The following is a 72089-nucleotide window of genomic DNA, read 5'->3' as shown; positions in this document are numbered from 1 at the left end:
CTATACCTTTTTAAAACTTGACACCCAGGGGAATCCGGGATGTGGTGACTTGTGTGGCTCTCACTCGGTTCTGTTACCCAGAATCCCTTGCAAACCTTAAACTTTGTAAAAAGAAAACACCTTTTCCCCACATTTCTGTGATGGAAAGTTCTGGAATCTGCGTGGATCTATGAAATTCCAACCACCCCGCATTCCCCAAAGTCTTCCGAGAAAAATGGTACCTCACTTGTGTGGGTAGGCCTATTGCCTGCAACAGTAATCAGCCCAAAACACAACATGGGCTCACCACATTTTACAGTGAAAACTGACACTATTTTGCAAAGTGCCTAGCTGGAGATTTTGAGCCCAAGCTCTGCCCGCACCTAAGAACACCTAGCAAACCTATACATTTTTGAAAACTAGACACCCAGGGGAATCTAGAATGGGGTGACTTGTCTGGCTCTCACTAGGTTCTGTTACCCAGAATCCCTTGCAAGACTCAGTTTGTCAAAAAATCCACATTTTCCTCCCATTTCTGTGGTGGCAAGTTCTGGAATCTGCCTGGATCCACAAAATTCCACCCATCCAGCATTCCCCAAAGTCTTCAGAGAAAAATGTTACCTCATTTGTGTGGGTGGGCCAAGTACCCGTGACAGGCAAGAGCACTAAACCCACTGAGGCGACATCAAAATTACCCATCACAAAACAACCTGGTTTTTCAAGGGGGGTTCCATGAGTTTTTGGCCCCGGGCTCGGCGGACAACTAGGGAAACCTACAAAACCCACACATTTCTAAAATCTAGACTCTTGGGGGATTCCAGCAAAGTATAACTTGCATAGGTCCCCCAAAATTTCCTGACCCTACCCTGCAAACCTAAAATTTAGCAGAAAAAAAGTACTTTTTTCTCAAATTTCTGAGTGGGAAAGTTCTGGAATCTGTGTGGATCCACAACTTTCCTACCACCCAGGGTTTCCCCAGGTCTCCTGATCAAAATGGTACCTCACTCGCGTGGGTGGGTCAAATACCCGTGACAGGCAAGGACCCAAAACCTATTGAAGCGACATCAAAATTACCTATCACAAAACAATCTGGTTTTGCAAGGGGGATCCCATGAGTTGTTGGCCCCGGGCTCTGCGTCCATCTAGGGAAACCTAACAAACCCACACATTTCTGAAAACTAGACACCCAGGGGAGTCCAGCAAGGTATGACTTGCGTGGGACCCCAACATTTCCCTACCCAGAATCAGAACAAACAAAAGTCTGCTTGTCCCTGAAAACTGGGAAGAGATGGTGATTTCAGCACCATAACACCTTTTTTGAAACCATTTTCAGGGGAAGAAAACAGACGTTTTCATCTGTAGCCCTTTTCCCCATTTTTCCCCCCAAAAAACAACATTTACCTGTATTTTGGCTAATTTCTGGATCCCCTACAGGGGAATCCACAAACCCTGGGTAACTTTAGATGTTGGAAAGAAAGGACCCAAATTTGGCGTGGATACCTTATGTGGTCAAAAAGTTATAGGGGCCTAAGTGCGAACTACCCCAAATAGTCAAAAAAAGGCTTAGCATAGGGGGAAAGGCCTAGCAGTAAAGGGGTTGAATGTGATGAGGAAATTCATAGAGATCTCGGGGTTATATGTGAATCGTCTAAAATCTATGTTGTTCCTGGTGGGGCTGTTGAGGGGAGTCGACTTTGCGCTGCTTCCTGCAGCAGGCCTCCTAGAGAGGAGGATAACGTGCGTTATCTGGGTATGTACATAGCCCGTGGGGCACAATTGTGCCAATCGTGCACTATGGGTCGTGTGTTCATAAACTTCCGCCCTTCCATTCAATTCTGCAACAGCCAGAAATTCTCCCTGATGGGAAAAATAGCTTTAATTAAAATGGTGGTACTCTCTCATTGTCTGTGTGTACTATGGGCTCTATGTATGAAATACCCCAGAAAATGTTATGAGAACTAGATTGCCTCCTGCTATAACTACTGCAGGCGGGGAAAAGACACGGGATGGACATGACCACACTCAGATTAGAATGGGACAGGGGTGGTATGTAGGTACCAGATCCCAAGATGTACAATTAGGTGTCACACCTACAAAACACTGTTCATTGGTACAATGAGGAAGGAAAACTGGGAGACGTCCCTAATGTCAGGCACATACGGTTGTGCCAATTTGGGTTCCTTATTGCTCCATGACAACAGAACTCCTGGGAATTTGCCCCATGTGATTAAAGTGGTGTGTAGACTTTGGCTAAGAGCGGTGCGAGGGTGCTCCATAAAGCGGCGTAGGCGTAGGTCCTGGTGTAATGGAAAATCCACCCATTTGTTCAGATATTGTGGTTGATGGCCATATACCCCTGGCGAAAGGGGGGCTGTGTCACTTAAGATGATTTATACCTGGCGGGCCACTCCATTACATTAAACGACGCAATTGAAAAAGAGAAGTTGTGCACCCGCTCCTTCTCCAGGAATGCTCCAATTATCTGGACCCCTGCCACTGGACCGGAGGGAAAATCAACTCTTCCATCACTTTCTCGAGATCCTCCTCACATGTGGTACGAGCAGACACTTAATCACACTTTTATACAAAGCTTGCTCTCAAACACAAAAGATGCTCCTTTATGAGCCCCAAGAGACTGGAATTGAAACCTAGAAGCCCCGATAGAAGACAAAGACTGGAAATGAGCTTGTGAGTTAACACACACTGTCTCTCGGAATGCTCGTGTCAGACTCATTCACTACAACTTTTTACAGAGACCTCATTTAACTCCAGTACTCCTTCACAAGATAGATCCAGCTCGACCGGATACATGTCCTCGGTGCAATTCAGATGGAGCAAACTTTCTGCACAGTTTACTCCTTCTAGCACTCCATAGTCGAGGTACTGGCAACTCACTTACATATCAAATTGACCCCACAATGTTGTCTATTGGGGCTGTTCAAGCTACCATGGAAACGTAAGACAACTTACAAATTTGGTCTGTTGGCGATGGTCTTGGCCCAACGCAAAATAGCCATCACATTGCAATCCACACGTTCCCCAACACTTGATATATGGTATAGTGATGTAGCAGAGTAGGCTCTAGCAGAGGAAGCACATATGCAGCTGAGAAGGAGGGATGGCAAGCTAGAGGACGCCATAAGTACATGGAGATCATTGACAGACAGCCCTTCTGTATCGCCCTCAGACGAAGATTCGGATATAGATTGTGACCTAGGAGCGGGAAAGACCACCCAAGATGGAGCAAGCGGGGGTGAATTGGGCGATCCATTCCAACAGCCTGGACTAATTGGGCGACACTAATTGACAAGCAGATATTCCGTGGGAGGGGACGGGGTGGGGGGGACACACAAATCAGATGCTAATGTTTTTTATGATGTCAAGCACTTCCTATCTCCATATTTGTATTCATCAGCATAATAATGGACATGTGTAGCTTGATTCAAAACTGCCAATTGTTTCTTCATTTGTTTATGAATGAAAGTGAAAAATAAAGTCTATAAAAGAAAAACTCTTCCCTCACTTCAAGAAGAAACTGAAGCTTATCCTCTTTCACAAATAGCTAAACCTACCTTAAAGCCCCTAATTAGCCTGCGGGCACCCCCCCGCTCCCGCAAAATACATCTGTGCACCACTACCCCTAGGAAATATGTGCCTCTATTTCCCACCATCCGCAATAGACCTTACCCCAGCTACCTCAGACCTACAACGCCTGTCTTTACTTCTGTTCATCCTGTTCTGTTGTATTTATTGCTATTATGGGTTTTGTTGGGATTATTTTACTCCACTGGCAATTTTAGAAAACTGCAGCTGTGCTCTGCAAAGCGATATGTATTTAGTATACTGTAAATACCACAAGATTGTATAAGAAATCTTCCCAAAATGTTCTCTTACACCGCGTCACAAAATGTCACCCAGTATCTATTTGTACACCAAATGTATCTTACGCATTTCGGCTTATGCAATTTCATACCTTGTATACCTCGTCACTATATAACTGCATTTTCTCCAAATACATCTCAAGTATATGCTGCTAAGTCTGTGAAGTGTTCTGATGTCCTTGGGTAAAGTCTGCGCTATATAAAACTAAATAAATAAAATTAATAAAAATAACATTTAATCCGGGAAGTGGACAGTTCCTTCAATATGCCAACATTGCAGCCCTGGGGCACTTCAATCAGTGTGCCCATTTTCAAGAAAGGTGACTGATCTGCTCCAAGCTGCTCTCGCCCTATCTCTTAAATCAATCCAACGTTTATCGTCCTCTGAATCTGGACGTGGAGATAGTAATGCACTGTTGCACTGTTGCACTATCCCACTGGGAAGCATCCTTCAGGTGTACTTTAATCAAAAATCAACCATAGTGTTTCAATTAAACTTTTTATTCATCATTGGTCAATAATGATTGTCTCTCGATTCTATGAATTAATCACTCATTCATTAAGAAATGTTGCGTTCATCAATGGTGAAGCGTCAAAACAAGGATACAAATCATCCCCAATGCATTTCGGGCATGTCACTGCCCTTCATTAGGGGTTGTGTTCCTAAAAAAATTAAAGAAGGCAAAAATGAAATGAACTTTCCACAGCCCCCAGTGCTCATTCTGAAGAATCATGGTGATAATCCACATGTGTTTTAGCAAACTTCTGGGTGACTGTAGTGCTGGGTGAGTATAGCACGTGCAAACGTGTCGATTTTGACGTAAGTAATAAATCATAAGAACATGTGCTGAGAAATAACATGCCATCATGTAGGTAAAAGAAATGAAACTATGATGCTCTTTAAGTGACACAAAAGGTAACTTTAACACATGACCGGGTAACCCGATGTTAACCATGCCTCTGGAAAACACATTGGGGTTGATTAGGGTGGCAGGCAGATCACCACCGCCGACCTGGCAGTGGCAATCTGCCTGCCATCGCAACCCGATTTACCCCCGCCATATTATAATCGAGGTGGACGCAAAGTGCGTCAGCCGCTTTTCCGCCAGTCGGCAATCGTTCCGATTGCGGGCCGTGCGGATCTGGGCATCAATATTGTGGCGGTGCCTACTAGGCACCGCCATCCATATTAGGATGTGGGGAAATCAAAGCCTTTCATGGAAAGGCTGTCAGGGATTCACTTTGGGGGCCAGTTGCGGGGGGGTGCCTATGGCTGCCTGCTACGTTGTGCAGGGCAATGCACAACATAGCATTCTCACCATTGCGGCGGGTGCTGCAGCCAGCACCACCTGCCGCAATGTTGAGATTGCCTGATGTGACTGCCACGATGGTGGTCACATCATGATTTGGGTGACGGGATCACCGCATGGCTGGCGGGCAGTCCTGTTTCCGCTAGGGTGTTGGGCGGACTTAAGTCCGTCCTCCATCCTAATCACCCCCATTGTCATCAAAAGTGAACTAAAGAATGTAAGCTGTGAGCAGTTAGTGAAACTTCCAGGGATGTAAGACGACTCGTGATCAAAAAACGTCTGCACGAGTAACGTGAAGTTAACAGATATCCTTAGAAGTAAACAGAACATGCAAGTTCTACGCGTTAATAGGCAGGGATTTTCCAGGGTACAAAATGTTGTTTCAATACCTCGTACGAATCTAGTAGTCAAAAACATTGTTAACCAGTGTCACCAAAAGTGAATTAAACATGCAAGCTCAACGCGAAAATGTGCAGAAAGTTTTCAAGGTGCAAGATGTGAATTAAATGTCTCATACGAATCTCAGGGCATAAATGTATCTCGAGTCGGAAAACGCCAGCAGAGTGTTCCAATAGAGTGGTTAAAATAGAAAAGGTTACGTGCATCGGCCGCCGGTTGTGTCCGCCATCTTTGAATGGTAATCATGTGGGTTAACAAAATGCTAAGTGCATCAGCCGTGGATGGGTGCCATCTTAAATCATGGTTGACAAAGTAAAAACCCACTGGGGCATCAATATATGATTAATGCAAATGTAAAAATGAAAATAAAAAGGAAGAATAAAGAAGACAACTAGGAAAGAAGAGTTTGGAAAAATATAAGTACAAAAGAATATAAGTAAAATATAAAAAAAGATAAGTAAAATATAAAAATTAACAAATGAAACAACGTTTATGAGGCAGTACAAGAAAATCATGAAGGCACATATTGCCCGTTCACAGTAGTTGTTTTGTGCTGAGAAAGAACGAGATTTAAATACAGGGAAGTTAGATAAGAGGGAGATTGGGATAGGGTGAAAGGAAGGGTTACTGGTAAAACTGAGGTAGAAAGTAAAGTTTGGAAAATGACCCACAGTCTAAAAGAAGCAGCTGTATTCAGTATTGTCATTGAGACCATGAGGCATTAGGGTTTTCATCTTCCTAATCCAAAAGGTTTCACGTTGTAGAAGGAATTTGCGATTGTCTCTTCCTTCCTTTACTTCCACCATCTCCACCATGAAACACAGTTGGCTAATGTTATGGTTGTGAGTCATGAAATGCTCTGCCACGACTGATTTGATGTTTCTATTTCTAATGTTGCTTTTATGTTTGTTCATTCTTGCTTTAATATTCCTTTCGGTTTTGCCTATGTAGGCCAGCCCGCATGGGCATTTGAACAGATACACTAGATTCTTGAAGTCGCATGTGGCCATAGTGAAAAGGTTGATTTTGTATCCTTTTGTTGGATGGTTGACAGTGTTGTCTTTGATGGTGTTGTTACAGTTACCGCAGTTGAGGTATGGAATGGTGCCTTTGTATGTTTCAACACTGGTACGTGGTCTTTTAGTTTGTAGGAGCTCATTGAGCTGCTTTCATAGGCAAATAGTGGGGTATCTATAAATGAGCCTTGAACTCTGGCTCCAATGGTAACATTGGCCAGTATTTGAGGATGATCTTCTTAAGTCCAAAGCTTCTGTGAAGAATTTAGAAACATTAACCATTCAATATGGTTTAATTTTCTTTTTGGAGATAGTCAATGGTCGCACGAGGGAAACACTTAGGGCACAATTGGTGGCTGATGCAAGTAAGTCAGTAGGATACCCTCTGTCACTGAATCAATCAATTTCAGCAGTTTTCATCAGAACACCCTCAAGGTTCATTTACCTTACTCTCAACTACTAAGGGTCAAAAGAATCGTGTAGGAGCCAGAACAATTGTCCCCTAACTGTTTGCCGCCAAGCCTGGGCGTTAAATTCCGCTCTGCTCACGGAAGTTGCGGGATTTAGGCAATTTTGCATTCCGTGGAGAAAACGGAATTGCTGAATATTTCACCATCCGCGGCGTAGCGGAATTATTTTCTTGTTCGCGCTTTAAAAATGCGTTCTTGAGCGCGATAGCGACTTACCGGGATTCCTGCATTCACTGATGAGTTTTCCTATCCGTTCGCGTGCACCACGAGATTTTGGTAGCCGGCCGCGAGATCCCGCAAGAGTGTGCGATCGCAAACACGTCATTCGCCGCACCATCTGATACAGCGAGAGTTTACGATTGCGAACACGTCATTCGCCGTGCCATCGTGCACCGCGGGAGAGATTGCGATCGCGAACCCACCATTTGGACACGCCATCGGACATCCGGCAGAATGTTGGTGAAGCTCACGATCCCGAACACGCAAAATTTTCTATCTAGAGAAGAATAATATCTCAAGCAGCATAAAACCTTCTATAAAATGATTTGGATGAAAAAAACTCCTCAGATTGACATCTGCCTATCCTTTTTTGTGCAAGGAGTCCTTAAAAAAATGGGGGGCAGAGGGAGAAAGTGCCACAGAGTTTCCAACTTCCTGTTCCTGTCCAGCAAGCTCCTCCCAGTGCTTTGTCCATCTCTTGTTCATTTTTCATTTGGATTTTGTGCCGGAAGCATCACTCTTTGTGTCTGCTGCATCATTATCATTGGATTTGAGGAGTTTTGGATTTGAGATTTTACAAGTAAGTTGGTGCTGTTTGTTTGATTGGGGCATTGCAGTTGCTGCAACTACAATTTCGGTACTTTCCATCATTATTAGAAAAAAAGTTGTGGGTAGCCAGTAGGCCCAGAGCAAGTCATTGGTGGGTGCATGATGAAACACTGTTTATGTGTGTTCTGTTCAATTTAAACATCATTTAGGGCATGGATGGCATTGGATTGAATTGCAAAATGAGTATTTTTGGGTGTATTTCAATCTTTGGGTGTGTGTTCAATAAATGCCTTTGTTGTGTGTGATGTGTTGTGTACCTTGCAGGCCTTGTTTAGCCCTGTGGATATTCGCTTTTGCATTTTATTGCATTACAGGCAAAGCCGTGTGGTTTAGCATGCAGCCTTTGCCTGGCTATTATAGGCCTGTTTTCAGTACCTTGTTTTCCAGGCCTCCTGCTTGTTGCTTGTGATTTGTGAGTGTCCATGTGGCTGGTGGCCGTTGTTCTTCTACTTGTCTATCCTTCCTGATCTCTCAGCATTTCCTCCACAAAGCGTTCCATGTTCTGAATGTTCGTAGACTTAGAATTGCCACCCCACGGGAGTAGTCAGAGTAGCTTGCTGTGTGTACCTTGCTCCATCTAGTGGTAGTTAGCCGAGAGCGAGCTGCTTCTCGGAGGTGGGTCTCCTGTAGGAGACAGATGTCTACCCCATGTCCGACCAAATATGATTGCACCAGTCGAGCCTTGCAGTGGTCGTTCAGACCCCGCACGTTACAAGCTAGGCAGGAGAGTTCAGACATTTAGAGGTTTTGCTTAGCTGTGTAGTGTGCATGGGTGAGATCCCCTTCCTGGAGCTTCCCTGTCTTTCTACTAGATGCCACTGTTTCCGACATGGATTCATCGTTGTGTGTGGGTCTTGGTAGCGAAAAGTGTGTGATGCCATTCTTAGATGACAGATGAGTCTTAGGTCTGATTCGTACAGTAACCAACAACAACAAATAACATCTTTCCCTCCCGCCCCCACCCACACCAATCCACCAATCAGGTTGTGCATCCCTTGTGCAACAACTCACTGTGCTTGAAGGCCCTCTGAGCATGGGGCAACAGGGAATCATCCCAGAGGGGCGTGGGGTCACCTGCGTACTGCCCTGACACATAGGAACAGGGTGGCAGAGCATGTTTAATTAACACTGGCTCAAGGATTTATAATATGATCCGACCATGCGTTCCAAGGGGCACATGACAAAGTGGGGCATAAATTAACATATTTGTGATTACAGGTGCCTCAACAGGCCCACACAGTGGGTACATACTTCCCCTAATATCAGTCATTGTCACTTAGCTGGTTTCTTGAAGAGGGCGATGTCCCACCGTCTCGGCTGTGTTCTTTCTTAGTGTTCTGCTGGGCATATTTCCGGGCTGCGCTGGCTTCGGTAAATATCAGGGGTTTACCCCCCGTTTGCACTCTGAGCTTTGCAGGATACAGCATTGCGTACTTTGTGCCTGCCTGCGGGAGCAATTTCTTAGCTGGGATGAATTTTCTGCGGGCAGTTTGAACAGCCTTGGTGATATCAGAGTACAGCGCAATCCTATTCCCCTGGTAGTGGATGTCTCCTTTCTCTCTGGACACCCGCAAGACTGTATCTCTGTCTCTATAATTTAGTAAACGGGCCAGGATTTGCTGTGGCGGGACCCCCGGCGGGGGCCGAGGTCCCACAGTGCGATGGGCATGCTCCACTAGAAACATTGGAGAGAGTTCGTCAGCGCACAGATCTCTCAGCATTTCCTCCACAAAGCGTTCCATGTTCTGAATGTTCGTGGACTCTGGAATGCCCGTTATGTGCATATTATTTTGTCTAGACTCGCTTCTAGGTCTTCCTTGATGACCTCTTGCACCTTGTCCATTCGTAGCAGGCGTCCCTGCGTCTCCCCCTGTCGGCCCTCCGAGTCAGATACCCGGGTTTCTAGCGTGTCCAGTCGAGTTTCATGTTTGTCCACTTTCTGGGACACCTGATCCATTCTTTGCGCCATAGAGTCCAGTTTGGTATCTATTGCTCGCAGGTTGCCCCTCACCTCCCGCATCATGGCTCTGATGTCATCATATTGTTCTGAATCTAATTATGTTTGGAGTACCATCGTTATTGGTGTGGGTTCGGGATCCTGTAGAAGCGTGGTTCATTTCTCAAAGGAGATCTTGGCCTGTCCGTTGTCTGCTTTCCCCATGGTGGTTCTCTATAGGCGGTGTTTCACCCCAGTGTGCCGAGACAACGGGTCCAATCCCTCAAGGCCTCCGCCAGGAGATACCAGGGAGGATGTCAAGGCGGTGTTTGACACAGGAGCCAATTCTGCTATCGTCGTGCTCTCCGCTGGTTTTATGTAGGCTGCACCAGGCATGATCCAGGGTGGATCCGCCTCGCTAGAGCTCCAGGGCAGGCCGATCCCACGAGGTTACAGTGCTCGGGCCGAGTGTTGTAGTTGCCAGGTTCACCGCCCACAATTCTGTTTGGGGGTATACATATGAAACTGTGAGCAATGCAGCATCTCCAGTCTCACTCGCTCCTCACTGTCCAATGCAGTGTCAGTGTCCGTTTCTATCTGGCCGGCTAGGTTGTCAGCAGCGGTGTGCTGCGCCAGCAAGGTTTGGGCCACTGCCGGGATCGCACAATGTTGTATGCGCAATGCCGACAGAGCTCAGCCTCCTAAAATCCGCCCGCTCCTGCTTGCATGGAAAATGTTGTTGAATATTGGCCTCAACGGTAGTGTTCCCGTAATGGCCGGGGTTCCCAATTCAGGAGAACTGGGCAGTGCAGGGGGAACTCCCCTGATCCTTAAAGGGTGCACATCGGGCCACTCCCACAGGGCCGCGTAATCGGGCCTCCTTCTCCCGTAATGTCTACGTGCCTTGTGTTTCCTGTCAGGAGCCCCTGTATATCCGCCTGAGTACCGAGGCCCCACTGGAGGGAGCGGATGGAAACCATCCCACGACTCCTGATCAGGATCGGCAGGCAACTTGGTCCCAGAGGTCGGCAGCCTGCGCCCGGTGCTATCAGGCAGATTTCACTTATCCCCAGTCACAGGGCAGCAGCTCTCTCAGTAGGCCCAGCCCAGGGGTCAGCAGGATGCGGTCGCGCCGCAGCTCTGTCTGCACACGTTGCTGCCACTGCGCCGCTACAGCCAGGGATCAGTCTAGTGTAGGGCCCAGCAGGGGGTTTGCCAGCAATGTCCTGCAAGCGTTTAACCCTTGTCCCAACTCACAGAGGCAGCTATCGCCGGGAGGCCGCCACTCAGCTTTCAGCCACCAGGTAGGTCGCAGTTTGCATACGCTGTGTATCGGCCCCCCCGCCACCCGAGGCGGCACCTGCCACCCCTCCGCTTGCTCTCCGAGTTCTGCTGCCCGGGAGGGGGGAGACTTTCCGTGGTCTCTCTGTTGTCGTGGAGCCCCGCCGCAGCTCACAGCAGGGTCGCTCAGCCCGCCGCACACAGCACAGCTTCGCCTCAGCCATGGAGAGGTCAAGGGCCTGGCCCATCGGGGGATGCACCAGCGATGTCCTGTACATGCTTGCGTCTCTTCCCCGCCCCACTACTCACGGAGGCTGCCGTTGCAGGGAGGTCACCAATCAGCCACCAGTCTCCAGGTAGGCCACGTTTTTCGGCGCCGGGTGTCAGGCCCCTCCTGTCTGCCAAGGTGGCCCCCTGCCACCCCTCCGCACACTCCCAGAGCTCCGCCGCCCAGGCAGGGGATTATTCTTCGGCGTTAGGAACCCCGTCGCTGGACCCAGCAGGGCCACTCAGTCTGCTTCGCTCTTTGCAGGTAGCCAGCCCGGCACAGGCCACATCGCTTATCGTTGTGCCAGCGCCGCCCAAAGCCCGCCAATTTGCACCCCGGGTGTTTCGTTGAGCTGTGTCAGGGTGTGTGCCCGTGGTTGAGCTGTCAGGTAGTGGATAATTGTCAGATGATAAGCTCGGCCGGCAGAGCCACAGCACTAAGCGGCCATCTTGCTGCTTGGCTCGGACACACCCCCAAGCAGCACAACTTTGATGGGAAGTGTACAAGGGTAGGAATAAGGCAATGCACTTTTGCGGTAAATTTTACCGAGTGGAATACCCTTCGCCTGCCAGCTCATGGGGCATGCTACATTTTTCGAACTAAGACCGCAATAGGTCAATATTTTTGAAAATATTTTGGTAAATAACCACGCTTCAACTAGGGCCAGCTCATGCCCTGAAGCCCAAACTAGCAGCCGATTTTTGCTGCAAGTTTGTAGGACTGTAGGCTTACCACTTTATAAACCGAGCATTCTGTAGTAGGGGCCATTAGAAGGTCTGATGAGTAAGCAGTAGGGGACTGCTTACGAAACATGTAGACCAGGTAGTAAGCTAATCGCTCTACCCCAAAACCCCCTTCTTAATGTTCCCAGCCAGAGAAGTGAATAAAATTTATTTTTTCTACTAGCCAGGGAATTTTTTATTAATTTTATTACACTCACAGATTCAGGTCCCTACACTTCACTGACATCACTTACACTGTACTATCACATAGCCTCTGTCACGATAACTAGTGCTCCCGCGTAGCTCGTAGGTCGTAGCACGGCCCGCCCCGTAGAGGGACGGGAAGACCCCCATGATGAAGCATGACACTAAAGGACTTTTTAGTGTGTGAGGGGTATTTTAAAAAGCACACGGTGCTCTCATCTTTGCAAATCTAAGAGAGGGCCAATAATTACACTACACGTATATTAAAAATAAAAAATATCACCATTACACATTGATAGAATCCTTTTGTTTGTATAAATCAGTTAGGAGGGTGATTCTGTCATTACCTCTACGCTTCCTCTATTGTTTTGGAGTGTACAGTATTGCCTTGCACCTCTCCATTCTCCACACTTTTTCTGTCCTGCAGCTCCCACTGTGCTGAATAACACACTCCGCAGTGGTCCACGTCTTTCCAATGTTACCACAACACTCTGCCAAACTTGCAGATGTTTAGCATGCTGTCTATCTGAAAATGTGCCTTCTGGCCCCACATGTGGGTTTGAAGTGCTATTTAAATACCACAAAACAATACAATACAAGACCCCGAAGTGCCCAAGCCTAGCCATATTTCATGGTAATAAGTAGATATTTTAACAAGCCACACGTAAGCATGCACAAGCGGAGGGTTAATAAAGCGGGAAAATAAAGTCTGGATCAAAAATTAGACATAAAGTGCAGCCCTGGAGATTTAATATGCCCCTGCACTGATACACTGCTCGACTCGTTAAATCAAAGGCGCCTACCAGAATGCAGGGAACCTCAAATGTACTTGTTTGTCCTTTCAGCCAGTGCGGTCATTGCTGGTATGTACAGTGTACGGGGTAAGGGTAGTTTCAAGTATATGGAGTCACTAATGAAAGGGTTGCCATTAAAACAGCAGGGACTCCCCTCAACTTAGATTTGGGGTGATCAACCAAATTAGGAAGGAACTATAGAGAGCGAACCACATCAGAGGCTGAGAGTTACCATGGCAGCTCTGTCACTACACATGTAAGAGAATTCTTTTTTACGGAGTTTTATATAGCGCAAACTTGACCCGGTATCGGGTATCAGAGCGCTTTACATAGCACCAGTTGCGTTACCTGAGGACACATTAATTTTTGGTAGGCATGGGGAGATTAAGTGATTTGCCCAGAATCACGGGACGTTTGCGTCATTGCCGAGTCTCGAACCCAGTTCCCCAGATTCGAGGTCAACCGCCCTAGCTCTTAGGCCAACTCCTCTCCCCATTTCCTGAGCGGCTGAGACTAACGTCTTTTGATGGGTACCTTGCACAGCTGGAAACATCCCATTACAGTCTGAGGTCATAAACCATCATTTTATTGCACATTTTCACTATCCAGAGGGTGTGTTATGCATTTATTGTATTCACTCAATCAAGACTGATGGCACACGCTCAGATACAGAATTCGGACCAATTTGATAAGTATAAAAAAGGTATACTTATATTTTATTTCAAGAACCAAGCAGTACTTGGTACAGGTAGGTAACATTTTAATTTAAATTGTAAACCTTTCCACAGAAATGCAATTGGGAAAGAGGTTGTGATTGTTACAGGTTGGTATGGTTTCAAACAGCAGTTTAAATTACACAGTAATTACTTTTTGATTACTTTCAGGTTACATCGACAACTTGGGCTAGTATGCCAAGATACCACCCAAGGGAATTCACAATACAAAGTAAGTTAGACTTTTAAAGATTTATAATTTAGTTGTTCTTTCTCCATACAAACATCAGTTCAACACTTCAAAAATGTAAGGGTAAAAAAAGACATAACATTGACCGCTATTGGAGAAAAATGGTTATCGGCTTCACAGGTAAGTATTAGACTTATGAGAAGGAGTTTTGGGGTTTAGGCCAAAGGTTTCCCAAAGTCTAGGCAGACATTCAAGTTGCACCATCAGTGACACTGGGGCGGCCGGGTGCAGGGGCCATATGTTAACCAATGGGGCTAAAGGAGTCTTTGGTTAGGGGCTGCTTGCAAACAGGCACTCTGGTGTGGGAGCAAAGCTCCAATGGTCAAGCTCAGTACTTCTGGGGAAAACGATCAGCACAGGAGTTGCACCATCAGTGGCACAGGGGTGTCGAGGTGCAGGGTGCCAAGAGGACATTGGGGACCAAGTTGTTTCCAATGGGGATCTTCGTTTCAGCAAAGTTGCTGCAGGCTCCGGCAGGGAGACTTCCTGAACGTGACCACCAGCTGAGGAGTGCCCTGGCAAACACAACAAACAATACAAGACCCAGAGGGTCAGTATCTTAATCTCATTCTAAAGGGGACACTAATTCACCAGCCACTGATTGTGGTCAGCACATACGGCCCGAACGTAGACGACCCCACATTCTTCCTCCAAATATGGCACAGGGTCCAGTCGCTGGGTGACGCTGCCATACTTTGGGGCGGGGATTTTAATATAGTGCTGACACTGAACATGGACAGGGAGGAAGTGGCTAGTGCTCATCACTCTCAGGCGGCAGCAGCTCTGAACAGTATAATACTGGACCACTGTCTGGTTGAATCATGGCGTGCTTTGCACCCCATGGCCCGTGAGGGGACGTGCATCCAGCACCGCCACCAGGCATGATCCGGGATTCACTTCTGGCTGCTGACTAGGGATTTACATGTTTGGGTCCAAGACGTCACCCACCACGCACAGATTGTAACAGACCATGCCCCGGTGGCTGTGTCTCTATCGGTCCCGAAGCCGTATCAGCAGCCGTTCATGTGGTGCCTGCCCCCAAGTGCACTTCTATACTCAGCCTTCTGTGAAAGCATTAGAACGCATATTAGGGAGTACTTTGGGCATGATACTGGGTTGGTGTCCACGGAGGGTGCGCTGGGGGAGGCATTCAAGGTGGTGATTCGGGGACACTGCCTAGCTGGCCAATCCGGGGTGCTCCGCGACATACGGGGTAGCCTGAGCAGACTAGAAAGGGAACTCCACAATCTAGAGACACAGTACTGTACTGCTCCATCCCCCTCATTCTGGCTAATATGCACACTAAGCTAATGGCATTTCAGGAGGAGGCAGAGCGGGAGACCAAATTCTTACACAAACACGCTACAGCGCGACGTTACGGGGAGGGTGACAGACCGGATGGAGAACTAGCACACTCTTCACCAGACATTCTGGCAACTATGAGAGACTTCTATGCACAACTCTATACTTGTGAAATTTGAGACAATGAAGCGAAATTAGAAGTGGTTTAACAGGGTGAGAGAGAAGAATTGCCTTGAGAAAGACAGCTGTAGCTGTTCTAAGTAAGTCCTCAAGTGAGCCATATATTTTCTCTGCCATTGTTGGAATTGACAGGAGTTATGAACTGGTCTTCAAGTGAGGAGTAAGTTTCATAGAGCAGGTAGAGGCAATAAGCAGGTTTTTATTGGTTTTGGTACCTCTTGGGATAAAGCTAAAAGGAAGTCTGAGGATTTAGCGTAAAAGAGATACAGTGGAAAATGACAACTATTACATTGTGTAAGGTTGTTCGTAGGGGTGCCACATCAGGAACAGAGTCTTGGATTTGTTGAGTTTTAAATAGAACATTGGCATCCTTCATTCAATGACGGAGTCAGTCATACCGTGGTAGAAAGAGCGTATACTAGACACAATGGTCACCATATAACCACAATGTTCCAAACCACCAACGCACACATGCTTATTTTTGACACAGAGTCATTTTGGATGTTGTAAAGGGTCGTGGAATACCAGCATCCACTTAGTGGATTGTTTTACCTCCCTATCTATAATGGTGAAATATCTGATCTAACTTCTATATGACGTGTTCACAGCTCAGAAGATTTGACCACCGTAAGTGTTGTATGTCAGAGCACATAATATCGCTGCACTACGCCACCGCTATATTAAACAACTACTACATCAAAATGTATGTAAGTAATTTAATTAGCCACTACAACAACACCAATAAATGTAAATAGATATACATCAAACCTAACCAGAAATGCAACCTAGCACTATCCAATATCATCAACATCACCCTGGCTACAAACCTAAACCCTGAACGTCATCCTAACATTTTGCCAAATGCAATCCTGTATCTTTAAACCTAAAACTACTTCTTACCCTAATCTTAAACTTGACCCAGAAACTAACACTAAATCCAACATTAACCATAACTCATCTTAAACAAACCCTAAATCTAACAACATACCAAGATTACGTCTAATTGAAAACCTTATACCAACTTAAGCCTAATGTTACAACTAAAGCTAAACCTTCGCCTTACTCTGTCCCAAATCATAACATTTATCATTGTACTTACCATATTTAATGTAGAGGTATTTTCAGTTGTGGGAACTATCTGTGTAGTGCATTTTTGTGTAACTGAATAACAATGTATAGATTTGGTAAAAGGGGGTACACTGTAATAAGATTTTGTAGCTTGTTTGCCATTATAGTGGTTATGCATTCTGGTGCTGGTATGGGAGTTTGTTACAACACTATCTATGCACTTTTTCAGGAGCTTGCTTTAATTATTTACCCAGATTATAGTTTGAGTTTGGAATTCACAACGATCATCACAAAAATAGATCAACATAAGGCACAATCATTGGTCTTACTAAAATATAACAATATCAGTGAAGCCCTCCACACCCAGCGCGAGGAAGAGTTGTTATATTGGCGGACCAGACCGATGTTTTTGCAGACTACCGAGGATCTATTCTTTGCATCTGGAAACAAACATGATTGCATGCAATGCCACAGTTTGCAATCAATTACCCCACATTAAATGCGTAAGCATTACAAACCTGCAGCTTACCTCAAGGACCTACATCCGAATTTAGGTTTAAATATATTAAATACACTCACACATTATTTCAAGATACTAATACATCTGTTTACTCGATCTTTCCTGACCTACTTAGAACGGGATCACCGCTACTGGGGAAATCGTGTACTGGAAGAGCCCTTGGCTGCTGCTGCCCTTCTCCCCATTGACAAGAAGAGTGAACATGTGACTTGTACAAGCAATTTCACCAGCTGGGATAGGTCTGGGACCTATAAAATGACCTCGGACAACAAACAATGCATTGTGTACATTGATAATACGAATCATTTGCGTCAGGCCCTTGAAATGCTGAAAAAATGCTTTCTTTCTATAGCTTGCCCGGGAAGGAGGATAGGGAAGGGGATTGGTCAAAGGCTGGAAGAGGCTCGTCCAGGTTTGCTCTTTTGTTCTCACCCAGAGCCACTTTGACCTCCCTCTTGCTAAGTAGACCAATGTCCTTGTTAGTCTATAATCACTTGGAAGTCTCTGTTTTGTGTTATATTTCTTAATAACATGATGTAGATTTCAGGTAAACTACAGACTTGAGCTGGAGCAAATGCGAATAACGCCAACAATTATTAATAAACCCTTCTTTAGGTTGGAACTTTGATTGAATAAGTGCAATTAATGCCCCTTAAGCATATTGACTGACTAACAGACTGATTGATGCAGTGCATTTTTATAGCAGACTCACAAAGCAATGATCTGTAGGCGCTGGTAATGGAAGAAGTGCTGCATTCTGTAGGAAGAGGTTGTAGTGGCCCCTCTTTAACCCCCAAGGAAGACTCGACCACGGAGCTGGTTTTCGGCACTTCTTTATTCTCCTGTCCCATCACTCTACTGCCTCTTCTCACTTGATCCAATGGAGTAGAGGTCATTGGAGCAGAGACAACAGACCCCCTGCTCCATTTAGAGTGAGACCGTCTGAGGTCCTTTTTTTCTGTAACAAGTAGAAAACAGAAAACAATAATGCCCCCACACCCTTGGAGAAAACGTGTATGGGGTGAAGGGCATTTGTTTTTAATTTTTCAGAATGAAACGCACGCTTTGGAAGTTTGTTTCTGAAGAACATATCTATTTGGTGCACATCTGCTTAAAATACGGCAGCCTCACAACAAACTTTCAGTGTCTTCACAGGAGATCGCGGTGAATCCGCATCCTCCGGGCCGGCGGAAGCCACCGCCGGCCCGGAGGATGCGGATTCACCGCTGCGGAGGCTCCAAATTACTGCCAGATTAGGATGGCTGGTGGGTCAGGAAGACCGTCCACCGCTTTTACGCCGCGGTCGCATGCCGACCGTGGCGGAAAAGCTCTGATATGGTGGCCGTGTCTATCAGACACCGCCAGCCATATTAGGATGGGGGAGAAGACATGCTTTTCTGCGGCTATGGTACCCCCCTGCATATGCATGCACAAAGCGGCAGGCACCGCGCGGTGCCTGCCGCTTTGTGCATGCATATGCAAAGCATGCACTTTTAACCTTGCGGCGGGCGCTGCTTCAAGCAGCACCTGCCGCAATGTTAAACATAGGGTATGTGACCACCAGGGTGGCGGTAACATCCTAATCTACATGGAGGGAACGCCACAGCCCATGCGGACGTTCCCTCCACCTCAGGGGTGGCGGATGGATGCAGGTCCGTCCGCCATCCTAATAGGCCCCTTAGTGAGGTTATATAGCAAATATTGAAAATGTTTTGGCAGGGTATGTGCATGTGTGGTAGGGCTAGCAGGGCAGATGGCCTGTGCTTTGGTGCAGCAAGATGGAGGCGGGGAGACGCGTTGTCTACAAGGCAGGAGGGATTGTGGTCTGGTTGAAGATGGAGGAGCCAGAGCCTACTACAGTGACACCATTCCAGGGAGCGTAGACCCCAGAGACTGCTGGACCGACCTGACAGTTGAGGAGCTGTCCCAAGGAACCGGCTCTGCTCCCATCAACCCGGGAAAGGCGAAAAGGACAAGGCAGCAGCGGCTCCTCAAGAGTTGCAGCTTCAGGCAAGTGACCCAAGATGGAGCGCGCACGGTTGCTTGCTGATTGGTGGCACAGGCATTCTCGGTGGGGATGTGCCATGTCCCTTGCCATTTTATGCAGGCAAAGTGTTTTATGGGCACTTTACTTAGTTTTTTTTGCCATAGTCATTCTTTTGTTTTGTGCGCCATATTCGTTAAATACCTCACCGGTGAGAGGGAGCGGCGTGAAGGGGTATATGTATTTTATGCGCCTGGTGAACATGTGTCATATGTGAACACTGCAGGTGTGCTATTGAGCCCTTCCTTGTCACAAAGGAGTATTGAGAGTGGTTTCTCAGGTAACGTCTTGGATAGGGGATCCTGTCAGGCAGACAAACTCACTACGGTGTTATTGGTGAGGGGATGTTCATATCATTGTGACTTGATATTTAAAGCCTACAACTTCTGTTTTCTCAGAGGGTGCAGTCCAACCACTGCGAGAGCAGAAAGGAGAGGATTCAAAGAAGGTCTATAGATAATGAAGCTATTATAAACAATGGGGTACCCAAATTGTCCCTGGACCTGAGTATCTGTTATTATAAAGAAACAATGGTCCTGGACCAACTATTCAAGGAAGAGTTAGATTAACAGAGTTATTATTTCAACTTATTTGAGCTTACATTAATCAGCTCATGACCGTCTGAAATCGTAAACAATGATCGAAACAAACAGATGTGCAGAAAACCCACTTAAGTATTATTACAATATATTTATTTAGTCAATTAAAGGAACAATCTTTAGAGGGTCAAGAAGATAGGAGACTGTTCTGGGGAACGTGTAAGAAAAAGTGCTCAAGTGTATATATAAGGAGTCAAGAGAGCTCAAAGTGTGTAGAATAGTAAAGGGCATATATTTTCACAACTGTACAAAACTGATATCTAATAAACAGTTAGATGCAACCTGGCCACATGCAAATTATTCACTTGAATTATATTTTCTAAGTTTGTAAGGAGAGTTTCCTTAAGGCTGTAAACAATGGAAATGGGGAAGGGAGAAAGGGTCCAGGTGCGGTAGGGGGTAGCGTTAACGTTTCAATCCGGCTTATCGGTAACCGAGGGACTTTAATACCTCAGCCATGCGGATCTTCCTCAGGACAAGGGGGCAGGTTAAGTGACCCTACAGAATAAAAAGAAGGAACTTAGAACCGGAACCTAATAGGTTACCAAGGGGTGGTGTCTGCACATCAAATGGCGGGAGTAATGAGTTGACCCACCTCATCAATCTTGCAATGCTCAATTGGAGTCCAAAATCTGGTTACACCAATGCCTGCAATTCAACAATAATAACAACAGTTGTTGTCAAAAATCCATAAGGATTGTACAATGAAAGTAAATAAGGGACTGGCTGTGGTAACTCACCCGTAAAGTGGCAAGGGCCAATTGAGGACAAATCCTGTTATTCAGTAGGTATAAACCAAGATGGTGGGGCCCAAACCATCCAAGGAACGTAATATTCAGGCCCGTATGTGTGGCAAAGGTGTGCTGAATGAATCAAACAATCCGGGGCACAGCGTAATGTATACGACTAAAAAAAAGGGGAAGGGAAGTCTTATTAAGACTGCTATCTAGGGAGCGCGAGGCGTTCCTAGGTGGTGGTCGGTTGTGAAAGAGAATTACCTGGAGACGATCTAATCGACGTCCTTACTCCAACGCGGTAGCAGCCAAAAGAACAGCAATCCACGGGAGCATTTATACTGAAAAAGGGGGCGGTGTCCTAGAAAGGGGGCAGTGTCTTCCACACGCTAGTGAAGAGGGTCGAAAGACTCGATGAGCTTGTGGTTTCTTCAGCATTACAAAAGGTCTCAAGGTGGTATGTCACAATTCTAATTTTTAGATAGATACAATCGTTCAATGGATATTAAAACATGACAATGTGAAATTGAACAAAAACCCCGCTCCACTTTTCATAGCGTCTTCAATATAATTACACATTATAACTCGCGCCCCGTAATGCACTTCAGATGACGTAACATATTACATCACTCATGACATGGTAAATGGCATCACATGCACCTCCCCTTGTCCAAAAGCAATTCTGCTTTGTTTCATGGAAGAGAGAGCAGTTTTCCTGCTCTTGCTTTCATGAAGCAAAGCAGGAGTTTACGGTGACAGGGCGGGAGCAGTGCTCCCACCCTGCCAATGCAAACTGTAATGTCCCAGGGGTGGGCTCCCCAGGACATTGCTAGAGCCGGCCCTGGGGGGTGGCGGTCTTCAGGGCCAAGGAGAGGGCCACGTGGCCCCCTCCCAACTTGAACATAGCCCCAGGGAGTTGGTGGTCCCCGGGGCCGGGTGTTGCAACAGACTGCTGTATTGAAATAATTAGAGCCCTAAGGAGGTTGTGGTCCCCGGGGCAGTGTGGGGGACTCAAACCCCCCCCACTTTGTTTCTAAATTAACCTTTGGGGAGGTGGCAGTCCCCGGGGCATGGGGGGCCTGCAATCCCCCCCACCCTAATTTATTAAAGCCCTGGGGAGGCAGCAGTCCCAAGAGCTGCAGGGGGGGCACGTGCCCCCGCATCTTATTAATCAAGCCCCGGGTAGGTGCCGGCCCCCAGAGTTGCAGGGGCCCCTGCGTGCCCCTGCATATATTTTCCTCATTGCCCTTGGGACCTGGCACACCCGGGACTTATTAAAACAAAGCGCAGGAGCCCACACTTTGTTTTTCTTAAATATTTTCGGCGTGATTCGTGGATCCTACGTGAATCCTGATGAAAAAAAAATGCTTTCTTTGGCCCACGAGGTACCTGTGGGACACCCTTAGCAGGCCTAGGGGGTCAGGGTGTTTCTACCCTGCCACCCTTTTCTTCATTTTTAACCTTTTTTCTTGTGACTCGGTTCGACCGAGTCACAAGATGGCTGCCAACACTTTTTGGTTTGGAGTGTTGGCAGCCAATTGGAATCAAGCTTGTGCTCGGGAGGGTTCGCAGATCCACTGTGGTCACCAGATATCGATATCTTTTTTTAAATTATTTCTCAGAAACAACGGAACAGATTTACACAATTTAAAGGTTGCTTTCTGAACCAAGAGCTACCTTTTTGCCAAATTTGGTGTAATTCCTCTAAGCAGTCCAGGTTGTAGCCTATGGAAATTAACATGGAGAAAACGCGTTTTGGGACCCGCCCTTTTTTCTCGGCCCTCGCTTGACGTATCACCCTGAAACTTCCAAGACAGGCGCTGACCGGAGCGTTGCATTAGTTTTGAACATTTTGCAAAGATTCGTCATCTTGCTCCAAAGATATTGGCAAATCAAAACACACTTTTTCTATGGAAACTAGGCCCTAACTATAATTACCTACTGGCGACTGCCAGTAGGAGATATATATATGCATATATATATATATATACACATCTCGAAACGCGTCTCTTCTTTTATCTCATTGGTTGAGGGTGTCCGGAACAATTAAATTGATGCCGTATCTATGAAGCCTTGTGTCTGTGCCTTCTTCTATGGAGTTTTCTGTGGGAGCTGGAAGGAGTGGGGTTACCCTCTGATGCTGCGGAAAACAGTGCATGTAGTTTTCAGGCTTTCGTCTCCTTAACACGGCTCTACGCAATTCGAACTGCCGTTCTTGTTCACGAGCCGAGAGACAACAGCTGCGTGTAGAACACCTTTCAATTTATTGTAAAACTGCCCCAGTGGGTGGAGAACATGCCTCTATAGGCACAATGCAGGATGGTCAATGTAGTGTTCTAACTTTCAATACCTTCCAAGTGGATGCGGCTGTTGGTCCCAAATGATGTCATTAAAATAGAAACCACTGTGGGCTGACGAAGGATTAAAAACAAGCGATGCAATGTCAAAACACATCCTGCAGCTTGAGCCTTCAATTCTGAACCGGCACCCAGGTTTCCAGGCACCGCAGATCCGCCTCCGGCAGAGGGCCGTTCTTGCGACAGGGCAGGCCGCCATCAATTCCAACAAAAGGTGCCCTAGTAAGAACAGCCAACAAGGAAGGTTACCCTGTGATGCTGCGGAAAACAGTGCATGTAGTTTTCAGGCTTTCGTCTCCTTAACACGGCTCTACGCGTTTCGAACTGCCGTTCTTGTTCACGAGCCTTCAGACAGAGAGACAACAGCTGCGTGTAGGACACCTTTCAATTTATTGTAAAACTGCTCCAATGGGTGGATATCATGCCTCTATAGACCCAATGCAGGATGGTCAATGTAGTGGTCTAACTTTCAATACCTTCCAAGTGGGGTGACTGTTTATAGACACAATACAAAACACTTTGCAGTGCTCAAAGTCCTTCTGCTTTGGCTCCTAAGGACTCTGCTTGCTCCTTGTTGAGGTGGGTGTGTGACATCAATCAGTTGGCAAGAGAGAAGCAGGATTTTACAATTTGAGAGCAACACAGTGAATATCTATCTGGACTTCACCACAGCATTTCAGGAGGCACGCAGAAGGTTTGTACCCATTAGCAGAAACTGTGAACAGCAGGAGTGCCATATGCAATGCTCTATCCTGCTAAACTAAGGTTCTCCTACAAAGGGAAAGATTATTTCTTCACTTCCCTGCAGCAGACTGGAGATTTTTTACAATGAAGCGCTTCACGCTTGTCCCCTTCGGACCACTCCTCCACGGCGTCCAGGCCATCATCACCCATGTCAAAACCGACTGACCGATGGGCTCTCAGACATTGTACCTTTGTTCAGCCACTCTTAAATGTCCTGTTGTGAACTACTGACATACCATTTGGTGCTTAATGACATTGTTGTAATAGCGAACTATTGCACTCCTCTGCCTGTTGTTCTTGAGTTTTGATTACTGTTGGGGCATATATGATGCTCAATACCCCCGTGGGCGCCCTTGTTAATCGAGGATGACCCCATCTGGCTCTTTGAATGTTCTCCTACAGGACACCCCATAATTGCTATACAACTTTGGTTACTTAGACCGTTCCCCCATTTTTGTTTTCCTAATGCTATCAGACTATCTTCTACAACTTCTACTTGCTCATTCTATCCCAGCTTTTTCCCCTCTTGCCTTAACCTACTCTCTCTAGCTTTCTACTCTACTTCGCTCATCGCTCTTCTCTTTCATCTTATTTCACTTAATCTTTTGGTTTTAGCTGTGCTTCTATATTGTTAGTTATTGTTGCATAGGTGTTCTTTTTCTTTTATATATCACCACTGTGATGGTAATTTGCTAAAGGTTTTGAGAGTAGAATGTATATATATATATATATATATATATATATATATATATATATATATATAACGGACTGGATTGGGCCGCCAGTGTGGAAGGAGGGGTAATTGGGAAATGTTTGATCTTTTTGCTGTGCACAGAATCGTCTGATGGTACTGCCACACTGCTCATGCTCAGTGGCGATCAGGCCTATGTTAATGTTACTTCCCACACCTGAATCTACACCAGTTTCACGATGACTGATGGGAGGACACATGCGACACACCACATACCCACAAATTATAGCTGCATAACCTGGAACATCAGAGAGTTAACTGACCCACATTGGACACGTTCATGGACAGAGCGTATACCCCTGCCACATATCATAGCACAGCTGCTAGACGTGTCAGGGCATTTTGAAAGATCACTACCTCATAGACAACATGGAGGGCACTTCATGCTGTAGTTTGCAAGGGCACCTTCTATTCCGGGGTCCATACCATCTGGTCGAGACTCGACTACTGGCTAGTAACTAAAGACCTGAGCAGCTGGATACACAAGGTTGCGCACTTGGCACTTAGCATATTCTGATCATTCCCCTGTCTTACTAGAACTTTTCCCCCCAGTGGTGCCGCCTCTGGGAATTTTATGGAGGCTGTCACCGTCTGTGTTATTGGACACTCCGTTGCAGCAGAAGATCGCAGACTTCGTAACAAAGAATCTGTCCTCGAGGTAAGAATGATATGGGAAACCTTTAAAGTCACTGTGCGAGGTGCCTGCATGGGCAAAGGTGGGGGGATTTTGCAATTCTTACGGGTTCACCTAAGTACATTAGAATCCAAACTGAAAACCTTGGAGCCCGATTGGGAAGTTCAATGAGTCCCGAACTCTCTAAACAAATCTGTCACACTATCTGAATACCAGGATATGGCGGCTAGAGAATGTCTTTACCGTGGGAAGTATGCTCAAGCCTACGGTGAGGGGGAATGTCCAAGCTGCACTCTGGCAATAATGACACATTAATCTTACTTTAACAATGATATTCTTGAAATTCGGGGTGAGGGGAGATCGTTGGCCCGGGACACCTCGGAAATACAGCATGTATTTGCCTCCTTCTATCGCGCGATTTACACCTCTGGCCGGCCGCAAAACGTAAATATTGATGCCTACCTTGATGACGTTGCACTGGGGTGGTTGAGCGATAAACAAATACTATTCAGGCTACCGAGTTTGAGGACGATGAGATCAGAGAGGCCATCATGCAGTTGCAATCTGGGAAGGAACCAGGCCCAGATGGGCTACCGGACGACTTTTATAAAGCATATATTGGTACATTGCACTCAGTCCTGAAATCTGTATACCAAGAGGGAAGGGCAAAGGGTATTCTCTGGTTATCAATGCAAGAGGCCAAGATTATTACCTTGCTTAAACCCAGGCAATTGCCTAACCAGTGCGAGTCTTATTGGCCCCTCTCACTTATAAAATGCAACGTTGAGATACTAGCAGAAATACTAGTCAATCGCCTCACCTAGCTTCTGTCTTTCCTGGTCTGCCGGGATCAGTTGAGCTTTATTCTGGGATGATCAACATTACATAACCCGCAGACACTCTTCGCGCTCCTACAAGATGTCAATCCAGACCTCACAGTGGGTGTGTTTTTTTTAGATGCCACCAAAGCATTTGATTTATTAGAGTGGGAATATCTATTGGTGGTACTGCAGAGGATGGGGTTCCTTCCCTCCTTCTCAACATGGACAGCTCTTCTCTATTTGCAGCCCGTGGTGAGAGTTTGCATTAATGGCGTAGACTCAAATACGTTTGGGATTTCTAGGGGAGCCAGGCATGGCTACCCCTTATCACCCCTACGCTTTGCCTTGGCAGTAGAGCCACAGGCTGCAAAACTTTGTCAGCTTCATCGGGAATATGCCCTCAGATGCCCCTGTTGTCACCTATTAGTTTCCTTGTATGCAGACAATATTACGCTTAATCTGAGGGACCGATGGAACAGCTTAAATAGGGTGTTGCATGAATTTGTTAGTTTTGGAGGGCTGTTGGGTATCCAGATTAATTGGAGCAAGTTCCAATTATTCCCCTTGACACAGACTACAGTAACTGGGAGTATGTGTCTCCAGAGACAAGGAAGAATTATTCAGAACAAATTGTAGTGTTAGCTGTTCCAAATCACAGACAGCATTACACGCTGGATCTCATCACCCCTCTCTCTCGCACGGGGCATATCACTCATGAAAATGATCATCCTGCCCAAATCCTTGTGTTCCTTTTTTAACATTACTTACTTCCCTGGCTGGCACTTTTTTCAAGTCCTTTGAATGCAAATGATCCATTTGGACTGGCCAGGTAAGCAACCTGGGTTGGATTGGGACGCTCTCATGTTGCCGTTCTCCAAAGGGGGTTTTGAAGCACCAGATATGGAGCTATATAACGTATGTGCGCAAGCACCTTACACCATTCATTGGCATAAACCCACTCCATATCTACCACACCTGGCAATTAAACAAGGATATATGGCTCCAGTACCTCTCTCTTCATATCTATGCTCCCACTTGGCGTAAACTACAGTTGTGAGTACGTCTATAGCGTGGTACAAGCTTGCCAAGAAACTGAGTAAACCAATGCTTTATGCCCCACTCGTACCATTGCACTATGTTCCATCCCTCCCAGTCACACACGAGGCAACATGCAGAAAGATGTTACAGAAATAAGGGATCAGCACATGGGGCTATATTCTTTTACCGAGAGAGTTCTTTTGTTATTCGGGGGGCATTTCTTGGCGGGAAGAATCCCACTCCTTTAGAAATGTTACTATATATATGCATAAGGGAAAAACCAAAGGTGGGATGGACGGAGCGTTGACAATACAAACACTCACCCCCAGTCAACTGATCTGGGTTTAATACATCACCGTTCTTTAGCCCACTCTGCCACCTCAGTTCAGACATGGCCATATGCAAATCAGTCTGACCCTGTGCCTCATGGGAACAGTCCAGCCCGAACTGCCAAGCCATGTCTTCCCTGGACCGGAATCAAGCTTCCCAGGACTGGTTTCTGGCATTACAGCCGTCGTCAGCCGGGCTTGCTTGACTCCAGTGGCAAAGTGAGCAAGGGACTCATGTCTGAGCATACCCTGCCAACTTAGGGCGAACAGAAAAAAACCAAAGGTGGGATGGACGGAGCGTTGACAATACAAACACTCACCCCAGTCAACTGATTCTGGGTTTAATCCATCACCGTTCTAGGGTGGTGTGGAGTGCAAAAAAACGATGGATTTAGGCCCAGATCCTTGTACTGGGGTGAATGTAAGACATTGTTCTACATTCTGTCCAACTGTGTTTTTTGCAATTTTCACCCCGAGTGGGCTGGGTATGCTCAGACGTGAGTCCCAGGCTCTCCACATCACTGGAGTCAAGCTATCCAGGCTGAAGAAGGCTGATAGCCAGAAACCGGTCCTTGGATGCTTGATTCCGGTCTAGGAAAGACATGGCTTGGTAGTTCGGGCTGGACTGTTCCCATGAGGCCCAGGGTCAAGGCTGATTTGCATATAGCCATTGTCTGACCTAGGGTGGTGTGGAGTGCAAAAAAACGATGGATTTAGGCCCAGATCCTTGTACTGGGGTGAATGCAAGACATTGTTCTACATTCTGTCCAACTGTGTGTTTTGCAATTTTCACCCCGAGTGGGCTGGGTATGCTCAGACGTGAGTCCCAGGCTCTCCACATCACTGGAGTCAAGCTATCCAGGCTGAAGAAGGCTGATAGCCAGAAACCGGTCCTTGGATGCTTGATTCCGGTCTAGGAAAGACATGGCTTGGTAGTTCGGGCTGGACTGTTCCCATGAGGCACAGGGTCAAGGCTGATTTGCATATAGCCATTGTCTGACCTAGGGTGGTGTGGAGTGCAAAAAAAACGATGGATTTAGGCCCAGATCCTTGTACTGGGGTGAATGTAAGACATTGTTCTACATTCTGTCCAACTGTGTTTTTTTGCAATTTTCACCCCGAGTGGGCTGGGTATGCTCAGACGTGAGTCCCAGGCTCTCCACATCACTGGAGTCAAGCTATCCAGGCTGAAGAAGACTGATAGCCAGAAACCGGTCCTTGGATGCTTGATTCCGGTCTAGGAAAGACATGGCTTGGTAGTTCGGGCTGGACTGTTCCCATGAGGCACAGGGTCAAGGCTGATTTGCATATAGCCTTTGTCTGACCTAGGGTGGTGTGGAGTGCAAAAAAACTATGGATTTAGGCCCAGATCCTTGTACTGGGGTGAATGTAAGACATTGTTCTACATTCTGTCCAACTGTGTTTTTTGCAATTTTCCCCCCGAGTGGGCTGGGTATGCTCAGACGTGAGTCCCAGGCTCTCCACATCACTGGAGTCAAGCTATCCAGGCTGAAGAAGGCTGATAGCCAGAAACCGGTCCTTGGATGCTTGATTCCGGTCTAGGAAAGACATGGCTTGGTAGTTCGGGCTGGACTGTTCCCATGAGGCACAGGGTCAAGGCTGATTTGCATATAGCCATTGTCTGACCTAGGGTGGTGTGGAGTGCAAAAAAACGATGGATTTGGCCCAGATCCTTGTACTGGGGTGAATGTAAGACATTGTTCTACATTCTGTCCAACTGTGTTTTTTGCAATTTTCACCCCGAGTGGGCTGGGTATGCTCAGACGTGAGTCCCAGGCTCTCCACATCACTGGAGTCAAGCTATCCAGGCTGAAGAAGGCTGATAGCCAGAAACCGGTCCTTGGATGCTTGATTCCGGTCTAGGAAAGACATGGCTTGGTAGTTCGGGCTGGACTGTTCCCATGAGGCACAGGGTCAAGGCTGATTTGCATATAGCCATTGTCTGACCTAGGGTGGTGTGGAGTGCAAAAAAACGATGGATTTAGGCCCAGATCCTTGTACTGGGGTGAATGTAAGACATTGTTCTACATTCTGTCCAACTGTGTTTTTTGCAATTTTCACCCCGAGTGGGCTGGGTATGCTCAGACGTGAGTCCCAGGCTCTCCACATCACTGGAGTCAAGCTATCCAGGCTGAAGAAGGCTGATAGCCAGAAACCGGTCCTTGGATGCTTGATTCCAGTCTAGGAAAGACATGGCTTGGTAGTTCGGGCTGGACTGTTCCCATGAGGCACAGGGTCAAGGCTGATTTGCATATAGCCATTGTCTGACCTAGGGTGGTGTGGAGTGCAAAAAAACGATGGATTTAGGCCCAGATCCTTGTACTGGGGTGAATGTAAGACATTGTTCTACATTCTGTCCAACTGTGTTTTTTGCAATATATATGCATAAGGCACAATGTAAAAGCTGCTATGCCAACCTTCCCACTAGAGCCCCCCTGTATTGATACATTACATACTTTATTAACTGCCACAAGTCCCAAAACCTCGTATCTGTACCCACCACCCGCAACAGGTACCTCACAGGAATTGGAGCAAGATCACCGCAGACAAGCTCACCACCTCCCTCAGCCAGAGCCCACCTGCCAACACAACGGACCCCAACGAAGCAGCCCGCAACTTCACACAGTGGCTGACCGCCTGCGCCGACGACCTCGCGCCACTAAAGAACCCTCCCAGCAGACCCAGAAGCAAGAAGGCATCCTGGTTCACTGACGACCTCAAGGACTCCAAGAAGACCTGCCGCACCCTCGAGAAAGCCTGGCTCCTCGACCGGACCACCGACAACATGACCGCCCTCAAACACGCTACCCGCAAGCACCACCAGCTCATCCGCACCACCAAGAAGAAATCCCTGAAGGAACGACTGGACAACAACGCCCATGACAGCAAAGAGCTCTTCACTATCGTCAAGGAGTTCTCCAACCCCAGCCCCGGCACCAACGACATCACTCCGTCACAAGACCTCTGTGACTCCCTTGCCTCGTTCTTCCACCGCAAGATCGCCGACATCCACACCAGCTTCGGCGCCCCACCCACGCACCCAACCGTCGAACCAATGCCCCCCACCGCCACCCTTCGCACCTGGACCACGGTGACCACCGAAGACACAGCCCGCACGATGAACACCATCCACTCCGGATCACCGACCGACCCCTGCCCACACCACGTCTTCAACAAGGCCGACTCCACCATCGCACCCCAACTCCGGAACATCATCAACGCCTCCTTCAACACCGCCACCTTCCCGGAGAGCTGGAAGCACGCCGAGATCAGCGCCCTCCTGAAGAAACCTACAGCGGACCCCACCGATCTCAAAAACTTCCGCTCCATCTCGCTCCTCCCTTTTCCTGCTAAAGTCATCGAGAAGATCGTCAACAGACAGCTGACCGCCTTCCTCGAGACGAACGGATCCCTTGACCCCTCGCAGTCCGGCTTCAGAGCCAACCACAGCACCGAGACCGCCCTCATCGCAGCCACCGACGACATCCGGACCCTGCTCGACAAGGGGGAAACAGTGGCCCTCATCCTCCTGGACCTCTCCGCTGCGTTCGACGCGGTCTGCCACCGCACCTTAGTCCAGCGCCTCAGCAACATCGGTATCCAAGAGAAGGCACTGGAGTGGATCATCTCGTTCCTCGCCGGAAGAACACAAAGAGTCCGCCTCCCCCCGTTTCGCTCCGAGGCCACCGAAGTCATCTGCGGCGTCCCGCAAGGATCTTCACTCAGCCCCACCCTCTTCAACATCTACATGAAACCTCTCGCAGCCATCGCACGCCAGCACAACCTCATCATCATCTCTTACGCCGACGACACCCAGCTGATCCTCTCCCTCACCAGAGACCCCGACACCGCCAGAACCTGCCTACACGAAGGGATGAAAGACGTCGCCGAGTGGATGAAGGACAGCCGCCTGAAACTGAACTCGGACAAGACGGAAGTCCTCATCCTGGGATCTTCGCCCTCCGCCTGGGACGACTCCTGGTGGCCCCCAGCCCTGGGCACCGCACCCAAGCCAACCGACCACGCACGCAACCTGGGCTTCATCCTGGACCCCTCCCTCTCGATGACCAGACAAGTCAACGCCGTCTCCTCATCGTGCTTCAACACCCTGCGTATGCTTCGCAAGATCTTCCGCTGGATCCCGACCGAGACCAGGAAGACTGTCACCCAGGCACTCGTCACTAGCCGACTGAACTACGGAAACGCCCTCTACGCCGGAACCACAGCCAAGCTACAGAAAAGACTCCAGCGAATCCAGAACGCCTCCGCCCGACTCATCCTGGATGTCCCCCGACGCAGCCACATCTCCAGCCACCTGAGGAACCTGCACTGGCTCCCCGTCGACAAGAGGATCACGTTCCGGCTCCTCACCCACGCACACAAGTCTCTCCACGACCTGGGCCCCAAGTACCTCAACGACCGCCTGACCTTCTACACGCCCACCCGCCAGCTACGGTCCACCAGCCTCGCCCTCGCAGCCGTACCACGCATCCGAAGAGCCACCGCTGGAGGAAGATCCTTCTCTTACCTGGCTGCCAAGACTTGGAACTCCCTCCCCATCCACCTTCGGCTGACCCAGGACCATCTCGCCTTCAGGAAACAACTCAAGACCTGGCTGTTCGAGCAGTAGCATACCCCTCTCCCCAAGCGCCTTGAGACCCTCCCGGGTGAGTAGGACGCTATACAAATGGCATGATTGATTGATTGATTGATTATCATGCTACACAACAAGAGATTCTGCATGCGAAGAGACGAGCCCACTCTTAATGGTAAGCACAGCTAGGCATCTCTATTATAGATGAACAATGACAATATTGTTGTACACAGCTGCGATGGATTGCCCTGATCAGTAGTCTTTGCATAATACATTATACATTTCTACTTCACATTTACGGCACAACTATATCGTTTCCTCTTGCACACTGACCATTGTTGTGCACGACACAGGCGGTGGGGGCCGATTTCCTTTATTTGGATTAGGCCCCCCCACCCCCATCTAGGCATTTTGGGAGATGGTAGAAAAAGCACCCACTATTATGCTAGGGTAAAGCACCCCCCATATCCCACTCACAGCTCTCCTGGGACATATGATGGGAATAGAACAAGGCTATTGAAAGTATGTGGCCCTAAGTTTACTGTTGCCTAAACGTAAAGTTCACTGCAAATGGGAGTGAGAAAGAGCGCCCAAATTTAAAGATTGGGTGACCAACCTAATTTATTGCATATGCAGAGCTTCTATCCCCGAGATCTCGACTCAGAGACATATGGGACCCCTTGCAGGCTTACCTTATCACTCAGGCACTGGATGCTTCTGAAGGGGATGTGCCTCTAATATCACAACACCCTACAATGTCTGGTTACGATACCTGTGGTATCTGTGGTAACTGTCATTCCTATTGGAATTTCAACATGTCATTGAGAATGTGTAGAGTTGGCATCAAATGTAAACGAGGAGAAACTGTGAGGCAAAGCCAGGGGGCAGTTGGATGAGATATTCTTCCTGTGAATAAAGAACATATCTTGATACACATCTTATCTGGATACCAGAGAGTTTCTTTAATTACCACACTCGTGGTGGGACAGAAGTAAAGGTAGGAAGATCTTAACACAGTTATTGTGCTAAAGAGACAAGGACACTATTCACCTTATATTTTGGAGATTGTTGGTGAAACCTAACCATTTTCCTGGAGTAGCTGAAGTGTGATCTTGAAGCTTTATATGTAATTAAAGTGCCTGTTTATGCGCTTAAATCTTCTATGTGAAGGGAGGCTTTCCAGCTCTTTGCGCACTGGCAGCTCTGTTCAGCTGTGAGTAATGTGGGGTTTGCTGTGGTGACTAAATGCGGCAAAGACAACACTATCTTGAAATGCATGGTAGCTAGCCATTGCATGAAGAATTTTTGTTGATTTTCAAAACATTACTGATTTACTTGCGGCATCGTGGCAGCTGGAGTGTGTTTCTTTAAATGAGTCTCTCTGATAAACTCCTTAACGCAGGGCTGGCTTGTTGGAGTGCTCCTTGTTCGGTGCTTGGTGTGACGCAGGACATGTGCATGAACGCAGGATATGCCGTCATCTAAGGTAAACTTTTGAGGGCGGAAGTCACCGAAGTAAAAAACAACCACTGATCTATCTGGAACGCAACTTATTCGGCATTTGGTGTGACACAGGACGTTCGCATGTATGCGGGACATCGCTGCCATCTTAAGTGTACTTCGGAGGGCAGTAATCTCCGTGGTTTGCCATCTGACCTATTAAGTTTAACGTGGGGTAATTGTATGAGGTGGTCTCTCCTGCACAGCGGTTTAATAGGTACTAGGTTTGCTCACCAGACTCGGGTGAGAGACGCTATGCGGCACATGAAAGGCACTGTGTAGGAGGCGCTCACTCGAGAGGCACGCTCTTTACAGTGATGCACTCACTTTGAAAATGCTTTTGGTTCATTTTCCAGGATTGGTTGCAGTGATAGGCTCACTTTCAAAAGCATATCACCTACATGGGTTATGAAAGCATGCATCTCACAGTGATACCCTCACTTGAAAGCATGAACTCCACTGTGATGCTCTCACTACTTTAGCGTATCACGTTTGGGTTCAGTGACAAGCTCACTTTTAAAGCGCGTCATCGGTTGAGGTTTTTCACAGTGATACGCTCACTACTCTGGTATATTTTTTTCTTGCTCTGTATTAACATATCGTGTTTGTTTCAGTGACATGCTCACTTTTAATATATATTAACATTGAAGTTTACTGACAGTGAAATGCTAACTACAATGGTATATGTTCTGTGAGTTTATTGGCAGAATTACACTTTTACACCATAATTTTTTCTGTGTATCTATACTATTGGAGAATTTGTGTTTTTTCACACAATCCTGGCAGTGTTTTCACAGGGTGTTTTTTTTCTTTCTTTAGTGAATGTTCAGTGTGAAGGCAACATGCAGAATGTTACAGCCCTCCTTTCTTTTTAGATAATCCTGGACCGCCACCTATATTATGGAAAAAAAAATTCAAATAGTATTTAAAGGTTTGTGGAACATCCCTTAGTCCAGAAAGAAAGACTGCTTTGTTACTTCATTGTCTTGGGGCGGAAGGTGAAAAAGTGTTTGATCATCGCCCAGATATTTCCAAAGCAGATTCTGAACATCTCAATGAGTATGAAGTTTGCATTAAAAAAACTGGATATCTAATACTTGCCAAAAGTGAGTACGATTTTAGAGAGATATCATTTTGGGCGGGGGCTCAAAGAGAAGGGGAGTCAGTGAAGTCTTATGTGACAGATCTAGGAAAATGTACTTCCTCTTGCACAGTTGAAGATCTGGTGGAAGAAAGTATCCACAGTTAGTTAATGCTAGGGTGCAACATAGACATAGTGAGAAAAGAATTATGGTTGAGGGAAGAACCTAGTTTTGAAGAGGTTTTAGTTGTAGCCAAGAAGATAGAGCACTTGATGAAATGTGTTGAGGCAATCAACAAAGAGAATGGCAAGGATAAAACTGTACATGCTGTATTGGTTAATGCTAACAAAGGATAAGTATAAGAATAACTTTGGGGATGAGAGATTCAAGAGTGACCACAGATTTGAAAGAAAGAAAGGTACTGTACAGAAGTGCTATAGGTGTGATAAAGGTGGTCACATGGCTAATGATGATGTATGTCCCGCCCGCAAAACAACATGAAGTATTTGTAAAAAAAAAAGGATCACTTTGCAGTTGTATTCAGAAGTAAGAAACCAAAACAAAAAGTTAGAGAGGTTGCTATAAATGAACAGGACAGTGATGATGAAGACTTTGAATGTAGACAAATAGTATTGCAAATAGGACAAACCAGGAGGACCAGTCCCATTGACACAGTTACAATAGAGGGAAAAGCACAAGGGTCCTATTTGACTCAGGTACAAAAATTACGATAGTTTCCAATAAATTCTATAGTGACATTATACTATGTTCTTATGGTGGAGAGTCAATTAAATTGCAAGGTTATTTTACTGGACTAATTGAATTCAAGCAGAGATTTGTTACAGGTGAGGTCTATGTTTCAAAAAAAGGTGACAGTATAATCAGCTGACTTCATCAAGGAGATTTAGGAGTTTTATTAGATCTCTCCAGTGAAATGCCTGTCTTTTTGAAAGAGAGGATTGATGTGAAAGAGGTGGTGATGGCGGAATCTAATGAGAAATTTCTGGATGAAATAAAGAAGGATTATCCAAACATTATTAGAGGAGGTTTGAGATGTCTAAAATGCTACAAGCACACAATACAGTTGAGTTTCAATGCACAGCATGTATGTTGTAAAGTGATAAATGCTCCTATTGCAGTAAGGGTAAAAATGAAGCGGAAGATTGAAAGGCTCAAAATTAATGGGATACCTGAAGAGACTGAAGGCAACAAATGACTTGCATCTGTGGTGGCAGCCGGAAATCTAATGGCAATCTGTGCTTGTGTGTAGACTTGTGTTGGACCTGGCCTTTTGGCAGGTTCACCCCGAAACTTTTTTTGCTTTTTCCCCAACCTATTTCTGTAACCTGGTGTTGGTGATTTTAGGCCTCTGCGCACTTTTTCACTGTGGTACAGTGTAAAGTGCGTGAGCTCTCTGTGTATGTGTGGTGAGTGACCTGCCCTCCCATAGGAATGCATGGGGAATATGTGTGACCATGGTAGTTCCTGATGTGTGGGGAGTGCAGGGTCGAGTTTGGTATGTGCGAACTCGTGAGATTGAATGCTGCGCAATGATGCGTGCGGCGTGAATGTGTCTAGTGTGGAAGTGCCACTTCTAGACATGGGTGTGCGTGTGTAGTGAGTGTGCTGGCACGTGATTGGCTGGAGCTGGCTGGTGAGCCTGGCTCCAAGAGTCTGGATGGGTCTGCCCCGGTGGTGAGTGGAGAGATTAGCATGCTGATGTGAGGGAGGGGTGCACTTGGGACCTGACAATGGCTGGGCTTTCCCCACACAATGCTGGCTCCGCCCCCTGTGGTGCGACTGATGACCCTAGCCTGACTAGTGAATGGGAGGGGTGGCTGAGCACATCGAGAGTGCTCCCAAACCAGCTGTGCCTGGTTTTGCCCCTTTAGACAAAGGATTGTGCTATATAAAAAGGGTGCTGTGACCTTTTTTTTTTTATGGCTGCTAATATTGCCAGGACCTTCCCTTCAGCAGCCTCTCTGTGCCTTATTGTTGTCAGAGCGCGCTTTTAGTTAATTTCCCTAGAGAATGGAGAGGAGCGTGGGCTGTGCAGCGCAATGCTGCAGCCCCTTTACAAAGGAGTTCCCCCGGTGGGGATTCCCCAGAGATTGCCTTGGGGGTAATTGCGAGAGCCCACCTCGCTTATTCTAAATTTAAGTGCGCAGGTGCCCACCCTGCGTCTTGCCACGTATTTTTTTAGTGCGGGGATGCCACCTCGTGGTTTATTTTAATTTAAGGAGGGGGCCTACCCCTCTGTGATGCTGCGAAATGTCGCCGCGGCCGCCCCGGAAGCCAGGCCAGCTTGCCTGTGATGGGGGCGGGGCCGTGGCAGGACAGGAAGCATGGAAGGAGGAAGTGGTGCAAGAAAGCCTCCCCCAGCATGGCGGAAGAAGAAGAGAGAGTCTTTTTCAAACAGGGCTCCCGTGTGCCGTTGGGAGCCCTGTGTGTGCCCGCAAGCATGGTGACATATTTGTTGTCGAGCCACGAGAGGCTCAGGGGGCATTTCTTTTGATCACAAGTCCCCAGAAGGGGGACTCCAACGTTTTGGGGGCATGTTTATTCAGAGCCGATTGGCTCCAGAGGGGCATGGTTGATGCGAGGAGCCTGAGTGCTCCAAGGGCCATGTATGTATGCCAGAGCCCAGATGGCTCCACCGCCCCTCAGCTGTTTTAGAGCCTGTGTGGCTCCAACCCCTGCGGCGCAGTTTTGTCCTAGGGCCAGTGAGGGCCTTGACGCAGCTTTACTGATCCCCAGCTGCCCAGCAAGTAGTGGGCAGCTGCACCGTTTAGGCGCAATTGAGAGAGAGTCCCTGAGAGGGACAGAGATGGCACAGAGGTGCCAGGCCTGCTACAGCTGCGCAGCACTTAGTGCCAGCTGCAACATTTAGACCCTGTTGTTGTTCCCAGCTGCCCAGCAATTAGTGGGCAGCTGCAACGTTTAGGTTTGTGCCGGTGGCGCACCCCTAACTGGCCCTGACATTCTGGACACAGGGCATTTGAGCCCTTTTTGAGATGGCCAGTTGGCCAGGGGGCTGGTATGTGGGTAGGGCGCAAGGCCCTAATGTGATTTCTGCGCAATGTGATTTTACTAGGTTTATGATGGTAATTGCCTAATGTGATTTTTGCGCAATGTGATGTTACTATGATTATGAGGTTATTTTACCTATGTGGGTTTATGTTAGTGAGAGTTTACTTCACTGTGAGTTACGCCCCTAAATATGATTTATTCTTAGGAGACAGAGTCTAATGTGTTTAGACTAGTGAGAGATTGCCTACTGTAGTTATACTGTTTAGGCCTAAATGTGATTGCTGCGTAATGTGCTTTGCCTTTATGCTTGTGTTATACTTCTAAAGGTGCTCATGCTTAGAAGTTTGCTTTGCCTAATATGTTATACTAGAGAGGTTATGTGTCCATGCGTGATCTATGCCTATGGTTATTAGTATTGCGTAGTGTGTACCTCCTTGTTACCAGTGGTTACTGGTTGTGATCTATAATTGTGATTTGGTGTGACAGTTATTCTAAGTGCTAGTTCTACTAAGTGCTGATTCTGACAGTGGCCCATGTGGCCCTGTCCTAATGTAAATAATCCCTTGTGAATATTGCCCATGCCAGTTGGCACAATGTATATTGTGTGATTACTATCTGATGTGTTTTGACAATACAAAAGTTATTTTTATATAACCTTGTGTGGAGTTCCTTTTGTGGCGTGCCTAGGATGTTGTTGCTGTTGTGTGCGTGCGCAAATGCTTTACACATTGCCTCCGGGATAAGCCTGTCTGCTCGTGCCAAGCTACCAAGGGGGTGAGCAGGAGTTATCTTGGCGTGTAACCCTCTTGCCCTGACTAGAATGGTGGTTTCTGCCTGGCTTTGGCGTAAGCCTTAGCCAACCAGAAATCCCACTTCTAACAACTTGAGACATATGAATAGGAATATGGTAGTGGATAAGTATCCACTTCCCGATATTTCTGAGTTGCGGATGTTGCTGGATGGGGCCAAAGTTTTTAGTACAATAGATCTTGCATCAGCTTATCATCAGATGCATTTGAGAATTTGACGGCTTTGTAACACCTTTTGGAACCTTTTGTTATGTAAGGTTACCTTTCAGTCCTATGTCCGCGGCCCATGTATTTCAGTGTGTCATGGATAGGGTTTCGAAGGGCACAAGAGGAGTGGGTGTGTGTATCAGAAGGATGATATCCTAGTATTTGGCAAAAATGTTGCGGAACATGATGCTCGTGTTAGGGAGGTATTCAACAGGTTGTGTGAATGTAACTTCACAGTAACACTGGATACGTGCAAAATTGGTGTAAATGCCATAGATTATTTGGGACACACCATTACAGGACATGGGGTAGTACCTAAAGCAGATCTTGTTGACATTATTCAAAGGATTTGCTCACCATCTTCCAAGGAGAAGTTAATGAAGTTTCTTGGGATGTTCAAATATTATAGTAAGTTTCTCCAGAACTTTGCAAAACTATGTGTAAATATGAGACGTTTGCTGAAGAAAGGAATTGATTTTGAGTGGGATGAGTCTTGTGAGAGGGAGTTCCAAGTGTTGAAGAAGGCACGCAACAGAGCACCTACAGTAAAGAATTTTGATTCAAAAGAAAAAATTGATTATAACAACAAAGACCTGCCAGAAAGGGTTGGGTGCTGTTTTGCAACAACAGGGGGAAAATGGTCTTAGTACCATTAAGTTCATTTCACGAGGATTGAAAGGTGCTGAGACCAGGTATTCAGCCATTGAATGGGAGGCCCTTGTTATGCACTGGGCGGTTAGGAAATTGAGAACATTTTTGTGAGGAAGCTCATTTGAAATAGGGACAGATCATAAACCCCTGTGAGAAATTCTCAGAAAGAAGGTATTGATTTGGTCTCTGGCTGAATAGCTAAATCGATGATATCTTTACAGGAGTATGACTTTGAATGAATTACATACCAGGTGTGGAAACAAGTTTGCTGATACACAGTCCAGGTTAATTCCTAATGATGGTGCATATGAAAAAGACTGTGATCAGTTTTATGATAAAGTGCCTGCATTTGTGTGTGAAGTAGAGTGCAAGATGATTCTGGAAGAAAGATGGCATGAGGAACTGAAGTCAGATTCAATACTTAAACAAGTATTGCAATTTGTACAACATGGTTGGAGTGGAAAAAAAGATATTTCAGATGGGTGTAAAGCATTCTGGTCTGTGAAGTATGTATTGCCTGAACAGAGTAAATTATTGTTTTGAAGGACGAGACTCAATTCTCCTGCAGTTCTTAGAGAAGAATTTATTTATTGGCACATGAATGTCATCAAGTAATATCCAAGACGAAAGAAAGGTTACGCAGTTCATACTGGTGGCCAGGTTTGGATCTACAAGTTGAGAGAGTGGTGTGAGATTGTGTGCCGTGTGTTCTTAGCAAGAAATCTATAAAGCAAAGAGTACAACCATGTTGGTCAGGGCGAGTTCGACAGGCCCATGAAAAGACATTGCACCAGATATTGTTGGACTTATTCCTGGAGATGGATGTGAAACGTTTGTACTAATTGCGGTTGACATGTTCTCAGAGATTTAGGTCAGAGATCTGTTTTACAAGAGGAATAGAAACCAAATATATGGTGAAATGTTTGAAAGAACTTATAGCGACAGAGGGAATTCCTGAAACATTACTCACTGATAATGGGGTCCAACTAGTTTCAATGGAAATGGAGGAATTCTTAAGGAAAAAGGGGATTAAATTAAAAAAGTGTGCTTACTATCATCCAGAAACGAATGGCATTATAGAGAGACTAAACAGAGTAATAAAAGAGACAGTCAGTTTAGCTAAAGCAAATTTACTGAATTGGAAGGAGGAGGTAAATAAGACAATGCAATTATACAGGTTTACAAAGCACAGTACAACTGGTAAAACCCCCTTTGAATTGTTGAAAGGGAAGTATCATGACTCTTATGGAACCTGTGTGGGTTAATAAGTATGAGTTTGGTTTAGGTAAAGGTACTAATATGGAGAACTGGTATGTGAGAGAAGGAGAGAATATCAAGAAAGGAAATTATTGTTTTGGTAAAAGAATGGCAGTAAGAGAAACAATGGTCTCTGTTGCGGATTGGGTCCTGATTAAAGTCCTTGTGGGAAAGTGTGACTGTATCAGGTATTCCAAACCCATTCAGGTTATACAATTCTTCGATACCGCCATCAAGACTCGAAAATGTAGAGGGTGTGATGTTCATTCTGAGTCGAATACAAGGAAAAAAGTATTAGTCTCTCACAAAGATACTAAAATCAGGATATCTAGCAGGAAGGTGCAAATACCTAAGTACTTGGAAGAATATGTAAAATAATTAATTAAAAGCTTGATTGCTTCTTGTTATTTTACATATACATGAAAAAATGCCATGCTTGTATTTGTATTTCTTGAACTTTGGAAACCACTGTTTATCATAATATCTCTGTTTGTTATTTTAGTTATTATGGGGGGGGAGGTGTGTGGTAGCTGACATTCCTATTGGAATGTCAGCACGTCATTGAGAATCTATAGAGTTAACATGAAATGTGAGCGAGGAGAAGCTGTGAAGTAATGCCAGGGAGCAGTTGGATGAGATCTTCTTTCTGTGGATACGAATAATCGCTACTACATACAATAATCACCCTGAGCCGAGCTGTCAATGGAGAGGACTGTCTGTCTCCATACCTTTCTACACACACCTGTTATCCCAGAGAGAGGTGTTAGTGGAGATACCAGTTGTTTTCTACACCCTAATACGCTCACTTGCCATGTAAGAGAGAGAGAGATCTCAGCGGAGAGGTCTGCCCTCTCCATATTCTAGTACGCTCACTTGTTATCCAAGAGAGAAGTATTGGCAGAGAGGCTAGTCCCTTCCTCCACCCTACTATGCACACGTCATCCCAGTGAGAGGTGTTAGTGGAGATACCAGTTGTGTTCTCCACCCTACTACACTCACTTGCCATGTAAGAGAGAAAGAGGCCTCAGTGGAGATGTTTGTCCCTCTCCACACTCTAGAACGCATACTAGTCAACCAAGAGAGAGGTCTCAGCAGAGAGGGTAGTCCCTCCCCTCAACCTACTATGCACACCAGTTATCCCAGAGAGAGGCCTTAGTGGAGAAACCAGTTCTTTTCTATACCCTTCTACACTCACTTGTTCTGCAAGGGAGAAGTCTCAGCAGAGATGAGTCCCTTTCCACACCCTAGAAAGCATACCGGTCACCCCAGAGAGAGGTTTTAGCTGAAAGGCCAGTCTCTCGCCATAACCTACTATGTACACCCATCACCCTGATTACAGCTGTGAAAGGAAAGGTTTTCTTTACATTAAAAAAACCTTAGAAATTCACTGAAAAAAACAAAAGTGGAAGTGACGTTGTATTAAGGTAAATACGTTTTGAACTAAAAAAGTACAGAAATTCACCAGTCATAGTTAGCAGATCTAACTATAATTTGCGCCCCCACCATGCACTGCTTTTGACCTCAAATACTACATCGCACATTACAAGTTCTATGACATCTTTTATGACATCACTAATGACATCATCCAAGCTTCTTTTGTACTCATATCATGTGGAAACATGTTTCCTCCTTACCACATTACACAGGCCACAGTGCATTCTCTGCTTTACCCATGTTAACCAGTGTTGTACATGCACAATAACATTAATGGAGGATTTTTATTCGCACAAGGTGAAATTGTGATCGCATGGCCACCTCCCTAGGGGTTGCCAAAGCTTTAGGCCACTCGTCATCCCGCAGGCCCTCACGGACACACTCCCAACTCTCTCGCAAATGGGTCACGGTGTCAGGAGAGTTATGTAACAATTTACTGTAAGCAAAATCACCTTTCTAGGCAGGTACTCATGAAGCAATCTATCTTCAAGTGTGGAGGATTCAGGGAGGTATTCACCCCTTTTTGTAGGGCATGAAGTATTTGTACATATCGGTAGATCTTTGTGGGTACTCTGTAGCTCTGTGAATGAAATTATTTATCCCTGCTTCCACAGATCATCCCATTTACAAAGCCCCTTTGCGTGACCAGGGTGCCAAATTTCGCGGTATTCCACAAGGGAGTGGCTCGTGTAATCTTGTCCCTCCAACCCATAGCATTTAGTACGGGGTGGCAAAGGGTAAGTTTGATCACAGTAGGGAAGAAAAAGGGTGTAGTGTGTGGCTCTAATGGTGTAGATAGCTCTAAGGTAACCTCCAGGCCATATATTCCTCTTATCCATCTTGTATGTACTGGTGATGGACCCAGCGATTAATAGTGATACGTTGTGCTGCCCTGTAATACTTTTTTAAGTCGAGGAGAACTTTTCAGCCGTCATACCAGACCCTTGTAATTTTCTGAAGGGCTATTCGAGTGGGGCCTCAATCCCAGAAAAGTGTACGGGTTTTGCCATCAATTACTTGGAAGAAGGATAACGGGACGGGATAAGGTGTGTTCAGCTCTGCTAATTCTTATTTTAAAAAACGAGAGATTTGTGTGTGTTTATATGGATGTATGTAAACGTTTACGATTGACATGTTATAGCTTAAATAAAAGATTAAAATAAATAAAGGAAATGAAAACCTTCAGGAAAGATTTCAGAAGAAACTGGAAGTAGAATTATAATTTCAAAAAGTAACAAGGCAGGTAAAAAAAGTAATAAAACCAGCACTAACAAAAAAACAACAACAGTAGAATGTGCAACAGAAATGGAATAGGCATTAAGTTTCATAAAAGTAGACACTTTGTCACTGGACAATGCACATATATACATCGAATATGAGAGTAAAGGTGTCGCCAGTGAAGGCCTACTTAAATAGAAGTGATATGATCACTCTAATGTGGTCTGCACGTATAACTTTTAGTGGCTTTGAGGTAATTTGGCTGTTTGTTTTCTTCTGCAACCATTGTGTCTGTATACGTTCTGAACCTTATTCACAATGGCTTTCCTCTAGGTATGTATACTCCAGTTTCCAGGAATCTTTAAACGCTTTATTCGGTATGCAGTGCACAACCATATAAGCAATTACAAATACACATGTTAAAATCATCACAAATACATAAAAATTAATAATATTAATAATATTGCCATGTTATTCGTAGAAAAAATGAAGAACAAAACATCTATCTCTTGCAGCCTAAGCTGGATGTTGTCACTATACAAAGTCTAAGGTAATTCTGATTTCAAGTAAATTGCAGGAATGGTAGATATTCTTAACAGGGAACGTCATGTGCAGATAACGCAATAAAGTGCTTTATTCACTCTGGCTCAACAATGTGCAAATTTCGCTTTTAAATACCTTCAAGAGGTGCAAATTACGCAGATTGCGCCATAAGGAGCCCTACAGTTTCTAAATTCTGCAGTGTGCAAATTTCGCTGGATACTTCCTTCAATAAGAAAGGAGAAGTGTGGCTCAGGGGTTAGAGGCAGCAGACCCGGAAGCTGAGATCGGTCCTGGACCAGGGTTCAATTCCCCGCCTCGGCGGGTCTTGGGCTAAAAAATTCCACGGACTCGATAATTCTCGCCCCGGTGCCTCCTCGATTTACAGGTTCACACTCTGCGACTCTGGGCAATAGCTCGCTTAATCTCCACAACGGCCCCTCGCGGCGGGATGCCTGACTTTCACCTTGTGGATACCCTGCTATCTCACAGGGGAATACCAGGAAGGGTTCCCTAAGCAAGCGCCGGGACACCCACTGCGGGTAGCTGTGCGCTATATAAGCTCAACTACATTTACATTTACATAACCAAGTAAGGTGCATTATAAGTTTCCTACTACATCATATAATCAAAAAAGTAGAATACAGTTTAAACTAACATCCTCATATACATTATTAGACTACTTTCCTAAAATATCTCTTAACTGAGTTAAAAACGTTATATATCAATATTTTTAAAATAGAACTAGGCTCAGTCTACAAGTTAGTTTGATGCCGTATACAACATTTTAAAAACCTTGCCATATTTATAGCTATAAGGTCAGATTCCAGCAATTGAAGAACCAGAAAGGCAGAGCGGCATTGATGAAGACCCAACATTTTCAATATCGGGATCAGCCAGCGTTTTCTGGGTTCAGAATAAAATGTACAGAAAAGAGTTACATGGAGAAGGGACTGTGTTGAGGTACCATCACACAGACATTGGGTTAGCTGCTTGGACCAGTCGTTTGGAGATGGAAAAGTTACGAGACGATGAAAGATATTTAATCTAAATCTAATCAATAAGAATGTGTCAAAGCTAGATAGCTTCAAGGTTAAGTAGGGCTGGATCGTAGCAGTTGTTTGGATTGACAATGAATGCTGTACAGAGATTGTGTTCGCTTCAGCAGACAGTCGGAGATCAGCTAAGTGGTTTAAGCATTTATTCCTTAGCGACTTTCTTGAGATCCTGGTCATTTCCTGGGGATTATAATAGTGGTTCTGCAAGCCCAAATCACAGAAGAACTTAACGTATTGTAGCCATAGGATCTTATGAACGTGTTCTAACTTAACATAGTCTGTGACGATTGCTTGAGTGAACGTTAATTTATTAGACGTTCATATGCAGTGCCATAACAGAACTGGTTGCATCCGAATGATGTCGGAAATGTAGGGGACACCCAGTTCTAAATGGCAACTGTATGTTGACATACTTTGTGGTACTGCGAGTAAAAATCTTAAAAAGCTGTTTTCAACCTATTGAATGGATTCAACCTGCATATGTCCCCAAACCCCAGCCCCGTAAATAGCTGTGCTGACGCATTTGGCATGATAGATTTGAAGCATCTCTTTGGGGGGTCTTTTTCCAAGCCTTTGTGTGAATACTACTAGGGCCATTGTAGCTTTCAAGAACTGCAACTTTCTGACCTCAATTGCCCTTTTCCAAGTGCCCTTTTCATCTATAACCACTCCCAAGTAAGGATAGGTTGGAGTGTGGTAGATCCTGGAACTACTTATGTGGATATCATTTCCCTTTCGTAACTTTTTACCAGAAGTCATTATGAAGGTCTTTTTTATATTAATTTTTAGATCTAAGTACGACATAAATGCATTATATGGATTTAAGGAGCGCTGCAGTTCAAGGGGAGTGTGGGCGATGATGACCGCGTCATCCGCGTATAGAAGTGCGGGGATTGGGCGGTTCTGGGCTAGAGGAAGGTCCTGGCTCCCCTCCAGCATGACTGTTTCCAAACCATTTGTATATAATGTGAAAAGGAAGGGAGCCAGGACACAGCCCTGTCTTACTCCCCGCTCCACTTTGAAGGGTGAGGATAGCTGGGCCCCCCAAGTCATATCTTACTCTTGCAGTTGTGTTTGAGTAGATTTCTCGCAGATAGTTAACCAGAAGTTTGTCGACCCCCATTTCTCTCAGGATGTCCCAGAGTTTTACATGGCCCACGCAGTCAAACGCTGCAGTGAGATCTACGTATGCCAATCTATAATATGCTGCCCTTCGTATCTACATACTCGCCTCTAAGTAGCACAAGGTTTAGGACCTGCTCAATGGTGCCGAGCCCTTCCCTAAAGCCGTACTGGAGGTTAGATATGATGTTATTATCTTCCGTCCAGCACTGCAGACGTTCTAATAGGATTTGGCCCACCACCTTTCCCAGCGAATCAAGTTAAGAGATAGGGCAGTAGCACATTGGGCTGTTGCGGTTACCCTTTTTAAAAACCGGAACCAAGATGGACTCCGACCAAGAGTCCAAGAGTTCAACCTTTCCAGTAGCTTCTAGGAGACTGAGTAATAAAGGGGCCCATAGATCCATTTCGAATTTGTATAGATCCACAGGGACCCCATCCGGGCCCGGGGCCTTCCCTCCTCTACTTGCCTCCAGGGCTAGCTCAATTCGGCCAGGGTAAAATCTAATGCCAATGAACTAGGAAGATCACTTGGGTTTTCAGGCCCTTGCCCGGGGCTACCAAGAGTTTGAGCAGTAGGCTCCGTGAGTCTAAACATCTGGGATAAATCAGCTATCCATTCGGTTTCAGTAATTGTAACTTCTATGATGCTGCTCTCTCTTGGACCCGAAAGGAATGATGAATTAATAACCTCCCAAAATGCTGTGCTATCACTAATTTTACAGCTATTGTGTAAGGCGACCCAATGTTCCTCTTTTAGTTCTTTCCTTCTCTGCCGAAGTGTTTTATTATATGTTTTCCTTAGTTGGGTAACCTCTGTCCTATCTCTGGGGGATTTTTTGAGGGCTGAAGAGCACAGTAAGCTTTGGAACAAGATGAATTAAACCAGCTGGTCTTAGATTTTCTTTTCCCTTTGGGAGTAATGGTTAGAGCCTCATTTACAGATTTGGTTATTATTTTAAAATTGTCTATAATCTCCTGAGGAGACGAGCTCTCTGCCAGGCATAAACTAACTGCTGTCTTAGACGCTCTAACAACCTTTTCTGTTATTTCAGAATCGGTGCGGGTCCACTTTATTGCATAGCCATTTAATCTATTCATAGTGAGATTTTCATCCTGGAACAATGTTTTTGGCTTTTTTCGGCCTCCTATCGGTTGCATGGTAACGGAAATGGGAAAATGATCGCTACATGCGCAATCATGCGTTGTAAAGTTAGTAATGAGGTTTGAAGCACTAGTTGCCATGAGGATGAAATCAATGCAGCTGGACGCTCCTCTGCCGTCATAAGTGGGACTTAGACTAGCGGCAGGTGTTAACAGCTCGTTAGCAAAAGCCAGTTGGAGGAGTGACATTGTCTCATTCATATACTCCCCTTTAAGGGAGTGGGGAAAGTGAGTAATGTTGTTCTCTTGGGGGTCCAGAAGGCCGTAGGTGATATTATTATTTCTCTCACATAATGATAGGTTAAAATCACCGCTCCACATAATTGTGGGATTTTTCCCATGATTGATGTTAATATAGTCTAAGAGGAAGTGACGTATTTCCTTCAGTTTCTCCACTAGATTTGTTTCCTGTAAGTTATTATAAAAATGTACTACCACTATGTAAGCAGGTTTATTTACGGTTATTAAGATTATCTGGTAGTTCTCCTCATTTTTGAGGAAGCTAGTTTCTACAGCTTGAATTAGGTTGGAAACATACACCACTAACTCACCTTTCGCTCGCCCTGAGGCTGAGGTAAGTGCCGGGGAAAAGAATGATTTATAGCCATTTAGAATGGATAGGTAATACTGCCATGTCTCCTGAAAGCAGAAGATGTCATAACATCGCACAAATGTTATCCACACTTCTTGATTAATCTTAGATCGGAGACCGGCAATGTTCCAATATATTACACTAATAGCAAGCCCTCCCAGGGTATCGACCACTGTCTGGGAAGATGGATTTAATGGACTACTAGTTAGAGAAACCACGGCTAGTTCTGAGTGTTTTGTTTCATAGAATCTTGAATGATTTATTTTATGATTGTGGTTGGGTATTGGCAGCTCCTGAGCCTGTTCTATGGGAGCAGAACAGGGTGAGGGAGCGGAATCAGAGAGTTTACCAGGAATGGATTATCTTGGGAGGGGTCAGGGACTGTTGGCCATTGCCCGTCACTTCTTACTCTCTCAGAGTTGGGACGGACAGAGCTTATTGAAAAAATTGGTTGTCAGTCCACCTCCTCTATTAGTGACAGAAGTTCGAATCTATTCTGCGTTAAAATAGAACCATTGGCTTTTGTGGTGGGGTTGGAAACCGGCCTATAGAAAAAGCCAAGTGGGACAGAGAGGATTGCTGTAGATGGAGTGAGTGTTTCCTCCTGTCGGCTAAGAGAGAGCGAACAGTTCTTGGGGTATTGAAATTTATGACAATACAGTCAGCCTGGATACTTTTTTGGGAGGGACCAACCCATCCCACTCTCCGTACCATAAGAATTTGATTGATATTCTGGGGGTGGAAATGCTTGTATTTTACTAGCCAATCCACCACTTAGTTCCGGAGGGAAAGCCAGGATTCTGACACTCCTTGTTTTAAAGGTGGAACACCTGTTAGTACCTGGACATAGGGACATGATGCAGGTGGCAAGTTTAAGGAATCTGTGTTTGGTTGAGCCCTACTATTGGGAGGATTGAGGTTCGCCTTTTTCTGCCCAAGGTTAATGGGATTCTCCTCCCTGTCAGTAGCCTTCGGTGTGGTGCCCCCAATGATATGGTTTTGATGGATTGGTGTCAGTACATCGCGGTTTTTTACAACGCATTCCGTTACATCGGAATTTTTACAACGCAGGATCCATTACATCGGATGCCATTACAACGCATGGCATTACATAGCAGATGCTATTACAACGCATGGCATTACATCGTAAGTATAGGTAAGTATAAAAAATGTAATTAAGTTAATTTAATTAATTTAATTTAATTAATTGAATTAAAATACATTTTAAAATAGTAATTAATTTTATTTAATAAATTTAAATCTATTTATTTAAATTAATTTTAATAAAAATTGTAATTAATTTTATTTAATTAATATAATGAAATTAATTTAAATATTTTTTTAATTGTAATTAAATTAAATTAATTAAAATAATTTATTTAATTTAATTATTTTAATTAAGAAATGTAATTAATATAATATAATTAATTTAATTTAACCTAAAAACACCCCTGTACCCCAAAACCCAAACCCTACCCTGAAACCTAAAAACACCCCTGTACCCCAAAACCCAAACCCTGCCCTGAAACCTAAAAACACCCCTGTACCCCAAAACCCAAACCCTGCCCTGAAACCTAAAAACACCCCTGTACCCCAAAACCCAAACCCTGCCCTGAAACCTAAAAACACCCCTGTACCCCAAAACCCAAACCCTGAAACCTAAAAACACCCCTGTACCCCAAAACCCAAACCCTACCCTGAAACCTAAAAACACCCCTGTACCCCAAAACCCAAACCCTACCCTGAAACCTAAAAACACCCCTGTACCACAAAACCCAAACCCTGCCCTGAAACCTAAAAACACCCCTGTACCCCAAAACCCAAACCCTGCCCTGAAACCTAAAAACACCCCTGTACCCCAAAACCCAAACCCTGCCCTGAAATCTAAAAACACCCCTGTACCCCAAAACCCAAACCCTGCCCTGAAACCTAAAAACACCCCTGTACCCCAAAACCCAAACCCTACCCTGAAACCTAAAAACACCCCTGTACCCCAAAACCCAAACCCTACCCTGAAACCTAAAAACACCCCTGTACCCCAAAACCCAAACCCTACCCTGAAACCTAAAAACACCCCTGTACACCTGTACTTATTTTAAAAATTACTTTAATTAATATAAGAAATAATAAATTAATAATATTAAAAAACATAAATAAATATATTTAATTATAATTAATATTAATAAAATTAAAAAAAATTAAATACTTACCTATACTTACGATGTAATGTCATGCGTTGTAATAGCATCTGCTATGTAATGCCATGCGTTGTAATGGCATCCGATGTAATGGATCCTGCGTTGTAATAGTTCCGTTGTAAAAGCCTCCCGTTGTAAAAGTTGCGATGTAATGGTGCATCACCGGTTTTGATTCTCTTGTTGCAGTACCATGGGGAAACCAGGCCGAACAGCTTTATTATGTTGGTTGAGTGGATCCCTTAGAGGCGGTGCGATGTTATTTACACTGAGGGTCAAGTTGGAAGCTTCTAGTTGGACTCTAATTGAGTCGACATCCGCTTTCATTTGGGCCATCTTGTTCTCTATGCGAGCAAACTTTTTATCAAAAAGGGAAGAGAAAAAAGAGGCCATTTCACCGATTCTTTGTTCTCGGATGTTTTTTACAAGAACTTCCATGTGTTTCCCTAAATTTTGTAGGGTTACATCAGAATTGTCAGTAGAGGTACCTAACTGAACTACAGGGTGGAATTGGCTTTCATCTGTTTGGGTTCCCAGTGAGCAAGAACCAGCCCCAACTGAGACCTTTCCCTCTTTAACCAACTTGCCTCCCTTCTGTTTTGAACCCGTGACTCGACCTTTCTTTTGTTTAGTTTGACCCCGAGTTTGGGGGCCCTTCCCTCTTGGAGTTGGGATAACAGGCTGCCTTTCTCATAATTCAGGTGATTTTAATAAAGAAGAATCTACAGGTGAGGGAGAGAAAGTTAGGGAGGGAGTATTGTTCAGTAGTGAAGAACTATTGCGATCGTCCTCCCTGGTGGGTAGAAGTTGTGATGGATCGAGTGAAAGTCTACGCTCTGTTAGTTGTATCTCGTGGTTAATTAGAGATTCAGCTCTTAGTAGGTATCAATCTAAGGTGCCCGTGGTACTCTTACGTTTCTCCATCGTTTGTAAATCACTATGCAAATCTTAAAAAATAAGTAGATTCTGTGAGTTCTGGGTTGCAGGGTAAAAGGTAAAACTCTGTATACAACAATGTAGAGGTAAACAACAACTATTGTGTCCAGTTTATAAAAGTTCTTACCAGGGCTCTTGATGGGTCCCCCTATGTGATATCGCCAAGGGACCGGGACCTGCCCTGCCCTGCCCTGCCCTGCCCTGGTAGGCCCCGGACGGCCACAGACCCCTATGCCCGGGCTTTGCCCGCGCGCGTCCCGCGGAGCGGTTATGACGAGCCGTTAAGTACAGGTGATGGTGGGAGGGGCTACAGGTCGTTCTCAACTCCGCTGGCTCCTGGGCGAACGAGTCCTCTGCGGAAAATGCCCCCACAGTCCTTCTGCGAAGTCTCATAGGGGAGAAAGGAAACAAATATATATATCCACTTCACCAAATCAGTTCTGTGCCGCCCTGCTTATAAAAGGGAGTTGAATGTAACTAAAATCACGAAATCAGTTCAGTGCCAATCGAACTAACTTGCTATGGAAAATACTTCAGCACCAGATTTTTACATCGACCTGCTGCATGATGGGGACAAGCACCAGATCAGTGCTTCTATCTGCAAAAAAAAAAATCCCTTTCAAATGCCAACATAGAAAATACTCCAGTGCCAGTTTTTTTACACACAGTTCAGTCCAAAAGTCAATCCTGCGAGCAGGTTGCTTCCCCTACCTACTACGGGACTCCAGGCGTTGAGGTGGGAGCTCTCAATGGCCGGCGTGCGCACTACTCCAATTGACATCAACGATCTTCCCCCTCTAAGCGAGACAGCAACCGGAAGCCCAGGAGCCTTCAAACACTCCGGTAGAAACGAGAGCGAAGCACCATCAAAGCGCCATCAAAGCGGAGAAGCCAGCAGCCAGGGAATGTACCGCGGCGCTTCAAAGAAAAAAGCCGCAACCGCTGTTTCCCCCAGTTTCCAGGAGTAAGTCACACTTATTCGTGTGAGTACACTTATTTAATTGAGCCGTCTGTCTTCCAAGTAACTACCAGAGTTTCTACTTGTTTCTTCCTACACTGAATGCCTATCACCCTAGAAATGTTCAAGAACAATGAGTTAAACCATCAGTTCGTTTTTGGGATGTATTTTCTGTGCATTGTTATTTTCCTCACTAGCATTCTGCCTCTTACCCATTCAAAAAAAGACAATACATACGTATGATGGAGTGGTTCTGTATACATTTGAGTGATGATCGTCAATAGGTTTTCCAGTGGTTTTAATCAAATACACAATTCCACACGCTTATCTCTCAAGTCACCCGTCTTTGATGGGTGTTACAAACCCTGGAGGTTGGTGGGGGTTGAGGGTGGAGGGTGGGGGGGGGGGGGGTAAGCATCGCACATGGAGGCTATCATAGCAAAACTTTAAAAAAAAAACAAGAGCGCCCTAGAAATAATGTTAGGTGCTTCAAATGAGCACAAAGAACAAGTAACTTAACAATACCTGTAAAAAAAAAAATATTTTAAAAAATCCCAGTGTGTTTACACATTGCCCTTCAAACATACACAGAAAGGTTAAAAAAAGTCTTAATTTTTGGGTTTAATAAACATCAGGAGTCTGTCACTAAAGTGAGTTTTGGCATGCTGGAGACTACATTCTGATATCTCTCCTGCTAAGTTTTCACAAAAAGATGAGAAGCATAAGTATATAGCCAGATGACAAAACTACTACAAAAGGTATATTGCACTTATCCAGATTTTTGAAAATTCTAGTGGTTTCACTGGGGCGTTTGATTTCCATTTTCTCGGAAGGATTATTTTCTTACACAATACAAATGCTCTATTCATGCTTCCCTCTCCTACTCTTTCTCACACGCTGGCTCTATTTTATTCATCACAATTATGCTTAACATGTCTCTTTTGGAAAGCAAGTACTACACAGAGTACACTCAGTAACACGTCGTCTTTGCTCTAAAACTGGAATCAATGTATTGTGAACATGTTGAACACAATACATATCTTTATGTTTTCTCCTACATGCGAGACGTGTCATGGCAGAAAGGCGAGAAGATAGTAGCTTCGAAATTCTGGTTTCGAAATTAAGTTTTTCCCATCTTTCAGCTACCAAGAATAGCAAGTTCATTGTACGATTTTGTCCCAAAAATGAAAAATATCGTAGGAAGACAAGAAAGTCACTATGATTCAATCAAGAATTCCAAAAATAATAGTTTCCATGACAACCATACCACCTGAGAGTGTACATGAATCATTTACTAAAAATACAATATGAGACTTCTGTTCCGTAAAATCTACTTTCAACAAAAGCAGAATACTCCATCCTTCCTGCTTGGTACATCTCTGGTTTCCTCATAAAATAGCAGGGGCAAATGCACACATAAATGGTTTGATGGCCCACTGTCATAGTAGCAGAGCAGGTGCACATAGATGCGTTAGAAAACAGGTCGATATATCAAAGTCTAGATTTTGTATGTATGTAAGCATTGGTACTTATATAGCTTAAACGTAGATAGGAAGAAACAGAGTGCTGTACATTACATGGGTGGACTGGGAGATAGTGGCCATCAAGCAAAGAATACACAAGTACAAAGCAACTCACAAAGTCCAACCAATTTTGTCTCCCTTCACATGATCACCAGGTGAGGAGCCAAAATCACAGGGTGGCAGGAAACACAGCTGGAAAGCACTTCACAGACCAGCTTTAAGCCGCCGGTGCCCATTAAGGGGACTGAAAACACCTCAGGACATTGGCCACAGCCTCAGCAACCTTTTGATTTTTTAGGTGCGTGGGGGATTTGTGGAGGGCACAGCGCTTCCAAGGTAGCTCTAGGCACCAGGCCCGCCCCACCAAAGCCACACCCCTCCTCATACAGTGACATTTATTTGTAGGTTGGCATGTCTGCTTTGTTTCTCTAAATTTGGGAGAATTTGTGATTTGCAAAGAATCACAAGATGATGAGCCAAGTACTGATTGTGGAAGAAAAAAATATATCCAACTGTATGTATCACACAGATATGGTAATCATTTCCAATTCTTCCCCACACTATGTGAAACCCACTGAGGTATCTATTTCCATCCCTGACCAAGCTGTTGCTTAGGTCCTCCACAGTGCTCCCCCCTCCTTCCTAGAGCAATTCCAGCTCTGCACCAAGGCTCCACTCCTGACCTCTCTGTCTCTTACGTAAAGTTTAGCTCGACATGTTTTCTGTTCCCTTGTTTGCTTACACTGCAATATGTGCATGTTTGCACTACGTTCTTATAGTTTTGTGTTTGTGTGGCAATTCCGTTTTCTCTAAGGTTACCCATGTTTGGACTGTGTTCCCTCTGCCGTGGGACTGTGTCCCCTTTGGGGTTTTGCTGTTGACAGCGATTTCTAACAAATATAAAGGCCCCACAAGAATGACTCAGGGCAGAAGAAGCTTGTTTGAAGATGCGACACTGGGATGTGTGTCTGCCTTCTGCCTGCCAATAAATCTGGGTACCTTCAAATACATTTCACCTGTTCCGGAGCCCTGCCTGGTGTCTGTGCTTTCTTTGCATCACTCTGATGAGGGTTGAACAAGGTTTTCCCCAACACCGATGCTGAGATTCACCAGGTTCCAAAGCCAGCAGCTCAGGCTAGTAAGCCACATCTTCTCTCATTAGCTACATTTTAAAATGAGCAATGGCAAAGTCCAAAAATCTGGCTTTTTTTGTTTTTTTACCTAAAGTGCATTGACTGGAAATTTTGTATATGTGATAGCAGATATCTACACAAATGATTGGATGTCAATACAAATCAAAACATCCCACCAGAATCCTACACATGCCACCTGATCCCCAAATTCTCCATCAGCGCCCCAAAGACACCATCAGTTGTCTACTTACAATAGTCACATACATACTCCATCAAACTTGTGCATGATTATGTTGGGAAAATATTGTACACGTATCCACACAGCAGAGTGTTGGATAGATAGAATGAATGGTGGCCAGGATGAATGGACTGACAGAGGAACATATAGATGAGTGGACATACCGAAGGATGGATGGAAACTCTGTTAAACAGATGGATGGGTTGGAGGAATGATGGATAGGTTGGTTGATAAATAAATAAATGTCAGAGGGATTGATGGAAGTCAGGCTGTTGGACTGACGAGCGGATGAATGGAGAGATCACAAAATAGGAGGATATGTGGATTACAGATTGATGGCAAGCAGATTGAAGTGAGTTTAGACAGATGCTTGGACTGGATGATGTATGAATGTGTGGGTGAATAAATTGGTAGGTTGCTGAAGAATGGATGAATGGATTAGTGGTTTGGGTTTTCGATGGAAGGATTGAAGGATGGGACTGGATGGCTGAATCAATGCTTTGACTGAAAGGCAGTATGGAGGGAGGTTATATGGATTGATGGATTAGTTGGAGAATAGATTGGTGGAAGGATTATAGGATAAGTGGATGGATGCATTAGATGCATAGATGAGGAAGGATGGTTTCATATATGGGTGGATGAGACTGTGCGGATGATGGATGTGTGGGTGGCCAGTTTGATTCAGGAGGGTGGGAAGGATGGGTGAAAATGAAAGTAGAAAATAAACATAGAAACATACTCACCTATAATAAGACAAAAGCCAATGTTTAAAAAACAGAGTTACTGCAGACAACTAATGGAGCAAGGACTCGTAGAAAAGAGACTTGCTCGGAAGCAATCCGCTCCTTTAACTCACTCGCAAGTTATTAAAATTGTTTCGTTTTAAACTAATGCGCACCACATGAATACGTGGGTTAATGAAGCTTGCATATTTGTTTACTAATGTGGATAGCATGAACGAAGGACTAAATCTGCTTTAAACAGGAAATCTTTACTGCACATGCATCAACTGCATATACACAGTATGACAAGCAATCGCTTGGAGGGAAGTTATTGGGCATGAGCAGAAGACACTAAAATAGAGTCTTGAAAACTCACGTGCATGGAATCTGCTTAGCTGAAACGAAAACAGGCTATTCTACTAACGCTAATGCGGGAAAAGTATTAACAAGTAAAGGGGAATAGAGTAGAGGTAGGTGGTATGCAGTGCCACCATTTATTTGTGAAAGTAACATTTGTCTTTCTGACTTTATCCCTAGTGTGTATTTGGGCCTCTTTGGCATAACCGGTTTGAATGAAGTGATGTGAAGCCTGCGCATGCCCATTGAGTGAAGCCATGAAGGCCATGACTGGGCTATTGAAAGGGAGCCAAAAATCAAATGCTACAAACGTGGGAAGGGATGGTGAAGAGTTCAACAAAGAAAACTCTTGTTCAGAATGTTATTACAATTGTTGCAAGAGTAAACTAAATTCGTGTGAGAACCAAAATTATAAATAAAAATGAAGGGGATAGATTTGCGAACACTAGTTGAACTGATTTTAATGACATGTAAGCATGGTGTGATGGAGCTTTCCCTTGCATGACCATCATATTTCGTATTTTTACGATATTGAAACTTTAGTGGGTGGAACATGAAGAATAAAAGGTATAATTAAGATAGCTTTAGTTAGTTAGCAGAACTCGGGATGCTGTTGGGGTAGAGGGAGATACTGTTGCTAGGAGAGATGCTGATAAAGAGCCGAATGCAGAACTTGAAGCAGAAATTTCTATCCTAATATAATTGGGTTAGATCAGAAGATCGCAGAGGAATCTCGAGGAGGAAGAGAGTCAAGGAGAGGGGTGCGGTGCAATTGTCGGTATACTAGGGAGGTCAACTATCCTGTCCTGAATTCTGTCCTAAAGTCTTTGTCACCTGAGTTTTCCCGGGGGACCTTTACCAGCCCTTTGGCCAGGGGGTTAGTCTTTCACACTATTCTTGGTAACTATAATTTCAAGTTATTTGCACATGTTCTTTTTTCTCTGTCCTCTCACTTTCTGAGCAATAGTTATTGAGTGTGACTGAAGTATACGATGGATGTTTAATCAATTGAATTTTCTCTCCTAAGAATGATGGTGGCTGCAGTGTATTTTTGAAGTGGTTCACATGCATTTAATTTAGATAAAGATTTTAAACTTTCCTGAGTCTGTGGGTATTTACCTAAAGGTATAGAAACATTTGAATAATTTTAATTATCACCATCAACTAGTTCAACTAATGGTCCATCGACCAGAGGAAAGAACTTTTTGATCAGTGATGGGTTAGTTTGAGATGAAAAGAGGTACCGTAAATAACTAATCCTGATTTAAACTTTAACTAAACCCAGCCGTCTACTCAAATGTGTATTTATGGGCCAGCTGAGTGTATGGTAGTAGAGTATCTGTAGTTGGTATACCGCTGGATCAGTTTTCTGGTAGCAGAGTTATGGTTATTATTGACAAGTTTGGTGATAACTATTGCTTATTGATTTATGTTTAACAAAAGAATTAGCAACTTGTTTTATGTTGTCCAGAATCCCGGGGAAAATTAATAGTGTGTGGTGACAGAAGCCACACTGCAGTGAGGTTACTCGTCTCTTGGAATAATACTGAGAAGCTATGTAGGGTTGGCAGTATTAAACTAGGGACTTTTTCATATAAAAGTTGTGTGAGTGATAGCAGAGGGTTCGCTGGTGAAACTCTGGTCTTATTTCCCAGTAGGGGTAACACTGAAGGAGTAACAGGTTCTCCCGAGCTTGAATGAAGGGTAAACATGGGTTTTACTCACAGTAGAAGGGGAGTAATTCTGAAACTCAAGAGTGAGTTGAAATCTATCCTTTGTTTAGTGGAACAGACGGAGTAGCAAATGTTTTTATGTTGTTATTAACGACGAAATGAATGAAAAGTATTAAGAAATAAGTTGTTGTATTACCTTGTGAAGAGGGGTCAGTTGTCAGAGTTGTACTGGCGTCTCAGAGAGCCGGCCTGGGATTGGTTGAAACAGTGGGTGTGAGACACAAGCAGATTGTAAAGGAGGGGTCAGTAGAAAGGAGTAGATACTGACGTATCAGAAAGGCAGCGCTGGCATTGGTAAGACCACGAGTGTGAGTCTGAGCCTGATTGGTTGATAGATAGAAGCCGCGCTAGGATTGGTGAGAAAATAATTTTATATTGAGTCCTGATTTAACTGCGAGTGTGAGTCAGGTTGACATAGGACGAGATGTAGGTAATAGAGCTAGAATATATACGGAAGACTCTTTCCTATATCGTCCATCTGAAATGTTTCGAAGACAAAAGAAAATTACATCAATGAAGAAAATTAAAAATGTCTTTAAGAAAGACAAGCCTGTGTTGACTAGAAAGGGAATTCCTATTCCACCACCTAAGCCCCCTGCTTCATTTATGTTGATAGAGAAAGGATATCACACATGTGTATGGCTGGAAAATTGGGTGATGGCGTTTTGGCTTTTGGCGGATCATCGTACTTTTAATTTAAAGATACTTCACAGTTTGAGAGATAGAATGAATATGTTAGAACCAAATCCTAGAATGACACAGTATGAAGATTTGGAAGAATAGGAGATTGAGGCATTTGATCCTGAAAAATTCAGAAGTGGTTGGAGATTTAGAGGATTTTTGCCTAGACATCCATATGAGTCAAGTAGAGATCAAATGAAGCGTTGGAGAAGAGCTGTAGTATCAGAGGGTTTATATACAGTGTTACTGGCCGAAGAACAGGCGGGAAGCAAGTGTAAGGAGAAAACAAAACACATGAATGGAACAGGATATGGTGAATCAGATGATGAATTGTTAGAGGAAATTCTAACAAAATATCCTTCACAGTACCAAGAAGGACCCAGTCAAGTCACCCCAAGTGCACCAGTAATGGGGACACCCTAAATTCCTCACATTTTACATGATGTATTAGTTAATAGAGTGCCTCAAGATAAAGAAAGAGAAGCATTGAATAAAACTAGGAAAGAAGTAGTACAGAAAATAAGTCAATTTAATTTAAATACTGAAGCTTTGTCTGAACCAGTGACTATAGGTCCTGTTATCCCATTATATGTAGATAAAATGAGTTGCCCAAAACCTCAACCTCTAACATCCCTCTGAATAATCCCAGAAAAGAAGTAGTAATGTCTGATGATCAGGCTAGTGAGTGCTATACAGTCATTTCATTAAGGGACCTTCCGATAAGGGAACCTTTAATTGAAACTCCGAAATGCCCTGAAATTCGAAAGAAAGAGGGTCTATGGTACCTGTAGGAACTAGAGGCTCGCAAGCGGTCCGTCCAGAAGATTTGGAAAGATAGGCACAGGGAATAGAAAAACGAAGTTCAACACCAAAGATCTTAGATATATACAGATTGAAGGTGGAATTAGAAGAGATGATAGCTGGAAATGTGGGAATAGAAAGGCTGAACCATTACAATGATGAGGCGTTGTTGTTTATATGTAGGAGCATAACCAGAAATGCAAAATTGTTTCATGAGATATTGACAGAGGTTGCTTCAGAGATTGGAGTAGATTTAGGGAGATCAAAATTATTACAAAAACCATATCGAGTGGAGTTTACGGACAAGGGTTTGGAGAATAGGAATGTGTTGTGGAAAAGACTACAGATAAAAGAGTTAATGAACATTTTGCAGAAGTGGGGAGACATTGACAAGTGGAGGACTAGGTGGACAAGAAAGAAGGAGGATGCACAAGCAAAGGAAGCATCATATGCATTCTTACTAAAAGAATCAGAAAAAGCAGAGAGATTGCGCCCCATGAGAGAGGTTCCTGGTGGTGAATATGTTCATGTTCTGTGGTGCAGACAGGATATTTTGTCATTTACAAATGATTTCCTTAGGTTGAGCGAGAAACCCGTTGAATGGTATAAACAGGTTGAAAGATTTTTGAAGGTTTCGAAGGTTCTATTGAAGGATCTGGATAGTTTTTTGATATTGTGGTACCTGCTGACCTGTGGACAAAGTGTAAGATCACAGTTGATTGGCCAAGTGAGGAGTATGCTAGAGACTCGAAAACAGGAGCACCCTCAGAGGAGGTGATGAAGCATTATCACCAAGTAATTTCTGAAAGGGAAAATTCCTCCTATAGAAACAGATTTGGTAAAGATAGATAGAACAACTCAAGAGCCAAATGAGTCAGTACATGCATATTTTATGACGGGTTACTGCTCGTGTTTAAGCTGTATAGTGGTTTTGAGAACATTGGTGATAAGGATATCGGACATTTTGTTTATCGGTTTTTATATGGTCTGAAACCAGAGATTACTCAGATGATTCCGCAGCACATGTTGTGCTGGCACAGTAAAACGATCGACGAAATTTTGAAGTATGACAAATATTGTGGAGATGACATTGAGGCAAGGGTAGAAAGCGAAAGGAGAAAACGATGCGGGCACAAGTGAAATTGGCCGAGCAGAAGGAAAATAAATTAAATATCCAGACTGATAATCAGGTGAAAGAGCAGAATCAGAATGATCAAGCGGAGAATGATGGTAAAGTAAGAGGACTAATGAATAGGGAGGAAACAGAAGTTCCCTTGTCATGTGTGCGAAAAGCTTGGACATTGGAAGAACAAATGTAAGAATGTTCAGAATAATAATGGGCCAAACCAAAATTTAAATCCACTTTTGCAGAATGAAGTGATTATGAATCAGCCACAGAAGGTAGTTACATCACAGTAACAGGTACAACCAGCTCCTATGCCAAAATTTGTGGACACTCAAAAATACAGTGCGAACACCGGATTTCATGGAGAAAGTGGTAAGAAAAATTCTGTGGTTACACAATATTTTTTACAGAACGATAATGACAAAATGGACTTTGCGCAATGACGGTGCCTGAGGGGGGAGGAAGAGGAGTGTGTGCTTGGCGCATCCTTGCTGGTAGATCAGTCAGGTCTATTTATTGATGGGCAAGTGGAAGGTAGTGATATGACTTTTCTATTGGATACTGGTGCTACCCGGCCTACTGTGAGAACAGCAGACATCCCAAACCTACCCCTCTCTGGAGCATCTATCCAAGTTGTAGGAGTATCGAATCAACAGATTAGAACCCCAATCACAAAACCAATGGAGGTACATAGTGGAAATTTTAAAGCCATGCACCAGTTTGTAGTTTGCGATTCCAGTACGGTAAATATATTGGGAAGAAATCTATTGTGCAACATGAACTCCACGATCTACTGTACACCAGATGGTGTTGCTGTACAAATCCCTGATGAAGATGTTATATACAAAATGATGTCAGCTAAGCAAGGTACTGAAGTAGAGCAAATGTTTTTATTGATAACTGAAAGTGAATTGCCAAAAGAGTTGAGAACCACAGTGAATTCAGAAGTGTGCGATTTTATAGGAAAAGTTATTGGGTTGATGTCAAATGTAGACCCAGTGAAAGTGACAGTGAAAGAAGGTGCAGTTTATCCAAACACACAACAGTACAAAATGAGCCCTGAAGTAAAAGCAGAAGTTGCTCCAGAAATTGACCGAATGATTAAACAAGGTATTTTAAAAGAAATAATGAGTAGTCCTTGTAATTCGCCAATAATGGGACTTAAAAGGCCTAGCGAAAAATACAGGATAGTGCAGGATTTGAGAAAGCTCAACAACGTTATAGTGCCTTGTTGCCCCGTAGTGCCAAATCCAGCAGTGATCCTTTATCAGGTTTACAGCCTTTTTCTCTATTCCTTTACACAATAGGTCTTCAAACTGTGGGGCGCGCCCCCCGGGGGGGCGCAGCATCCCCTCAGGGGGTGCGCGCCACCACTTCATCTTCCATTGTTGCCTCCAGGCGCCAGTTGTGTGTCTCAGCCATAGTCAGAGTGGAGATGCAGGGGCGCTAAGAGGTGAAAAAAACAACAAAGCCTTGCTAACACGTGAATGGTCTTTTAACGACCTGTGAAGTACTCGGGTGCAGCTGGCCTCTGCTTTAGAGCCAAAGGAAAATCAAGAGGGAGGGAAATAAAAACACAGAACTGGGGATGCTCTAGTTTACTCGCCTAGATAAATTATAGGGTCCTGGTGGACATATCAATGAGACAAGAACTTTCCCAAAATACAGAACATTTCTGTAGCACGAAGGAGCGGTGACCTCTCTCACAGAGATTCTACGAGGGGTTATGTTTTTATTTAATGGCAGCTCCCAGTGATGTCGACTGCAAACTCTGATATATCACTGTAATTCCATCAAAACACGCCACAAGCTCACAGGACCTTCTATTACAGTGGTCACGTTTAAAAATACTTTACAATAAGACCAACCCATGCATGCAATAACTGTTTCTGCATTTTTAAGTAGTTTATTTCTATGTTAATATGGAGGCTGCTGGGGAGTTTTAGGTAGCTACATTTCTATGAAATGTACTGCATCTGTGTGAAAGTCACCCGAAATAAAATGTATTGGAAAAGTTATGGTAAGCTATGACGTCCTCATGCGGGCCTTATATCAAATCGTTGAAGAGTAAGACCCGCACAAGAAAGGTGCACAGGAATTCGGGAAAGTGAGCTGATGTCTGCAAACTTCCATAATGAAATGGGATACGGGTGATGCTATAGTGGCAGCTGCGCGGGGTACCGTGCCAACGATCTGACCCATTTTATACCCAAAACAGTGCACAAGTAAAAGTCAGGGTGCCTAGTGTGCTTTATGCTGCGCGCCCTTTCCTATCTCATTGGACTGTATGTATGAGCTGCAAAGAGAAGGGCCCAGTGCTCTGACTTACAGATGTGCCGTTCTGCAGTGTCTTGTCTGTAGTAGAGGTCGCCTGATGGTCTTTGAAGCAGACTCCAGATAGGTGCCCCAGCGCAGAGGCAGACTCTGTCAGGTTCAGGAACACCAAAAGTGCTCCTCCTTCTATCCATAGGAAGTGACCTCTCCAGTGACCTACAGTCCATGGCTGTACGCTTAGTAACATAAAGGTGTCATGCTGCTGGTTTGTGTAAACCCTGTGTGTGGGCTACCACCTGCCCCTCCACCACGATGTGGAATAATGTCTCTGTGAGAGAGAATGTGTGGTAAATATAGTTTAATAAATGTCTTAGGTTCTACTCATTTATTTAAAGGTTGGTAAGGTGGGGGTGTTCCACCTAAGGCTTGGACCCAGAAGAAGAAAGTGCAGAAAGGAGAAAAGAAGCTCAAAAAGAGTCTAGTGCTGTTATTGTTCTCTTAACCGAACCATTCTAACCATTCTAAATAAACACAAATGGCTTTAAAAGACAAGCACAGTGGCCTAGAGAAGGTATTCAATGGCCATCTATAGTTTGAGCTCCCTAATATTTCAAATATCCTATACTGGCCTTTTTGTTTAAAGTCCATAACACCCAGAATGAAAATCTATGTTACTGCTCCTCCTACGGTATTTTAGTTACAAGAAAAGTAAAACAACTTGTTGAATTTTCTTCCAAGACAAAAGACTAATCTCACAGATTGTGCATGCAAATGCCCTTTATATTATGTATGATAATGCATTTATTAGCGCTATATGCCCCACTCTGGAGTGCCGTAGCGCTTTACCAGAGGGTGGCACGCTATGGGGGTGTGCTTGGTTGGAAAAGTGTTGCAGGTGCTGTGAGCCTACATTTCAAGCAGTTGGTTTGTCATTTGTGAGAATGCCCAGAGCTGTGTCTTATTGCCTCGTGGGTTTGAAAGCTTAGCCGTGTGATGGAGGAATTGAAAGTGAGAGGTGGGGTGTGGTCAGGTTATCTTAGCTGGCTGTTGTAATTTGATTAGCAAATCCAGTATTAGTTTGCTAGTTGTTAGTGAAGATTTTCAATCCTTTAGCCCACTCAGCCACCCCATTTCAGCCATGGCTATATGCAAATCAGTCTGACCCTGTGTCTCATGGGAACAGTCCAGCCCGAACTGCCAAGCCATGTCTTCCATGCCACAAACCGGTCCTCGGAAGCTTGTTTCCGGTCCAGGGAAGGCATGGCTTGGCAGTTCGGGCTGGACTGTTCCCATGAGGCACAGGGTCAGACTGATTTGCATCGAGCCATGTCTGAACTGGGGTGGCAGAGTGGGCTAAAGAACGGTGATGGATCAAACCCAGATCTTTTGACTGGGTGTGAGTGTTTGATTGGTTCAGATGCTCCGTCCCTCACCACCCCCTTTTGTACCGCTTTGGCCGCCATAAGTGTGGCAGGGTATGCTCAGACGTGAGTCCCTTGCTCACTTTGCCACTGGATTCAAGCAAGCCGGTGTGAAGACAGCTGGAATGCCAGACACCGGTCCTCGGAAGCTTGTTTCCGGTCCAGGGAAGGCATGGCTAGGCAGTTTGGGCTGGACTGTTCCCATGAGGCACAGGGTCAGACTGATTTGCATATAGCCATGTCTGAACTGGGGTGGCAGAGTGGGCTAAAGAACGGTGATGGATCAAACCCAGATCTTTTGACTGGGTGTGAGTGTTTGATTGGTTCAGATGCTCCGTCCGTCACCACCCCCTTTTGTACCGCTTTGGCTGCCATAAGTGTAGCAGGGTATGCTCAGACGTGAGTCCCTTGCTCACTTTGCCACTGGATTCAAGCAAGCCGTGCTGAAGACGGCTGGAATGCCAGACACCGGTCCTCGGAAGCTTGTTTCCGGTCCAGGGAAGGCATGGCTTGGCAGTTCGGGCTGGACTGTTCCCATGAGGCACAGGGTCAGACTGATTTGCATATAGCCATGTCTGAACTGGGGTGGCAGAGTGGGCTAAAGAACGGTGATGGATTAAACCCAGATCTTTTGACTGGGTGTGAGTGTTTGATTGGTTCAGATGCTCCGTCCATTACCACCCCCTTTTGTACCGCTTTGGCTGCCATAAGTGTGGCAGGGTATGCTCAGACGTGAGTCCCTTGCTCACTTTGCCACTGGATTCAAGCAAGCCGTGCTGAAGACGGCTGGAATGCCAGAAACCCGTCCTCGGAAGCTTGTTTCCGGTCCAGGGAAGGCATGGCTTGGCAGTTCGGGCTGGACTGTTCCCATGAGGCACAGGGTCAGACTGATTTGCATATAGCCATGTCTGAACTGGGGTGGCAGAGTGGGCTAAAGAACGGTGATGGATCAAACCCAGATCTTTTGACTGGGTGTGAGTGTTTGATTGGTTCAGATGCTTCGTCCATCACCACCCCCTTTTGTACCAATTCAAGAGCACAGCATGATTTGGAGTCCCGTCTTAAACCTTTTAAGCAATTATTTAACCCTATATGAGAAAATTAGAAGAATACATCTCTCCGTGCAAATTATCTTAACACTGTGTGGCTACATATGTTTTGGACTAGACACGAGCAAAGATAAAAAAAATCAGCTCTAAATGGGCTACAGTGAAAGCTAGAGCACAACTTGTTAATAATGGATTTTACATGACAGTGAGGATCTAAAGAAGCTCTTAGATGATTGCGTGAGCAATAGCTTTGAAAGGAAACAAACTACAGCCAAGAAGAAATGGGGTTCATTCAAGCTTCAGCAGAGACCAGTATTGTAATTGAATGTCTGACTGCCTGAGGATTACCTTTCTTCTGAATGTTGATTGCAATGGAATTTAAGAAAGTTGTGTAATGTATATTTAAGGATCGCTTAGCATGTTACAAAGTAAAAAGTGAAATGTTGCTCATGCTGACTTCAAGGTTCTCTCTGCCATTTATTTGGCATCTTTATGAGGTCTGAATACACGTAGGGTCGATTCTGTGTCTACAATTTTATCTGTGAATCAAATTCCCTACGTCCTGGGTGGGACTGTGTGCAACTTCTTATATCTAAGTGTATTCTTGTAAAATTAATGAATTTTGTGTTACGTAAAATGTGCAGATCTTCACCATTTGCCATAAGGTAACATTTCTTGCAGGAGAATGGATCAAGTCATAAATGTCTCAACGAAGTCTGACTTCAATTAATGATGCAGCTTGGAGATCTCTACCGAACACATATACACAATGGGACTGATACACAAAGGGCCTCCACCCTCATGGCAGAGGCCCTGCAGTCATGGGGCAGGCTCCTCACTCGGGTGGAATCTCTGCAATGAGAATATTCATATTTTACAGAAAACACATGTGCAGCCCCTTCTGTAATACTGGTGAACATGTAACGCCAGCGTTATCACAAGTCCGCAGTTCCTCATTTGCAGGGGGGTGAATCTCTTTGCCTCTCCACCTGTGCCATGAAATGGACTTGGCTAAAAAGGCAAAGAAGCCATCAGGAGGCTACAAAAGGTGGTGCAGCACTGTCAGTGCACCCCCTAAAGGCAGCTCTCTGTAGGGAACTCAAGATGTCCTAGGGGTCCTCCAGACATCTACCAGCAAGCAGACTTCAGTTTACTAAACACTCTTAATGTATTTAATATTATTTGCCCTATGCGACCTGGGCTCTGGTGGAGGGAAGGGCCATCAATGATGCAGAGAACCAGCTTCCAGAAAACCTTTGTCAGGTGGTGGTGATGGTGGGGTGCTCTGCATGTAAAATGTTTTAGATGGGGACTCAGCCGACAAAAGTTTGAAGACCTTTGCTTTCCACCCAGACAGCCAATATTTGTTCTCCTTTAGGTTCGAAGATCGTATCTTGGCATGGTGCTGAGTTCCACAAGGGTATACAGAGAGTCCCTCAATTTTTATTCAAATCCTAAAAAAAGTGTCTAGCAACATTGGTCATGCCCAGAAATTCAGTTTTGGTTCAGTACATTGATGACGTAGTAGTGCCATCAAAGACACCAGAAGATTGTGTCACTGACACAATTGCATTACTGAACAATTTGGCCAAAGGAGGACACAAAGGGGTCTCCAGAGAAATTGCAGTTTTCGTCAACAAGAAGTTAAATATTAAGGCCACAAAATAGAAAGAGGAGTTAGAAAAGTGACCCCAGAGAGAATAAAGATAATCAAGCAAATGCAACTACCTCAGACACAAAGGGAGATGAGAATGTTTCTCGGAGTAGTTGGGTACTGTAGGCAGTGGATAGTTGGGTTTTCCCTGCTGGCAAAAACATTGATTCAGTTGACTCAGAAAAGAGCAAAGGATCCGATTGTCTGGAATGATGAGTGCATGGAAGCGTTTGTAAAATTGCAAAATTGTCTGTGTGAGGGCCCCTGCCTTAGGCATGCCTGCTTATACGAAGGAATTTGCACTGTTCTGTTGTGACAGAGAAAGTTGTGCACTTTCAGTTTTGACTCAAAGGCATGGATTAAGCAGACGTCCAGCAGCATATTTCTCTGCTACTCGGGATCCTTCGGCTTCAGCTTTACCTGTCTGCCTAAAAGCAGTAGCTGCTACTTGCATGAGTCTGGAGCAAAGTGAATTGACTGTGATGGGACATCCAGTTAAAGTTTACGGCCCACATTCAGTTGAGATTCTTTTAACAAGAACTCAAACGCAGCACCTTACCTAGTCAAGTGACTAAGTATGAAAGAGTGATTCAGGGAGCGAAAAATGTGACAGTAATGAGATGTACAATAATGAATCCTGCCACATTATTGCCAGGCCCATACTGTGAAGAAGTGAAAGATGAAGTGGATCATGATTGTCTGGATGTGACTGAGATGTGCACCAAGCCCCGTCCAGTTATAAAAGAAGTGCCCTTGAAAGAGCCAGACCATGAACTATTTGTAGATGGGTCAAATCTGCACAAGTAGCCGAACTGGTGGCCTTAACAAAGGCATGCAAAATTGGGAAAAATTGGAGGATAGCAAAACACACAAGATGATGGACGGAATGTTGCACAATGGCAAAACATTCACCCCAGTCACAGATCTGGGTTTAATCCATCGTTATTTTGCTCACCAAGCCACCCCAGTTCAGACATGGCCATTTGCAAATCAGTCTTGACCCTGTGCCTCATGTTTTGCAAAAATTGGAGGATAACCATATTCACGAACAATCAATATGGTTTTGGGGTTGTGAACAATTTTGGCCAGCTCTGGATGCAGAGGGGATTTCTGACTTCTTCAGGATCTCCTCTAAGAAATGGCAAAAATGTAAGAGTTGTTGGAAGCAGTACAATTGCCAATAAAAAATAGCAGAGGTCAAGTGTGCTGCTCATCAGTCAGGAAATGACTATGTGGCAGCAGGTAACAGATATGCATACCAAATTGCTCAATATTGTGAAAGAAACAACATGGCACTTTACAGAAAGATTGAAACAAGTGAAATCAGCTGCCAACTTATGTTTTTTTCAGCTCTAGAAACATGGGATGAGGTTAGACAGTTGCAGGATGAAGTTGAGGCAAAAAAAAGGAAATCTGGATAAAGTCAGGGTGTGAAAGAAGGACAGAAGATGATGTATGAGTATACCATCATCATCAAAAGTCTTTATTTCGGTTTTAAAGTACCATAAAAGAAAAAGCACATAGATCTTGCATGGCAATAATCAGAATAAAAGGTACTGTAAGTTAAAATACTTCCTATACAGGCTCTTGATAGTTTAAAAAGAGATAAAAATTAGGGTAAAAAGCTTAACACAAAAATACAATATGTACATAGTGCAAATATAAGCATATTTCAATATTTAAAAGATGTGTCCTAACATCAAAATTGGAATGGGAAGCAATCCAAGTATTTACAATCCAAAGTGCTAGTGCGAAATACACGCCCATCTGTTCCGATCATTTGGGTTTCAAACCATTTACTTCCTTCAAGTCGATAAAGTCGATAGGGCCCTCCTTCTAATGGACCATAATTTACCCAGAAATTTTGCAGTTGCACAAACAAAGAATGATCTCGCATCTGACTTCAGAATACCTAGGGCTTCTTTATGACTATGTGTCCCCAAGTGTCTACATACTGGGATAAACCAGTTCCTTCTGGGTCTGGCACTTTTATTAAATCAAGGAAGCTTTCTAACCAGTTTCTAGATTTAATATAAAAGTACAGGTCAGTTAAGCAGCCATGTTGTGTATTCATAAAGTTCTTCTGTTCTACCCAAGCCCACAACTGTAGTTTTAGTATGTCCCTAGAGTATGTGAGAGGGCGACCTTCTAGCTCCTTAGGTACACCTATGTCTGCCCGGATGGTATTTATGTAGTTATTCCACCCAATTTTATGGTTTTTGTCCAGGGCAGAAACTTCATTAAAAGCAGCTGCATAGGACATCCGTTCTGGAGTTGTGACTAATCTGTGCCAAAAAACCAAGGGGCGAAGGCTCACCAGATCATTGATAGACTTGACACCCATATCGAGTTTCAAGGGAAGGAGGAGAGTGCTCTGTGGGAGTAATAACAGCCTTCTAAGAAACTTATTTTCTATTATCGAGAGGATGTTAACATTTATAGAGCCCCACAGTTTGGTTCCGTAGAGTACACTGCTTACTACCTTACAGCTATACAGCTTTAGTGCTGGGGCTACAGGTCTAGTGTATGAGAGACAATGCTCCCGTTGCAGGGCCCCAGTTAACTGGGAGAATTTCAGGGATGCCCTCGCTAGATGTTTCTTCCATACCATTCCTTCAGATAACTTAATTCCCAGATAATCAAATGAGCTCACTCGTTCGAGCGGTACATTATCAAGAACCAAGTTACCCTTAAAGAATCTGTGAGGCATTATCAACTTAGTTTTAGTTGTGTTGATGACCAAACCCCTCTCGTCACAAAAGTTCTTAAAGCAATTTAAAAGTTTCTGGAAGCCCATTGGGGTTTTGGACACTAAAAGAGTGTCGTCTGCAAACAACAAAGTAGCTATTTTATGGTTAGCCAGCGATGGGGAATCGGCAGGGGTAGAGCACAAGAGATCAGCCACCTGATTTACATATAGGGAGAAGAGGGTGGGGGCCAGGACGCACCCTTGGCACACCCCTGTCTGATTTTAAATGGCTCAGTGTTTTGACCCTGGTTTCCCCACCTTATACAGGCAAAGTTATCCTCGTGCAACCTAATGAGCAGTTCTAAAAGTTTCAGAGGCATACCCATGTCCCGAAGGACCTGCCAAAGCAGGTCCATGAGAACTAGGTCGAAAGCTGTTTTTAGGTCAATAAAGGCAAGATATAAACTGCCTTTGCCCAACACAACTACCTTCCAAAACAGCAAGTGCTGTCTTCTGCTGAAAGCCTGCCAGGAGTGGAGAAAGGTTGTCGTTCTCCACCATCCAGGTCTGGATTTTAACAAGGAGCGAGCGGCAGAATACCTTCTGGGCACAATCTATCAAGCTAATAGGACGGTAGTTGGCGGGTTTCGACCTGTCCCCTTTCTTGAAGATGCGTACTACCTCTGCCCCCTTCCAGGTGTCCGGAATGCTCCCCCCGCTTGAGATGTCATTGGCCAGTCTCATAAAATAGGTTGCCCCGTGTTCCCTATCAGTGCGGAAAAGCTCTCCAGGGATGCCATCGGGGCCGGGGGCTTTTGCTGGAATAATGGCATCAAGTGAACACAATATCTCCTCCTTAGTGAATGTAAGTATACAAGCAGGGAGACCCATATCATGGAGCATCTGGGAACTGTCAATGTATGGACCGTTAGAGTATAACTCGCTAAAGTGCTTATGCCATTCAGCGGCCGGAATGTTATTTGCCAAGGGACGTGAACCTTCAAAGTTTTGTTTGGATACCAAAGATCAAAACGTCCGGCTATCAGGATGCCCTATAGCCTCTCCTAACTCCTCTCCTTTCATCCCATTCTTTTTTTGCTTTACACTGTGCCTGTTTGTAGTCTTTCCTAGCCTTCCCAACACTAGCAGGCTCTCGATTTTTGATGGCAACAGTCAAACTCCCTCTCAGGGTCCTGCACTCTTTGTTGAACAATGAATCTCTTCCCAAGGGTCTTCCCTGGGATAACCTAATTTTTTTTGTTTGGAGCATGGAAAAAACAAGCCAAAAGGTCAGAAAAATCCTTGTGGAGGGTGCTACAACTACACTGGTTAGATGGGTGGATGGTCTTTGGTGGTAGGATCACTAGGTGCTTTGTAAGGGCATCCTTAATCAGTTTGATCTTTAATTCATCTGCCAATACCGCAGGCCATTTAAGAATGCGCTTATCGCTTGTAGGTATTAAGGAATTTTTGCTTAATGGTATCGGCGGCTCTCTGCCAATACCACCCCAGGTATTTTGGATAGACCGGATGAGGGGGTTATGATCGCTGTCACACGATGGACCCCTCCCTCTCGATGACCAGACAAGTCAACGCCGTCTCCTCATCGTGCTTCAACACCCTGCGTATGCTTCGCAAGATCTTCCGCTGGATCCCGGCCGAGACCAGGAAGACTGTCACCCAGGCACTCGTCACCAGCCGACTGGACTACGGAAACGCCCTCTATGCCGGAACCACAGCCAAGCTACAGAAAAGACTCCAGCGCATCCAGAACGCCTCCGCCCGACTCATCCTGGATGTCCCCCGACGCAGCCACATCTCCAGCCACCTGAGGAACCTGCACTGGCTCCCCGTCGACAAGAGGATCACGTTCCGGCTCCTCACCCACGCACACAAGTCTCTCCACGACCTGGGCCCCAAGTACCTCAACGACCGCCTGACCTTCTACACGCCCACCCGCCAGCTACGGTCCACCAGCCTCGCCCTCGCAGCTGTACCACGCATCCGAAGAGCCACCGCCGGAGGAAGATCCTTCTCTTACCTGGCTGCCAAGACTTGGAACTCCCTCCCCATCCACCTTCGGCTGACCCAGGACCATCTCGCCTTCAGGAAATAACTCAAGACCTGGCTGTTCGAGCAGTAGCATACCCCTCCCCCCAAGCGCCTTGAGACCCTCCCGGGTGAGTAGTGCGCTATACAAATGGCTTGATTGATTGATTGATTGATTGATTGATTAATTGATTATAGCCATGTCCTGTATCAACGGCCAAAGTGGGAGGTCCACTAATAAATAGTCAATCCTACTTGACCCATTTGGCCCCACAAAGGTCATTCCTCCTCCTCCCTCTGAAATTGTTCTTCCATTAGCAGCCCTTAACCTGTATTCTAAGGTTAGCGCATTGAGCTGAAGTGCAGCTTGCAACCATTTTTTTATTGGCATAAGTTCCAGTGGGGGTACCTTTCAGAGTTTATCCTCCTCGTTCACATCATTATTCTCTGCCCAGTGGAGGGGTTCAAAAGTTACATTGAAATCCCCATCACCTATAAGTGCATAGCTATCAACCCTAACCTCCAATACATTTTCCAAGGCTGAAGTGTTGGGGAGCTGACGCCTCTGGTACTCCTAGCATATACATTATATATGTCAATAGTCTTGCCCTTACCATTGGTTATCTTGATCCCAAGGATATCTGGCTGTTCGTACCCAGTCTTTGATGTCACAATTTACTGCCAAATTTACAAATATGAGCAGCCCTCTGAGGGCCGGCCATGTTTAGATGGGATAGCTGGTCTATGAAAGGTCATAAAGCCTGGTATAAACACGGGGACAGGCTCCAGGTTTCTTGGTGTAAGCAGATCTCAGTCTGTGCAATGCATTCTAGCCAGTACGGGTGGTCGACCATCCTTCTTAGACCTGCCGTATTCCATGACGTGATTCTTAACACTTGCCCACTACCTTGTGGAGTGGAAACCAAGGGAAGTGTAAAGGTATTCAATTTGGACAACACTTGGCAATCAATAGCTGGATCTGGGCAACTAGCCTGGTTATGATAATTCACACCCATGGCAGACCAGTCATGCCAGACTGCTTACTCTCTCAAATGGCAAGAGTATACCATGTGACAACACATATTGGCAGGGATTTGAT

The sequence above is a fragment of the Lissotriton helveticus genome, chromosome 3_1 (assembly GCF_964261635.1).
Source record: "Lissotriton helveticus chromosome 3_1, aLisHel1.1, whole genome shotgun sequence".
Taxonomy (NCBI): domain Eukaryota; kingdom Metazoa; phylum Chordata; class Amphibia; order Caudata; family Salamandridae; genus Lissotriton; species Lissotriton helveticus.
The sequence above is the reverse complement of the archived record's forward strand: the minus strand, read 5'-3'. Positions refer to the sequence as shown.